The sequence below is a fragment of the Heteronotia binoei genome, chromosome 15 (genome assembly GCF_032191835.1).
Source record: "Heteronotia binoei isolate CCM8104 ecotype False Entrance Well chromosome 15, APGP_CSIRO_Hbin_v1, whole genome shotgun sequence".
Taxonomy (NCBI): Eukaryota; Metazoa; Chordata; class Lepidosauria; order Squamata; family Gekkonidae; genus Heteronotia; species Heteronotia binoei.
This window is the reverse complement of record NC_083237.1, coordinates 26026862-26098950: the sequence shown is the minus strand read 5'-3', so window position 1 is coordinate 26098950 and position 72089 is coordinate 26026862. Positions and strand designations below refer to the sequence as shown.

The window sequence follows — 72089 nt, the reverse complement described above, 5'->3', positions numbered from 1 at the left end:
TTTCTTTGCAAAGAAAGATAGAATACATATGTATGCACTTCACAACATGACCATGCTAGAAGGAGACTTTTTTTAAAAAAAAAACAAAAGCTGTGAATAACAGTCCCCATAAGACCAGCACAGGGAAAGGTTAGGGAATTATTTTTTGGCACCAGTGAGAGAAGAAAACACTTATGTGCCATATAAATCACTGACCATTGTTTGCATTATTATGTATCTCTCACTGCCTAGGTTAGTAAATTCAGTTCCTACAAGAGCTATGAAATTAAGGGTTAGGGTTAATTCCATCCCTCCTTCCAGTGGCTCCCTCTGCTCTTATGATCTCTTTCCCCACTCTAGGTTTCCAGGCGACCTCTGTGGTGGAGGAGAAGAGCTTGCAAACCTGCCTATTTTTCCCTCTCTGCTTCACACACAGTGGAAATAGTTGCCTACTGATGGGTCAACGCTCAGAGGCTGATTGAGGCCCTGATGCTAAGCATGATTTCTTGAGAGTAAGCCTGCATTAAATTCCTCCTCTATCCCTGGGAGCCACACAATATGTGTGAAAGAGCCACATGTGGCTCCTGAGCTGCAGTTTGGCCACGCCTGGGCTAGTTACTGTGGCCATTACACATTATGTTGGCTCTGGACCAAATTTTGAATAAAGTTAAGGTTAGTAGAGAGAGAGAGAGAGAAATCAGAACATCTGAAGTAAAGGCACTTACCAGGTTCTTTGGCTGCCCACTTCCATTAGCTGAGATGCCTGTGGATGAAAGATACATGTGACTCTTCAAAGCATGTCTCCCAAGCTGACTTGGTCTATACAAAAGATAAGATGGGCAGAGGGGGACTATGGCAGGTCTGCATTCACCTTTCTGCATTAAGCAGGCTCTCACATTTCTTTGTGGGGTTTCAAAGTAATAAATGGGAAATCATTTTTTGTTATGAGTAATGCAGTCTTCTATAACAGCATCATAAAACCTATGTTAAGTGCATACTTTTAACATGCTGGAATTATTATCACTGCCAGTGATTATTAAAACCAACTTCATTTTTTTTTATTCTACAAACAAGATCTCATTCATATTTTTAAAGCTTAAAAAAAAAATCTTTAGGCAAAGTAAATGTTTACCCTAAGTGGAATGTATATCTACTGGCCTATTTTTTTTGTTTTTATTATATTATATTTTGCAGTATTATATCCTACCTTCCTGCCCTCACAAAGGCCACCAAAGTGGCTAACGAACTAAAACCAACCAAAATCATTATAATTAAATACAAAGCTAAAGTACATACAAAGACATAAAACAGCAATTAAAAATAAAGACATAAACTAAAAAAAAATACAAAAACAAAACAGCAACTAAAAATACATAGACATAAAACAGCAACTAAAAATATGAAAAATATATAAAAACAGCAACTATAAACAAAAAATATTATTCCTATATTGGACAGGAAAAAGTGATTGCCGAGGGAATGCCAAAACCAAAAAGTCTTCTCCCAATGGTGGAAGATGGCCACCGAAGAAGACAGACTAATATCTCTAGGAAAAGCGTTTCAAGAGTTGAGGTCACTTGAAAGCCCTATGCTGGCTTTGACTCTGAACAACATCTGCAGACTTTGCAGAAGGTGGCAGCACAAAGGCAGGAAACCCTTCTTGATGGCTAGACTGTCAGACCCATCCTGGCTCCCCAACAAAGGGAGTAACAGAATCTGACTCAGCACCCCACCAGCAGAAAGAGCCACTCACTGGATTCCTTCCAGGGGCAGCAAAAAGTACCTGCCTTTCTGTTCTGAAGAATGGACAGGAAAAAGCAGAAACTACCCAACACAGGGTTGCCAGGTCCCCTCACCCGTCCAGCAAGCAAATTTTGGGGATGTTCTAGGAAGGGCGGGGATGTCACATGATGTCTCTGACATGATGATGTCACCCCTTCATTGCATTGGGAACGCTCTGGTATTTGGGCAAAACTCTATGGGTTTTTTCACCCTCAAAACCATAATTTGCTCAAATACCAGAGAGTTTCCATGCAGCATCCCTGACATGATGACATCACTTCCAGGTGATGTCATTGCAGCAGGGACATTGTACAGCAATGTCCCTGTTTAGGAATGGGTCTGCGGATCTGTGAAGAAGAGGAGCCCCCAAAACTGAGGGCTCCCCTGCTGGATGCTGGCAACCCTACATGATAAAATAAATGTTAGAAACATTCTAATACCCAGGATATTAATGAGGCAGGTGCCCTTTCCATGGCTGATTTTTCCAGTATGCCCTGATTCTGTCACCCAAATGACAGGGACACTATGTGAGATTTTGCTCATTGGCTACCCACCATGGAATTGCTTGTTTATTTATATGGTCAGTGCCTATCAGGGTAGTAAAACTGCTTGGACACCTGCACATCCCACATAACGACCATAAGTGTATACATAAATATACTGTACTGCAATGGAGAGGAAGCAAAATAGAAAAGGAAACTGAAACAATGTGAGAAAAATGTTAAACAGAAACTAGGAATCACCTGGACTTAACTTGGATGGCCCAGGCCAGCCCGATCTCATCAGATCTCAAAAGTGGTGTCAGCCTGGGTTAGTAAGTGGATGTAGGGTTGCCAGGTCTGTGTTGGAAAATACCTGGAGACTTTGGGGGTGAATCTGGGAGAGGGTGGCGTTTGGGGAGGGGAGGGGCCTCAGCAGGGTACAATGCCACAGAGTCCACCCTTCAAAGCAGCCATTTTCTCCAGGGGAGCTGATCTCCGCTGGCTGGAGATCAGTTGTAAAAGTGGGAGATCTCTAGGCCCCCACCTGGAGGCTGGCAACCATAAGTGGATGGGAGACCACCAAGGAAGTACAGGATTGCTACAGGCAGGCAGACAATGGCTAACTATCTCTTGCCTTGAAAACCCTACAGAGTCACCATAAGTTGGCATCAACCTGACAGTACTTTCCACCAGGAGTCATTTGATGGAGGAAACAAGCAGTTCTCCAAGATCTTCAGCCCATCAGCCTTGAAAGAAGCACCTAGTTTGACAGCTATATTGAAACTTCATCCCCAAAGAGGATGTAAGCTGGAACTCGGCAAGCCAGTGGATATACTGAGGTGCCCTTATCATGAAATGAGATCAGTCAGCCCCCTTGGTGGATTTTTTTTTCTCACAGTGCCAGGTTCATGGAAGAAAGCAGAGTGGGAGATACTACAGATTGAAACCACAAGGGGCAATCCACTGAAATGGTCTCCCTCCAGCATAGGGTTGCCAAGTCCAATTCAAGAAATAGCTGGAAGCTTTGGGGGTGGAGCCAGGAGACATTGGGGCAGAGCCAGGAACAAGGGTGTGACAAGCATAATTGAACTCCAAGAGAGTTCTGGCCATCACATTTAAAGGGACAGCACACCTTTTTAAATGTCTTCCTTCCATAGGAAATAATGGATAGGGGCACCTTCTTTTGGGGCTCATAGAATTGGACCCCCTGGTCCAATCATTTTGAAACTTGGGGGGTACTTTGGGGAGAGGCACTAGATACTATATTGAAAATGTGGTGCCTCTACCTCAAAAAACAGAGCCCCCGAAACCTCCAGATCAATTCCCCATTATACCCTATGAGAATCGATCTCCACATAGGGAATAATGAAGACGTTTCCCTCCCCCCCTCCCGTTTCTGGCAAATCTGATGCAGGGGATTGGCCTCTCTACTCACGAGTTGCTGCCAGCTTCTTCACAGCAACACAGACACACCATCCCAAATTGAAGCCTTTCCAGTCAAGCCTCCGGAGGTGCAAAGGCACATGGTCCTTTGCGGGCGGGGCGGGGCTTCCTCCCCCGCCAGCCAGCTGACTGGGGGCGGGAAGCAGCCTGGGAAAACAGAAGAACGGCTGCTGCGATTGGGGCTGGATGGAAAGGGAAGGGTAAGGAGAAGCTGCTGCGATCCGGGGTGGGAAGGGACAAGGAGAAGCATCGGGGATCGGTGGGAAGGGAAGGGCAAGGAGAAGCTGCTAGGATCGGGGCTGGGTGGGAAGGGCCGCCATTCCCCCTCCCCCCCGCTTTCTGGATTTTTGGCGAGCGGGGGGAGGAGGCTCCAAATTGGGAGTCCCCCGCCCAGGCAGGGGATTTGGGAAGCCTACTCCAGCACAAACCCCAGTGAAATGAACATCATGCGCAGGTTAATGAATAGACCATTTAAATAAAACTACTCTTCCATGACCTAACATCCATCTTCAAAAGGTGCCATCTCCTTCCTAGATGTCTTCTCACAACTATATCCAATGTAGCTTAGAAACTTACTGTCAGATTTTGCCCTCCAGCGAACTTTCATCACTCTGAAGGAAGGTTCAACACTAACCAAGAAAAAAAGAAAACAAAGCAAAAAATTACTGCAAAGTGTCGTCTAGATGCTCACTATCAAAAATTTTCATTCATCTACCCACCCTTCACTCAAAGCACAGAAATTTATTCTCATGGCAAGGAAAGCCTATACTCCCAAAATTCCAAATCACGCATATTGCCAGGTTAGGGTTGCCAAGTCCCCTGTGTTCTCTGGCATTCTCTGAAGCTATTTGTGCAATTGTGAGTAATGAGTCTAAGTGTTTGAGAGCGGTTGCCTTAGCACAGGTTCCTAGTTAATCACTGCGGCCAGTGGAGGTGGCAAATGAAACACGAGAATAGCCAGAATTGTGTCGCTGCACCGGTTGGCTAGAGGATTGCTGCCTAAAGGAAACAACAAACATTTTTACAGTACTACCTGCATGTGAAAGTTGAAGATACAGCAGAGAACAATACCTTTCTGACCTCAAGCATCCAGGATTGGATTTCCTTTTTGAATTGATTCATGAACTTTGGACTATGAGTTGGACTGAAATGTTATATGGATTATGAATAAGAATAATTATGACTAAATAATATAATAATTTATGAGTAAATGAAGCTTTGAATGACTTCAGCATAATTATTTGAAATGCACTATACACTGTCAGCAAAGGGTTCATTGAAGTTCCAAAATGATCAGACTTGCCTTTGTTAAAAACTAAATTTCATTTATTGATTACAACAATGTTACTCTCTACTGGAAGGCATTGAAAGTGATAAGGGATAGCTTGAAACATTGGCATATATGGGTACACATCAAAGGAAGGGTCTTTAAACCATTTCTCATAATAAAACTACAGTCAGTTCTACAAGTGATACTTTCACACGCCTCGTTATCTCTTCCTGGGGATGGCTGCGCTCTCCCCCCTGGTGGTGTCCTTGCTCCGTTCAGGAGGTGCCGGGGAGGCTAGCTCGGTGTTTTGCAGTTCAAAGGTTCCACTGGCCTTTGGAGTTCGGGCAACCTCGATTCCCATCCCTCCTCCTTTCCTAGCTATGCACCGCGGTTAGTAAGGTAGGGGTTTATTCAGTAATGGGGTTAGTGAGCATGAAATATATAGGATCATACAATACAGTTGCTTCAATGAATCATAAGCTGACATGCACAGCCTTTTGTGAATTTCTAATTATCCACCTGGGGATTGGCAACCCTAAGTCCCTCATCAAGAGGGCCCAGCCGATACCTCAGTCTAGTGTGGTGGCCAGGAAGAAAGGCCTCACAGCATCAAACATCTTAGCCTACAAGGATGCAGGCCCTAGGGTTGCCAATCCCCAGGTGGGGGCAGGGGATCCCCCAGTTTGGAGGCCCTTCCCCCGCTTCTGGTTCATCAGAAAGCGGGGTGGGGAGGGAGAAGAGGGAAATGTCTGCTGGGAACACTATTATTCCCTATGGAGACTTATTCCCATAGAAAATAATGAAGAATTGACTGTGAATATTTGGGGCTCTGGGGGGCTGTTTTTTTGAGGTAGAGGCACCAAATTTTCAGTATAGCATCCAGTGCTTCTCCCCAAAATTCTCCTGGCTCCACCTCCAAAGTCACCAGACATTTCTTAAGAACATAAGAGAAGCCATGTTAGATCAGGCCAATGGCCCATCCAGTCCAACACTCTGTGTCACACAGTGGCAAAAAAAAAATTATATATATATATATATATACACACACACACACACACACACACTGTGGCTAATAGCCACTGATGGACCTCTGCTCCATATTTTTATCTAAACCCCTCTTGAAGGTGGCTATGCTTGTGGCCACCACCACCTCCTGTGGAAGTGAATTCCACATGTTAATCACCCTTTGGGTGAAGAAGTACTTCCTTTTATCCGTTTTAACCTGTCTGCTCAGCAATTTCATCGAATGCCCACGAGTTCTTGTATTGTGAGAAAGGGAGAAAAGTATTTTTTTCTCTACTTTCTCCATCCCATGCATTATCTTGTAAACCTCTATCATGTCACCCCGCAGTCGACGTTTCTCCAAGCTAAAGAGCCCCATGCGTTTCAACCTTTCTTCATAGGGAAAGTGTTCCAGCCCTTTAATCATTCTAGTTGCCCTTTTCTAGACTTTCTCCAATGCTATAATATCCTTTTTGAGGTGCGGCGACTAGAACTGCACACAGTACTCCAAATGAGACCGCACCATCGATTTATACAGGGGCATTATGATACTGGCTGATTTGTTTTCAATTCCCTTCCTAATAATTCCCAGCATGGTGTTGGCCTTTTTTATTGCAAATGCACACTGTCTTGACATTTTCAGTGAGTTATCTACCACGACCCCAAGATCTCTCTCTTGGTCAGTCTCTGCCAGTTCACACCCCATCAACTTGTATTTGTAGCTGGGATTCTTGGCCCCAATGTGCATTACTTTGCACTTTGCCACATTGAACCGCATCCGCCACGTTGATGCCCACACACCCAGCCTCAACAGATCCCTTTGGAGTTCCTCACAATCCTCTCTGGTTCTCACCACCCTGAACAATTTAGTGTCATCCGCAAACTTGGCCACTTCACTGCTCACTCCCAACTCTAAATCATTTTATGAACAAGTTAAAGAGCATGGGACCCAGTACCGAGCCCTGTGGCACCCCACTGCTTACCGTCCTCCACTGCAAAGACTGCCCATTTATACTCACTCTCTGCTTCCTATTACTCAGCCAGTTTTTGATCCACAAGAGGACCTGTCCTTTTACTCCATGACTCTCAAGCTTTCTAAGGAGCCTTTGATGAGGAACTTTATCAAAAGCTTTCTGGAAGTCAAGGTAAACTTGGGTCTCCTTTGTCCACATGTTTGTTCACCCCCTCAAAGAAATTGGTCAATTGGGCAATTGGTCTTGGCAGGCCCTTTAATGCTGAGGCAAGGCAAGTGGGGATGGGGAAGCAGCATTCCAGTGGCAGGAGGTGGGGCCAAGTGCAAAGCAAGCCCAACCAGGCCCCAGGCAACTAGGAGTGACCTGGACTTCTTGCAGAAGGAGGGGTCATATTGCAGGCCAAAGGGGACCTCTGGGGCCTGCTGGGAAGGTATAAAAGGGGTCAGGATACCAGACTGAGATGGAAGAGGTGGAACAAAGACAAGGGCCCATGAGAGAAGGAGGAATAAGGTGAAGGCAACCCCTCCCCTCTCCATTCTGAGGCACACTAAACCCCTTCTCCAGGGAAATAGTGGGTACCACAGTTGGGCAACTAGGAGGAGACACCCAGATGACCAGACGTATCTGAGATCCATTCAGCACTTCTCTCTGATTTCTAGCTCTCTGTATTCCAATCCAGTTGATACCACTGTTCTGCCTTAAGATTACAATACTGCCACCCCCTCTACTTTACTTAGCCAATCGCATTCCTATGTAAACTATGTCCTTGCTTACATTCTGTCATATGGTGTACACTGCTGTACTAAGGGAAAACAGGAGTTTGGAATCTCTCCACCCACCAGCCTCCATGGGAAGAGGCTGTGGTTCACTGGCAGAGCAGCTGCTTGGCATGCAGAAGGTCCCAGGTTCTCTCCCCGCCATATCCACTCAAAAGATCTGGCTACAGGTGACGTGAAAGACTTATATTTGAGACTCTGGAAAGCCATTGCCAGTCTGAGAAGACAATACTGACTTTGATGGACCAAGGGTCTGATTCAGTATAAGGCACTTCATGGCTGCTTACAGATCGGCACTTTGAGTCAACTCAGAGACAACCCAAAAAATCTGTGCAGATGGCAACATCTACCAGCCGTCCTCCTCCCATCCTCACCTTGACCTCCAGGCTCCTTTGACTGGCTCGAAAAGCTACCACTTCCAAAGTGGTAGCAAATATTTGAGCCGGCCGTCAGTCGCCTCCCCACCGTCTGGACAGGGAAGGGCACAAGCTAGGCGGCAGTCTGGAGCTGTCAAGCCACCCCAAGCTGCTCTGGGTTTTTTTAAAAAAGGAAACCAATCAGAGCGCTAGTGCGCATGAGCACTTGCTCCACAAGGGGAAAAAAAGGGAATCCAGCTTCTAGGGTGCCTTCCAGTGCAGAAGCACTCAGTCGCCTCATGGACAGAATGGGGTCATGTCGCGGGGACCATCTGGAGGTTCCAGGATGGCTCTTTTTGAGCTGTCCCAATTCAGGACGCCTCCCAACCGCCCCAGAATGCCCATCTGTTCTCAGCCCATGTGTTCATCCTACTAGGTGCCATGAAGCTTTTGGTCTCTAGCAGTACCCGTTTCTTACTCTAATCTACTGTACTGTATTCCAGAAGAGCTCCTGGTCTTAGCTATTGCACTATGGTATTACCTATTAATATATTGTTCCATTTCAAAACTGGGTATAATCTCCTGGCATTCCTTAGCCCAATGTAATGTTGCATTACGAATTGATATTTCTTACCAGATTGGTGCTGTTGATTGTCTTTTCCCTGTAAAAATCATAACAAGAATCCATTATAATATCTCTCTCTCTCATTCTATCTCAAGATTTTACTCCTTTAAAATGTTGACCCCTTTCTGTTTATCGTGGGCTGGGAAAAGTAGAACTGAAGAAATGAATGGAAGCAATTTCCATTTATTTGTATGACATTAAATTAGCAATCACAAAATTAACTGATTGGTTGGCATCAGAGGGGAATTGCAAATTAAAGTTCCCATTGCTAGGTTCTGAGTCCAGTATACCTTTAAAACTAACAAATTTTATTGTAGCATAAGCTTCCCAGAAACACAGCTCTTTCTTGAAAGCTTATGCTACAATAAAATTTGTTAGCCTTAAAGGTGCTACTGGACTCTTTACTATTTTGCAACAACAGACTAACACAGCTAATTCTTCCGGATCTGGGTTCTGATACTTGAGACTGATATTGTGGTTTTTTATTTTATTTTTTCAAAAGAACAGCTGTTATTCCAGAGGACTCCAGACATCCCCTAGAGGTTGGTAACTCTAGGTACAGGCCTCAAGTGGTCATAGCCATGAGTAGAGAACTCAGTCTTCAGATTTCAATGAACAATCTGTCTCCAGCTGACTCCATTCTTGTTACTTAACCTTCAGTCTGAGTAACACACATTATAGTGAGGGAATCCTGCACCCAGCTCCCACTTAGTATGGAATACTTCTGCTTTTCTTGAACTACATTTTCAGTATCTAACTTTTTGCTGGTGCTTACCAAATATGACTGTGCCACTCTTGAATCCACTGGAATGCCACATGGTTCCCTTGAACTATGGGCACGTGAGGCCTGTCCCTAGGTTTGCCACTATCTAGGTGGAGGCTAGAATTCTCCCAGAAATACAACTGGTTTCCAGGTTAGAGAGATCAGTTCCCTTGGAAAAAATAGCTGCTTTGGAAGGTAGACTGTATAGTATTATACCCTGCTGACACCCCACCACCCACAAAAAGTCTTCAGGAATCTCCCAACCTGGAGTTGGCAAAACCTACCAGTCCCCCATTTGTCCCTGATATAATTTATTATTGACTGGTATTTCCTCTCTCCCCACAAATGTCACCTCTGCAGAATTAAGGTTTTAGTGGGAAAAGAGGTCTGCAACAAAGAAAGTTTCATAGAGAATTCTATTCAGGAGGGTAGCCGTATTGGTCTGAAGCAGGGGTGACCAAACCGTGGCTCTCGAAGCCCCCACTGCCCTGATGGCCAGCTTGGAGAAGGCATTCCTTTCAGTTCTCCAAGCCAAGCCAGCTGGCAGCTTGGAAAATGCATTTAAAGTTAAAGTTGCTTTCTTTTCCATCCTCCTCCACCCATCTATTTTTCTTCCTTCCTTTCTTCCTTCCTTCCTGTCTCGCAATTCTCAAACGTCTGAAGTTCATGCTTTTTGGCTCTCACATTAAGCAAGTGTAGCTCTTATTCTGTGTAGCTCTTACATTAAGCAAGTTTGGTCACCCCTGGTCTGAAGCAACAGAACAACGTTTGAGTCTAGTGATCAATGCAATTTTATTCATGATATATATTTATAACTTATTTGACCAAGCAACCGTATTGTTTATATTGGTCTGGTTTTAACTGTTGTTTTATACTGCTTTTAAAATGTTGTTATCCGCCCTGAGCCCATTTTGGGAAAGGGTGGAATATAAATTGTCTAAAATAAAAATAAAATAAAATAATTAAGACCTTACACAGTTTTATTCATGACATAAGCTTATGGAAATGGATAGGAATTTGTACCCATTTTTCTACAGGAGATCATACATACCAACTTTTCTTTTTTTGTAACGAAAGAAGACCACAAGTCCCAGAAAGAGGACAAGCACAAGTACTCCAACTGCTGAGGCGATGACATTAATCCTAGGTGTGTTCACTGAAAAACATGGGCCCATCTTAAGAGAGGAGGTTGGCAGCTTACATGGTCATCTACAACTCAACTACTAACTACCATTTTATCTCAGGAAATAAAAGAGGAAACTCTGTCAGTTGCAAATCTATAAGAGGTGGTGTTAGTTTATCATGATATCATTCCACCATCATCAAACCCATATCTGTACTTAATTTTCCCATAATGTTGTTTGGGCCCCATACGATAGCTCGAACAAAACCATTTTATTACTACATTTGCCATTTCCTGTCTCCAAGGTGAGTTCACACATAATATATTCTTAACTTGCTATTTATATCAGTGAATAGTTACAGCAGCTTTGAAGGTTACAAAAACGACTTACGTTCCTGAACTCTGCCTTAGTTTGATATTCCGGGGAAAACAAACAAATCTGGCATACATAGAAGGACCATTCCATGCTGAGAGAAAGTAGGATTTCTAAAGTGACTTTGTAGATTGGTGGCAAGGGTAAGATTTGAAACTCAGATCTTTTAGATTATAGTTCATTCTCTTCGCCATTATGTTATACTGTCTCTGAGGTGGAATTAGACTTGCCAATCCCCAGGTCCCAGTGGGGGTTCTCCCAGTTTCCTAGGCTCCTTCCTGCTCCCAGTCAGCTGCTCAGTAGGGGGAAGCCCCGCCCCCACAGCCACCATGTGCCTTTCCACCTCTGGAGGCTTCAGACTCCACTTGGAAAGGCTTCCTCTTGGGATGGTGTGTCTGTATCTTTAAGGCCGAATGGGGTGGGGGGAGCAGGCAGAACAACATGGCTACTCTCAGTGGCTGTGAAAGCAGCCCAGACCCTCCCTTGGTTGCACAATCTTTTCAGAGGGCATTTGCATAGGAAAGGTAAACTTGAACCTTTGGTTGCTCTGTGTTAATTTGAAGAAGTTGGAAGTTCAGCAACTCATGAGCAGATATGCCAATCCCCAGGTGGAAGCAGGCCCTCCCCTGCTTCAGAGTCATCAGAAACCTGGGGGGGGGCAGAAGGGAAATGTCTGCTGGGCACTTCATAATTCCCTATGGAGATCGATTCCCAGAGGGTATAATGGAGAATTGATCTAGGGGTATCTGGGGCTCTGGAGGGGCTGTTTTTTGAGGTAGAGGCACCAAAATTTCAGCATAGCATCTGATGACTCTTCTCAAAATGCTCTCCAAGTTTCAAAAAGATTGGATCAGGGGGTCCAATTCTATGAGCCCTGAAAGAAGGTACCCCTATCCTTCATTATTTCTAATGTAGGGAAGGCGTTTAAAAGGTGTGCAATTCCTTTAAATGTGATGGCCAGAACTCCCTTTGGAGTTCAATTGTGCTTGTCACAACTTTGCTTATGGCTCCACCCTAATGTCTCCTGGCTCCACCCCCAAAGTCCCCAGATATTTCTTGAATTGGACTTGGCAACTCTAGGTGGAATGAAATGGACATTCTACTCTGAAGCTTATACACTTTACACCAGCTTTTCATTATCTGATGAGACTAGCAGACACAGAGTTCTCTTGCAGAGCATAGTTTAATAATTTCCTGGTCCACTTGAAGCATGTACAGCTCCAAAATTACACCTTTCGGTTCCTGCTGAGGCCTGTTTGGCTTTGGAAAAGGCAGTCAAGGGGAATGCAGGGGCCTCTCCTCCCCTTGCTTCAGTCCTGAGCTGAGCTGGGCTCCTGTGGACCTTAAAAATCCCTTTGCCTGAGGCCACTGTGTGACTGCAGGGGAAGTGAATCAGATCTAGGAAACCCATCCCCGACCCAACTTGCAAACAACATGGAGTTTAGCCCTGAAGTGTGGGATTGGGGAGTGGGGGTTAGGGGTCCCAACCCTCCCGCCCTGGCGGGGGACCCCAGGATTTCCCCCCTCTTTCCCCGCTCCCCAAAAAAATGGAAGCGGGGGGAGAGGGGGGAAATGGCGAGCCGCCGCTGCTGCCCCCTCCCCGCCCAGTGAGGCCGTAGGCGGCGGGTCCGCCGGCGCCCAGCAGCAGGAGGAGGTGGCGGCGGCGGAGGAGCTGTCGGCCGAGGGTCTGGCCGGCAGCGTTGGCGCAGCAGGAGCGCGGCGAGGAGGATGGGCGCGGCGGAGCCATGCACGGCCCAGGGCGCTGAGGGAGCTCCGCAGCACAGCCCCGCTCTCCACGCACAGAGGCGCAGCAGAGGGGCAGAAGGAGCGCGGTGAGGAGGACGGGCGCGGCGGAGGCGGCGGAGCCAGGCGCGGCCCAGGGCGGTGAGGGAGCTCTGCAGCACAGCCCCGCTTCTCCACGCGCGGCAGCGCTGGTGGCCGAGGAGGAGGCCCTGAGCCCCCGGCCCCACTCTCCATGCCCGCGCCACCTGCTTCACCCAGGCCTTCAGCCTCAGGCGGCCGCCGAGGGGCGGGGAGAACGAGCGGGAGGAGGAGGGAGGGACAGTGCGGCTGCGGCGCGGGAACCTCCGGCGCTTGTCACAGCCTAGATATTGGCTCCACCCCTAACATCTCCTGGCTCCACCCCCAAAGTCTCCTGGCTCCACCCCCAAAGTCCCCAGCTATTTCTTCCATTGGACTTGGCAACCCTAGTGGGGGTGGATATGTGTTGAATCAACTCCCTTACCTGATAGTCGCAGAGTCACAGGATCACTGGGCTGGGAGCAAACATGTGAAAATGATACTGCATACATGCAGCTGTAACTCCCAAGGTCCTCTTTCCTTACTTTGTGGATGGTGAACTGGGCCCAGGACCAGTTCCTATCATTAAATGAGAGTTTCGGACCCACTGGGTTTTTAGGTCCTTGTAGATAAAAACGATAAGTCGTGCGGGAGATTCCACATTTGATAGTGACTTTCCCCCCAAGAGAAACCACGGCAGGTTCCAGGGTGATGATGGGCTTTGGAAGTTTGGGATCTGTGTACAAAAAAGGGATGGACCATGAAGACTTGACGCCATTTCCAAGGACTGATCATATTGCCAAAATATTCCTTAACTGGAAGAAAAGTGAAATAAAGCTTAACCCTATGCATTACCCCCTACCTAGTCCTCATAGGCATCCCCCAACTGTAGCCACTCTGTGCAAATACCAACATGGTGCAGTTGCTCTAATGGGATTTCATGCACTTGTAAAACATTCTGGGTTGCTTTCCTATGCTTCTATAGGACATGAGCTGTTGCATTGTTTTATAACTTACAAGCTGAACACTAGCACACAAGAAGCCTATGGCACAGATGCCCTTCTCAGATATTAGCCGTGGAGTATTTTCCTGAAGCTTACAAAAGAACCATGTGAGAATCAATGGGCAAATTATATATCATTGGCTTTTCTGTCTATACTACCAGTGGTAGCAAATCTTTGAGCCAGCCGTCAGTTGCCTCCCTGCCGTCTGGACAGGGAAAGGCACAAGTGAGGCGACTTGGTGGTGTGGAATTGCCAAGCTGCCCCAAGCTGTTCCCGTTTTTTTTTTCTTAAATAAAGTATTCAGAGCGCTGGAGCGCTTGTGCGCATCAGTGCCTGCCCCCGAGGGAAAAACAAAGGAATCCGGCTTCTGGGTCACCTTACTGTTCGGAGGCACCCAGTCACCTCACAGACAGGATGGGGGCAGCATGCGGGTGAGCATGTGGAGGCTCCGGGATGGCTCTTTTTGAGCCGTCCTGATTCAGGACGCCTTCCAGCCATCCCAGAATGCCCGTTTGGTCTCAGTTATAAAATTGGACCCCCCTAGTCCAATCTTTTTGAAACTTGGGGCGGGGGGTTGTTCTGAGGAGAGGCACCAGATGCTATGCTGAAAATTTGGTGTTTCTACCTCAAAAAACAGGGCCTCCCCAGAGCCCCCAATACCCACAGATCAATTCTCCATTATGCCCTATGGGAACCGGTCTCCATAGGGTATAATGGAGTGCCCAGCAGACATTTCCCTCCCCCCCATTTTCTGATGATTCTTAAGTGAGGGGAAGGCCTCCAAACCAGGGGATCCCCTGACCCCACCTGGGGATTGGCAACCCTATTCTCACCTGTTATCAGGAGCTTCACAGCTTCACTGCATTTTGTTGGCTTCTCATAGTACTGATAGATGTAACTGATGCAACAACAGGTGTATTCCCCACCATGCTCTCTCTTCAGGTAGGGGATGAAAATCTCATAAGTTCTCCTATCCCACATTCTGTCAAAGGACATAGGCTTTCCACTCATCCTCAGATAGACGTCCCCAGAGCAATTAGTCCTGCAGCTGATGGTGGCATGTTGTCCCAAGAGCACAGGCCCGGTAGGAAGGCTTACAGAGATGAAGCTATCAAAGTTGCTGTCACTGGATCAGGAGGGAAAGCAGAACAAAGTCATGTGCTGAGAGTGCCAAAGATACCCCATCACTTTGCCACAGAAGCCAAGCGTATGGATCGAGGAAAGCAAAATGCAGTCAACGGAACCCTACATACTCCTCATATGTTTTTCAGAACATCATTTGTGATTATTTTGGTTCTGAAGGAAGATTTTCTAACTGAATGATTCATTCATACATTTATATCTGGCTCAGATGTGGCTGCCAGACTATATAGCTCATTGACATATTTAATACACATGTTTACAAAAATGCAGGATTTCTATAATCCATCCATATATGTTGTCATAATAGTAATCATCCAATCAACTATATAAGGGAGGCAAACATTATTAACCTCATATTGAAGGTGGAAAGTAGAAACTTGCCTATGACCTCCTGCTAAGTCTATGGCAGAGGCAGCATTTGAACACTAGACTTCCTGTTTCACAGCTCAGACAAACAGCTGTGAAAGTGGAAAATTACTTTCAGGCTTATTTAGCTTCAGGCTACTGTTCTCAGAGCACAAATTCCCATGTTCTTGGAAGCATTCCTCACAGCTGGAGCACCGAATGTTAGAAATATTTCTAGATGATCTTTCTCCTTGATAGTTTTCTATGTGCTAGGGTGTACTGGAAAGATGCAAAAAAAATGAAGGAGACCTAGAGATAACAACCATTCTCCTGCCCTGCAAAGTATCTTTAAAGGTAAAGGTAGTCCCCTGTGCAAGCACCAGTCGTTTTTGACTCTGGGGTGACGTTGCTTTCACAATGTTTTTCACGGCAGACTTTTTAAATGGGGTGGTTTGCCATTGCCTTCTCCAGTCATCTACACTTTCCTCCAAGCAAGCTGGGTACTCATTTTACTGACCTCGGAAGGATGGAAGGCTGAGCCAACCTTGAGCTGGCTACCTTAACCAGCTTCCGTTGGGATCGAACTCAGGTTGTGATCAGAAGGCTCTGACTGCAGTACTGCAGCTTTACCACTCTGTGCCACAGGGCTCTTTTAGTATATTTACAATTAGTATTTTTACTAATTGTCTTTATTCAGCTGTTTCTATACAGCTGTCAGTATCCTTCAGTTGTTATTCTCAGCCTCTAAAGAGAGGGGTGCATGAGCATCAAGTGCTGCTAATTATTAGGTGTGCCTAGCATGACTCAGCAGTTTATGTTAGAATAAACTGTAGGTAGAAGCCTCAGAGAGCTTTGTTGTAGTCAGATGACAGAGTGTTGTGGGACAAGGCTCTGGGCATTGGTTCTTGCTGGAGCTCCTGGTTACAGAAGGGATGTAAGATACTGTCTGTATATTAGACTTGCCAGCCTTCTGGTGGGGTCTAGAGATCTCCTGGATTTACAACTACTGTCCCCATAAGTTTGCCAGGAAGTTAAGATCAGGGACATGGGAAGGCAGCTGCAGTATTGTGTGCGTTGCTACATAATTTCTGGGGAAAATCCAGGAGTGACATAGGGTACATCTGGTACAGAGGTGGCCAAACTGTGGTTTGGGAGCCTCGTGTGGCTCTTTAACACATATTGTGTGGCTCTCAAAGCCCTCACTGCCCCACTGGCCAACAGCTTGGAGAAGGCATTTAAAGTTGCTTTCTTTCTACCTCCCCTGTCTATTTGCTTTCCTTCCTTCCTTCCTTCGGCTCTCAAACATCTGATGTTTATTCTATGTGGCTCTTATGTTAAACAAGTTGGGCCACCCTTGCTCTAGTAATTGCTGAAACCTCTATGGTAAAATCATAGCCATCATAAGAAGGAATGATGTAGGGTTGCTAGGTCTCGATGATACTCTGGCAGGGGAGTGGGAGGGAGTGTTCTGAGAGAAGGGTAGGGCTGTGGAAAGTGGATTGAAAGTGCATTATTTAGTGTGTATCTAAAGCTCGCTTTGTCAGGGATATTGTGTAGCAATGCTATGGTTTGAGGGCAAAACTCTATGGCAAAATCACCCTCAAACCATAGAGTTTGGCCTCAAAACCACTGTGCTATGTCCCTGATGTGATGACATCACTCTAATGCAACATCACCACATTGGGAACATCACCATGCAACATCACTGTTTGGGGGTGGGGTTTACCCTGCTGGCCAGGAGCCCAAAAAGTGGGGGATTCCCCACCCCCACCTGGGAAATGGGAACCCTAGGTAGGTAAGGGCAGCAGCTAATGGAAGACCACCTGCTATAGCGGAAGGCCTCCCCAATCAGATTAAAGGGAACACAAGGACTGAAACTATAAGGAGACCACTCTGCAGGGGAGAAGGAATACAGGAAATAAAACCAATGCTGTGGTGGTAGCTACCTTCGAAACAGTATTTTAATCTGCACAGCCAATCAGCCATCCAGTGGCCAATCAGAAGCCTTGCTGGATACACCTACTTCCAAAAACACTAGGTGGGTGTCAAGAAAGATGTCTGTGAGTGCCATGGCTCGGCACTCCACCAGGGACCCATGTATTATGGTATACCTTCAATTCCAGGTAAATTCCCTGCCTACCTTCTCCCTTTTTCCCAGGCACTACCCCAAATCTCCAGGAATTTCCCAAGCTGGAGTTGGCAACCATACCCTGAGCACTGAGCCTCCCATGGGTTCTCTCTGGTGGCAGGAAATAATCTCCAACAGCGGCAATGCCACCCAGGTTGCTGTGGCCCTCTCCTGAGCCTGCATGGCTGCTTCATCTTGCCCTCTCTGCCCTGCTGAGTGTCTTTCTTGGGGTGCCACAAGCCAGGTTGTGCCAGATATGTCCTCCTGTGCACCTGGGCTGCAAGCACTTAACATCTGCCTTTGGGCCTGCTGTGTATCACCAAAAATGCCATTAAACTGGATGGGCAACAAATGTCGGAAATTTATTTCCAGCTGAAACCAATGGAAACAAGGAGGAGAACAATAACTAGAATAAGGATACACAATAATGTCTGTAAAGGAATCAAATGAAGCTTTTGAACTGAAGACTAATATAAAATTGGGGGGGAGGATACTCATACATAGTGAAAAGGCCCTTGGAAACTGTGTGGGTCATTGTAAGCAGGCAACAATGTGGCAACTGAAGTTCAATGTAAGTAAGTGTACTGGAATGAAAAATCCAAATTGTAAATATATGCTGATGGTATCTGCACTGGCTGAGACTACAAAGGAAAGATATCTTGGGGTTGTGGTGGATGGTTCAATTAATTTTTTTACTCAGTGTTCAGCAGCCACTAAAAAGGAAAAGTACATGCTGGAATTTATTAGGAAAGGAACTAAAAATCAGCAAAACTTTATTATAATGCTCTATTAGATATATCATATGGCCTCATTTAGAACACCCATTTCTTCCTCTCCCAAAATACAAGCACTGGGGAGTACACTATGAAGTTAATGGGCAATAGATTTAACGTGAACAAAAGGAAATATTTCTTCACCAGGTAATTAAATTGTGGGCATTCTGACCAGCTGTAAATGATATCTAGTTCTTTGAAAGGTTGGACCAATCAACTAAGCTCAGCAGAATGGTATATATCTGTGCCTTTTCATGTTCTCCCCTTCAACTCCAACCATTGTTGCCATCCATAAAAACGCTTGCCTGAATGTTTTGCCACACAGCTAACCCTTTAGCACTTTCACAAACATTGTGAAATATAATTCAAGCAGGGCTTTTTTTGTAGAGAAAGCCCAACAGGAGCTCCCCCTTGCCTTCCCCATCGAGGAGGCATTTAAAGATGCCTCCATGAGCCTTCCCCAGAGTGCCAGCCGGAGCTCTGGCCAGCCCAGGTGGAGCTCTGTTCCCTGTGCCCTCCTGCCCCAAAAGGTTTGTATACAAGGGTGATTACCTGTCATCTTGCTGTAGTGGAAAACACTCAAGCAACAGTCTACAGTGCTCCCTCTAAGCTGTGGAGTCTTGGGAGCAAAAATTCTATTTCATGAGCTACTGGCATTAAAGTTGTGAGCTACTGCATAAATTAGTTTGCTCTGGGCCCATTTTTCCTGAGCTGAGACGAAGATGTGTGAGCCGGCCGCTAAAAAACTGAGTTACTCACAATAACTTAACTTAGAGGGAACACTGACAACAGATTAATGGCAACTAGATACTGAGGAGCCTGCATCACAGTATATGAAAAGAGATGTGCAGAGCAACACTTGGAAACTGTGAGACATCACATGGGACAAAGCTACTCCTGAGTTATGAAAGGTCCATTTTAATATTCCATTATGTCAAAGCCTCTGGTCTAATGTTCCCGCTACAATTTGCTTCAACACATTCCTACCTTTCAAATTCTCTTTCTTCGGAGCTACCAAGAAGCCTGGAAAGGAGAAGAGAAATTACTGAACAGGCACCAACAATGACAATCCAGACAAACCAGAACATCGATTCCTCAAGCCTCCTAATGGACAGACAGATGTACAATCAGGGCTTCATCTGAGACTTGGCCCTGGAACTTGTTTCCTTTGCTGGGTTTTCATCTCACAAGAAGAACGAATGCAGTCTTCCTGAGGATTCAAATTTCCGTATCTCTAACTAATAAGTGATTAGAATCATATGTCCATGTGTCTTAGAATCCAAGACAATTAGTCTGATTTCTCAGTAGGCTTTTGACCCAGTTTCTGTCACTCCAGAAAGTAAATTCTATACAACAGACACAAAAAACCCAACTCATTCAACCCCCAGGCCTTCTCTTCCCACTTATAGGCCCTCCTTAGGTTTGGTAATTCTCACCAAAGCAAGAAGATAGAGACAGAAGGCGTCATGGGGCAATGCTGTGGTCCTGAAGAGAAGCTTCCACCACCATCACCTGTCCTCAGCTCTGTTTAATGTGGTGTTTCCTGTGAGACCACCACGATTACCTCAGAGACTGCAGGAAGCACAGCTCTCATGACACCACTGGCCACACAGCCTCGATTCTGAGCCTCTCACCAGCTATTCAATCTGATGGAAACACTTCCTGCGATCAGATATCATCGGCTCACATATTCAGTCAGTCATACTCTTGAACCAACTGCAAGCAGTACTTTGAAAGAGGCCGTGGTCCGCCCTCTCTTGAAAAAAAGTACAGCAGACCCGGCCGAATTGGCAAATTACCGACCGGTCTCGAACTTACCATTTTTAGGTAAAGTTATTGAGAGGGCAGTGGCGGCACAGTTACAGAGATTTCTGGATGACACCTCCGCCTTAGACTCCCACCAGTCCGGCTTTCGTCCAGGTCATGGGACGGAGACAGTGCTGGTCGCCTTGGTGGATGACCTCCAGCGGCATCTGGATCGAGGCGGCGTGGCGGTGCTGATGTTGTTAGATCTGTCGGCCGCGTTCGACACAGTCGACCATCGGCTACTGGCCCGCCGGCTTGCCGACACAGGGATTAGGGGGTCCGCCTTACAGTGGCTTCCCTCCTTCCTTGATGGTCGGGGACAAAGGGTGGCAATTGGGGGAGAGCTGTCCCAGAGGCACCCACTAGTGTGCGGGGTGCCACAGGGCGCAGTTCTCTCTCCGATGTTATTTAACATCTGCATGCGCACCCTTGCCCAGATTGCCTGGAGGTTTGGGCTTGGGTGCCACCAATATGCAGATGACACCCAGCTCTATCTACTAATGGACGGACGGCCTGACTGCGTTCTGGAAAACCTGGACTTAGCATTGCAGGCCATGGCAGGTTGGCTCAGGCTGAGTGGGTTGAAGCTGAATCCAATGAAGACAGAGGTCCTTTGCTTGGGCCGTGGTGCCCTGGGGGGGGGGAAATCCCCCTCCCGGCTTTTGACGGTGTGCTGCTGAAAGCAGCCCATAGAGTCAGGAGCTTGGGGGTTCTTCTGGAGCCTTCATTGTCAATGGAGGCACAGATAGCGGCTACTGCCAAGTCCGCGTTTTTTCATCTTCGACGGGCGAAGCAGTTGGCCCCCTTCCTCGGGCCAACGGTGATCCATGCTACGGTCACCTCGAGACTGTACTACTGTAACGCCCTCTACATGGGGCTGCCCCTGTGCCGAACTCGGCGGCTGCAACTGGTGCAGAACGCAGCGGCTAGGCTGCTGTTGGGGCTCCCAAGATGGGAGCACATACAGCCGGGGCTGCGCGGACTGCACTGGCTGCCGGTGGTGTACCGAGTTCGTAACAAGGTGCTAGTCATTACCTTTAAAGCCCTATATGGCCGAGGACCTGTCTACTTGAGGGACCGTCTTTCCCTATATGAACCCCAGAGAGTGCTGAGGTCAGCTGGAAAGAACCAGCTGAATATCCCTGGGCCAAGGGAGGCCAGATTGAAGTCCACCCAGGATCGGGCCTTCTCCATAGCGGCTCCCCTGCTGTGGAACCAACTTCCGGAGGAGGTACGGGCCCTGCGATGTTTAGACCAATTTCACAGGGCCTGTAAGACCCACCTCTTTAAAATGGCCTTCACTTAATACCGAGCCAAGAAGGTCCTGCTGGATATATTTTATGTTTCAGTCACTGGATTTTATGGAAGATCTTAACTATAGCACCATAATCTTAATCCTATTGTCATTTTAATGATTTTAAGGTTGATTTTATAACTGAAATTGTAATTATTGTATATGGTTTTATTGTACACTGCATTTACATGTTGTGAGCTGCCCTGAGCCTGCTTGCGGGGAGGGCGGGATATAAATAAAAAGTATTATTATTATTATTATTTAGCAACTCTATTAATGCATAATGTGTGACAGATTTCTATTAGAGAAGTTATAGATAACCCCAGGGCCTTTTTTAAAGCAGGAATGCACTGGAACGCTGTTCCGGCTGTCTTGGCATCAGCGGGTGTAGCCTAATATGCGAATATGTTTTTGCTGGGTTTTTTCTACAGAAAGCCCTGTGTGAAACAATGGTGATGTCATGGGGTGTGGCCTAATATGCAAATGAATTCCTACTGGGCTTTTTCTACACAAAAAGTCCTGGATAACCCAAATGGTGATTTGAAAAATAGAGTCTCCAACTCAAACCGCACACACACATTTTTATTTAGGAAATGTATACACTGCCTTTCTGCCTTCATCAGGGCCGCTGGGGTTACTGATTAAAAATATACATAATGAAAACACATGTTTTAAAAAAACATTAAATCCAAACAAAAACATCCTCAAAGCAATTAAAACCAAGTTTAAAAATGCATACAGTGCAACCAGCTGCACATGCATAAAAACAACCATTAAAACATAGGGTAGGAAAGAGGGGATCCCTGAGGAAAGGCAGACAAAACAAAGAAGTCTTCTTCATGTACTGCCCAGGGCAGAGGTCAACTGGAGAGAGAGCAACTGGAGATGAAGTCTGAAGTGTCAATCTGATCTGTACATCTCAGCCTAATCCAGCAGGAAAAAAGTCGGACCCAGTTGTTAAGCACCAACAAAATTTTCCAGGGTGTAAGCTTTTGTGAGTTCAAGGCTGCGATCACACACACTAAATAATGCACTTTCAATCCACTTTCAATGCACTTCCCAACCAGATTTTGTCAGTAAATTCACACACAGTAAACACACAGTAAAATTCAGTTGGAAAGTGGATTGAAAGTGCATTATTTAGTTTGTATCTAAAGCTCGCTTTGTCAGATACAAAGTAAAAACAGATGGAGAGATGCAGAGCCCACAGGACAAAAGGAAATGAAAAATATAAGCAAATCTGTTGCATATTTGTTTGATAGGCAATGGGGAAGGGCAATGCGGGCTAAAATAAGCTCAAACTTTGGTACCATAAATTTAACCTTGACTGATGTAGATTCAGACTTGTGCATATGCATAGTCTCTCTCATGTTGCTAAAGATTACATGGTTCCTATTTTTGCTCAGCTAATGTCAGGGCTGGCCCTGCCACTAGGCAAACTAGGCAATTGCCTAGGGTGCCAGCCTTCTGGGGGGGCTGAACTGGGCGCTCCCATGTGACTTGGAGATGTTATCAGTGCAAGGATGGGGCAGAAGTTAGTCTTGCCTAGGGTATCAAACAGTCTAGGGCTAGCCTTGAGCAGTGTCCTTAAGCAATGGAACCTGTGATAAATGATACAGTGTTTTATGTCCTCTTGCAGATAGGTTTCCCAATCCCCAGGTCCCAGCGGGGTATCTCCCGGTTTCACAGGCTTCTCCCAGCCAGCTGGCCAGTGGGGAAGCCCCACCCCCACAGCAACCAGTACCTCTAGATCTCCCACAGATTTAGAAACAAGTCTGGTTTTAAAATGTGTGTGTGTGTGTGTGCACCTTTAAATTTGAGCAGGAAGTACTTCATGGGGAAGGGTCAGCAGCAGCCTCTGGGAACACAGTCCGTTTGTTTTGCTTTCGTTTCAGAGCAAGTACGAATGTGTATATGTGTGTGTGTGAAAGAGAGAGAGAGAGACAACAGTGTAGCCCTTGTAATTTTCAAATGTCGTTGTGGAGGAACCAGACCCAGTGAAAAGAAAGAGTGAGTGTGTGTACTTTTCAAAAGTTTTTGTAGGGGAGGCAGTAATAGTGTGTGTCTGTCTCTGTGCTTGTTTTGCATTGTTTTCAGAGTCTTTGTATAGGAGCCTGTTTATGGGATTGAGGAAAACTCCACCTCTCTCTGTTTTTATTTGCCTGTGTTAGCCTGAAGAACAGCAGTTCCTGTGAGTAAAGCCCCAGGGAGATCACAAAAATGTGAGCTTGCAAACTCTGTGCATTTTGGCTGCTTTTTGTGTGTTTACACTTTGGATTTATTTTGGAAATGGGAATGTCTGGCTCTGCCCCAAAGTCTCCTGGCTCCACCCCCAAAGTTCCCAGATATTATTCTGAATTAGACTTGGCAACCCTACTTGCAAATGTTGCATGCATTTTCACCAGAGATGAAGTTTATAGATTATGACAATGTGAGATGCTGATGTCAGGAACCATGTGGCAATGGAGGCGATAAGCACGGTTGGTTTCCTGCAGTAGCATCTTATTTCCTGCCACTGTTATCTGGGCACTGGACAACTAGTGCTGGCGAGCTAATGTTAGTCAGCAGAGCAAAGGGGGAAACTGAAAGTGGAGATAATGTATTTAGTTGCTATTTTCAAATAAGGAAATAAACAACAGGCTGCAAAGACAAACCTTTCTCAGATGGGGACACACCAGTTCTAGTTGGACAATAATGAGCACAAGACTTCTTGAATCTGTATTGAAATGCAGGCAAGAGGGATGCGTCAATGCAGAATCTGGGAGCAAATCCAATTTCTTTTCCTACTTTATCCTCACTGCTTTCTTGCCATCAGTCTTGTGGCCAGTTCCTTGCTCATGGATTCTAGGGTTGCCGACAACCCAGAGAAAAAATATCCTGCCCTTTACTACAAACTTTAAGTGTGGAAATGGGAAGAAGTTTTTCATGGCATAGTAGCAGATAATATCCCATCAACTCTGAGAATTCAGAGAATTTGCTATACCTAGGTCATATTGGCAAGTGACTATACAACAGTTACCATGCAAACCAATTAAAGAATAAAACTTTATTCAGGAAAAAACAAAGTACAGACAAGAGACTGAGATGGAAACCTGGCTAAGGGCTGAATCTGGGGGAGGGGGGTGTTTGCCCTGGGCGCCGACGGAGGAGGAGTGCCAAATTGGGTATGAAGTCCATTGTATTCTATGGAACCATAAGATAGAATGGCCCATAAGGGGGCATCATTTTTTAACCCCCCCCCCCTCAAAAAACATGTAGATCTGGTCCTGACCTGGCTACCTTGCCAACTGAAAGAAAGTTCTAGACTGTTCTGAGAAGGAGATTTCCCTGAGAGTAGCAATCTGAAGGAAGAATTTATGGGCCTCACATTTCTACCTAATTAGATTTTGCTGCCTCCTGCAGGTTCCTCTTCCCTTCTTTTATACCACAGACATTGCTTACTCCAACAGATACTCTACTACAAATTTAAAAAATAAAAAATAAAAAGGCACTGGGGAGGAATGCTGGAAGGAAATGGCTGCCATGGGAACAGGTTTGGGGAAAATGGCTGCCATGTGGGCTGGAAAACCTGAATTTCCCACCCATACAGCAGCCATCCAGGTTTTACTGCGATCTTTCCCAAACCTTTGGAGCAAAGCAGGTTTCAGAAAGGTGAGGGAAAAGCTGGGAAACTTTAAAGTGCTTGCATGCACCACAATGCTGTGGAAAATTAGGGAAGGGGGTGGACCTTCCCAAAAGCATTGAAATAGAGATAGATAACCCATGCAGAAATGGCAGTGATTCTGCAGCGATGGTGTGATCAAGGAACATATATGCACATCTGCATCATTCCGTGCTCATGATTTTACTGAAGAACATATGCATGTTATCATACCTGACTTTAAAAGCCAGAATATGCCTTGTGCTATCCTTTCCTGCTCTGGTATTAATTCTCCTACTTATATTTTTTAAAAGGGGCAAAACCAGGAAATGTCACATTCCTACCATTTTGCTTCAGAACCCTTAGAGTACCTTCAGGTCCAATCAGACCTTGTAAGGCTGCTCTAATAAAAAGTTCCTGAGGACTGGCAACATGATTGCATGAAATGGTCAATGTTTAAATGAATTAAATTTCTTTAAAAGGCATTGCCTTAAGCTGTAACTGCTGCCAGTAAATGGGAAAGTGAGGTTGGACAGATGGACTTAGTGTGAAGAGCAGCACTATCAAGTGTCTTTCAGCTTTTTCAAAGACATCCCAGCCCATCCCTGCCCTTGTCACATTGCTTAGGGTTATCACTGGTCTCTCATTTGGGCAAACGGGTATATGTACTTGGTCACATTGTGTAATGGTCAAGAGCTTGTCTTCCCCTACATGGTCATCGATAGATAACTTCAACATCAAGAGGTACCTTTCAGGTCTGAATTGGCCATCATAGATCCAAATTCAATGAGTAGATATTACAGGTCAATTTGGGAATTAAAAATACAGCTTTGCTTAAGCATTCTGCCAGGAAGCTTCCAATTCAAACTTGAGATGAGAGAGGGTTATGTACTAAGCTATCTTCTATCTGTTTACAGATCCTGAACTTGCCAAGTCAAATATTTCCCTGAGCCTCAATTATAACAGCAGCTCTTGGAAGCAACATGGTCATTCAGTGCTAGGCCAAAGGTCTAATCAAGAAGTATTTTCTTCAGCTAGACTATATCTGATGATTTCACAGTCAGTGGCACCACATGAGACATGGCCCTTTTCACTCTTTTCACTGTGATTGTGAACAATGGAGACATCTATCATTGCTGTTATAGGCCCTAGTCAGAATTTTTCATTGCCTCAAAGGCCACTGATGGTGCAGTGCTGTCAATAATAGGTAAGGGATTGAAAGCCCAGCAGGAACTCATTTGCATATTAGGCTACACCCCCTGACATCACCATTGTTTCACACAGGGCTTTTTTGTAGGAAAAAACCAGCAGGACCTCATTTGCATATTTGGTCACACCCCTGATGCCAAGCCAGCCGGAACTGCATTCCTGTGCATTCTTGCTCACAAAAAGCCCTGGGTATGTGAGAAAAAGACCCCTAATTTCAGAACATCGTAGTTACCTGTTTGGTTGCCAGGGTGCCTAGAGACTCAACTCACACACATCTGCCAGGAAAACGTGGATTGTGTCTACCAGACTGTAAGGGACTTATGTGAGTACTAACAGCCACAATATTGCAGCAGCACTCCGTGTCTCTGCAAGAGTGCTAACCAGGAGAACAGATGGGTTTCCAGTCGCTCCGTGCGCTCACCATCTCGGCCGTTGCAGCAGAAGAAGGTGCGCCGCCAGGAACTGTCCAGGCAAGCGGTTTACAGCCTTGACCATAGAATCCATATGGGAAGGCTAACATCACCAGCAACTATCTTCCTGCAGTGCCAGACTCCATGACAGCAAAGCGGGAGGCTCATGTACTCAACAGATGTCACCTATGCATAAGGCAATCAAGCTTATCTTAGGCACGGATCCTGTCAGACTGCCTAAGCCTTTGTCCAACAGAACTCAAGACAAAGGATGGTGCCAGTAGAGGAATGAAGAAGAGGAAGAACATCTTCACCCAGAGCCAAGTTTCTTTGTATAGATCGGGTATTACCTTAGGTAGCAATTTGGCCATCTATTGTCACCTTTTAGATAACTTTTGATAGCCTTTTATCACCTCCACCCCAATAATTTCACCCATTCTTTCCTTTAATGGTCATCCTGGAGCCTCCCCCTTTGGCCCATTGTTACCTGGAAGTCCAATCAGGTAATCAGGGCCAGGTCTGCTCATTGGTCAGATATGAGCATCCAATCAGGTGCCCCCAATAAACTGGCTATTGGCTACCGCATAAGTCCAGCCCTTATTGTCATTGTGGAGCCTCCCCTTTTTCTGAGGTGATGTACCAGCTGACCACCTGTCATCTGCCCCTGTCATCTGCCCCTGTATAAGGGCTCAAGGTAGTCCTTATAACCACAGTCCCAACTCCCACAGGTGTGTATCTAGCAGTACCCCATTCCTGCTATTTAGATACATCCCCGATTCTTGGCCAGTTGAGGGTCCCCTCCCCCCTAGTCCTCGTTTGTCACCATTGGAGCCTTCCTCGAAGACTACGATCGGTAATTATCACCCTGTTTGTCCATCCTTATGTTACCTCTATGCATTTCTATTTTTATTAGGTCTGCATGTATGTTATATGAGTCTATTATCTTGTATGTGTGTGTTCTATATTTTTCTGTAATAAAATCATAATTGTTTTACTTAATTAGTGTCCTTGGTAAATTTAGCAATAATTTCTGGAGGTGGAATCCTGTATACATAGATTCTAGATCCTTTTTAAGCCAAAGGTGCCCACCTGTCAATTCTCCAACCTCTTTTGAGGGCATTTTGGCTTACAGGTAAGAGTCCTATATTAGCTTCCCCTATACTAACAAATCTTGAAGACACTTGCTCTGTAGCTCTAGAGCAAGGGTGGTCAAACAGAATAAATGTCAGATGTTTGAGAGCCACAAGACAGGAAGGAAGGAAGGAAGGAAGGAAGGAAGGAAGGAAGGAAGGAAGGAAGGAAGGAAGGAAGGAAGGAAGGAAGGAAGGAAGGAAGGAAGGAAGGAAGGAAGGAAGGAAGGAAGGAAGGAAGGAAGGAAAATAGATGGGGAGGGAGGAGAGAGGTGGAAAGAAAGCAACTTTAAATGCATTCTCCAAGCCACCAGCTAACTTGGCTTGGAGAAGAGATTCAAAGAGACAAATACCTTTTCCAAGCCAGCCAGTGGGGCAGTGGGGGCTTCAAGAGCCACACAATATGTGTGAAAGAGCCACAGTTTGGCCACCCCTGCTCTACAGTGGCATGGATCAGCTGCAGTGTTTTCATAAATAGAGTTTTCACAGTCAGGCCTGCCTTGAGTGATGGCAATTATCAGGAAAAGGAACAGGAAGAGAATTCCAGCTTGCAGAGAACAATGACCTTGTTGTCCCTGATGTTATTTGGGGAAACACAGAAGAGTCAGCTCCAAGGTGCCTTTAACTCTGATGTGGATTATGGCCAATTTGTACTGGGTAGTTATAAAATATTAGATGGAAAGTTCCAGACCACGGTGATTCAGCACTTTAGAAATCTATTTGCTTGCACAGGATATTTCAATGCAAGCCTTTTTTTGAGTTTGAATGCACAGGAAACCAGTTCTGGCTGGCTTGGTGTCAGGGGGTGTGGCCTAATATGCAAACGAGTTCCTGTTGGGCTTTTTCTACAAAAAGGCCGTTTCACTGTATGCTTGTATTGAGACAGAATATATGACCTTGCAAAAGTGGGCTGAGAGTGGAGCCCTGGTACCTGGCATCTTAGTTTTTGTTTCCTTTCATGCACAGATCCCAACTTGCCCAGACCTGCCATCTCTTTCAGCCACAATGGGTCAGTTGCCCTTGAAGGACAAGTCAGTATTCAGCGTGTGGTTTGAAATGGATCAGCAGTTTTCTTTCTTCATAAGGATGGTGAGGAGACCCAACACCAAAGTGGTCCATGAAGAATGACTGAGATGTGAGTGAATAAGAAATGTCAGCTGGGAATGCAAAGGGTCCTATAGCTGCAGCTATGTATTTTATTCAGAAAAATTTGTGTTTGCCTGCTATGACTCCCTGAAGCCACTCATATTCTACAGTGAACTGCTGCATACTATCTCTAATGCAAATTATTTTGTAAAGTGAGAACCTCCTCTACACTGCTCCTCCCAATCCATTCACTACCATATGCTGCTACCTTTTCACTTGTGTCCCATTGGCAAAATAGGGTTGAACTGGTTTTGATGAAGCTGCGTTCTTCCTTTTCACCTCTTCTCTGATGAATCACTGCAGTGTGCTGTTTAAAATGTCTCTAGCTCTTCTGAAAGTGCTGCTTCCACTCACCCCTGTCCTGTTCTGCAGCACATTCTTTCTCACTTTTTTTAAAAAAAATGCTCAGTGTGCTATAGTGCTAGACCAAAATAGCAGTTCAGTGCTGTCATGGGACTACTGAAATGCCTCTTTAGGCCTAGCACTATAGCACACAACTAGGGTTGCCAAGTCCAATTCAAGAAATATCTGGGGACTTTGGGGGTGGAGCCAGGAGACTTTGGGGGTGGAGCCAGGAGACACTGGGGGCGGAGCCAGGAACAAGGGTGTGGCAAGCATAATTGAACTCCAAGAGAGTTCTGGCCATCACATTTAAAGGGACAGCACTTTTTAAATGTCTTCCTTCCATAGGAAATAATGAAGGATAGGGGCACCTTCTTTTGGGGCTCATAGAATTGGACCCCCTGGTCCAATCGTTTTGAAACTTGGGGGGTACTTTGTGGAGAGGCACTAGATACTATATTGAAAATTTGGTGCCTCTACCTCAAAAAACAGCTCCCCCAGATTTCAAGTCTGTCTGTAACTCTGGCTCAGTTAAAGAGCATTCTGGGTAGAACCAAAGTATAATCAAATGCTGCTAGCTCATACCCTTCCTACCCCTCCCTTCTTGTAGTGAGTAGCTTTGCTTTAAAATGGAAAGATGTGAAAGTATTATCTGTGCCTTTACAGGCCTGGCTCTCGGAAGGGAGTCAGGAGCCCACTACGATCAAGGCCATGCAAGCCTGAGAACGAATTGGTAACATCAATGTGTGAATGTTCCCTGCATAATCCTCCCCCCTTAGGAATCCCTTTGAAGTATCCCTTATATGCAATGTATCTACAGTTTATTCTTTAGTCTTTTCAATGCTGGCCTAGCCTCAAGTATCAGTATCAATAAAGTAGCTTCTTTGTATCAACAATGACTTGTTATTGAATCTGCCGACTTGACACCAGAGCCCCCGACACCTCCAGAACAATTCCCCATTATACCCTATGAGAATCGATCACATGAGGAATAATGAAGACGTTTCCCTCTCTCTCCACCCCCCCTTTTTGGCGAGTCTGAAGCAGCGGATCGGCCTCTCTACTCACCAGTTGCTGCCAGCTTCTTCACAGAAACACAGACACACCATCCTAAATTGAATCCTTTCAAGTCAAGCCTCCGGAGGTGCAAAGGCACATGGTCCTTTGTGGGCAGGGCTCCCTCTCCCCCCCCCCCCCGCCAGCCAACTGATTGGGGGCGGGAAGCAGCCTGGGAAAACTGAAGAAAGGCTGCTGCGATCGGGGCTGGGTGGGAAGGGAAGGGCAAGGAGAAGCTGCTGGGATCAGGGCTGGGTGGGAAGGGCCGCCATTCCCCCCCCCCCGCTTTCCAGATTTTTGGCGAGCGGGGGGAGAAGGCTCCAAATCAGGGGTCCCCCGGGTAGGCGGGGGATTTGGGAAGCCTACACACAACTTAGAATATTTTAAAAAAACCATAAAAAATGTGAAAAAGGAAAGGGGGGGAGTGACACTTTGAAATGGGCAGGGCACTTCAGAACGCTTTAGAGATTACTCATATATAGATTTATATACACTGTGTGAAACCCCCAGCCTTGTATTGCTTTACTTGGAATTGGGCCAACCACAAATTCTGTAGCTACTGACTTACCGGTGACTGCTTTGCCACCCAGAGCTGGGGGCTCCCAGAGAGGAAAGAGCTCTAAAGCTTAAGAACTGAGAAATATTGTGTATGTATATTTATGAACCACTCCCCATTGGTGTTAAATCTTCAGTAAAAGTTAACTCCTTTTGTTTGTATTAACCCTGCTAATTCTCTCTCTCACACACAAGCTAAAACCCTGGCCTATGTATAAATACATTCAGATATGAATAAGTACAGCCAGGATGCGAATGAAGCAGTGTTTGAGTCTTCAACCACAATAGCTCTGTGAAGTACCTGAGTGAGGGGTGATGGATAAAGAGGACTGGTATACCCTGTCTGGGGGTATGTGTGTGGATGAGAGAGAGAGGGCCTGGTATATGAAATCATCATGGCTGTCTCTATATTTTAGAAGATGCAAGATAGGCAGCAAACTGTGACTGCCTGACTCTGTATACCTGAACCTCTGTGATGAGGGTGGTAGATGATGATGATGATATTGGATTTATATGCTGCCCTCCACTCCGAAGAGTCTCAGAGCGGCTCACAACCTCCTTTACCTTCCTCCCCCACAACAGACACCCTGTGAGGTGGGTGGGGCTGGAGAGGGCTCTCACAGCAGCTGCCCTTTCAAGGACAACCTCTGCCAGAGATATGGCCGACCCAAGGCCATCCCAGCAGGTGCAAGTGGAGGAGTGGGGAATCAAACCCGGTTCTCCAAGATAAGAGTCCGCACACTTAACCACTATACCAAACTGGCTCTCCAAATTCTGAGGGAGTGAAAAAGGCATCACGCTTGTTCTCCAGGAGTATCCCTTGAGACAGTCTAATAGTCTAATAGGCATACCTCCCACCAAGCTCTTTGTGCAGTTATGAGCATGAGTTTCATTGTGTCTGAAGCATTTATTCATTAATATTAGGGTCCCTTCCCCTCCATTTCACAGAATTATTCCTCAGCTCAACCTTTCCCTTAAGCTGGAACAAATTTGTTTGGCAGAGAACTGACCATAGCTTGCTGGTAGAGCATCTGCTTGGTATGCAGAAGATTCCAAGCTCAAACCCTGACATCTCCAGTTTTGTACTTTTCTAACAAACAAAAGCAGGGACCAGATGGGAGGCAATGCTACTGGCTTGAAAGGGAAGAAAGACCCTGAGGGTCACTCACAGCAAAGAGTAATTCTGACTCATTATATGTTAGGCAAGAATGGAGGCCACTTGCCAATCAGTACAATAAACATTAAAGTAAATGCCAATCTGTTTCTTTTAACTGATTAATTAAATTGAGCACAATTAAATACATCCACAGTATCCAAAATATTTTGCTGAGATTTCGGAAACATGTCAGATAAGGTAGAACTGATCAGATAAAAGCTCCCACCCATTGGTAAAAAGAAAGGAACCATCATGTTCTCTTTTTCATCCCCATTTACAGAATCACACAAGAAACAAAGCAGTGTAAACCCACCCTTCCCAGATGACTGTAACTTCAGCTAAACCTAAAAGTGCATACCCATCAAATGCAGTCTTACTCATTAAAATCGCCCCTTCAACAAAACATAACTGATGTTAGTCAGCTACAGCAGTAATAGTTAACCTGACCAACAGAGGGAGCTGCAAATGCAGCTTCTAGTCAGAGTACTGTGGGAGGAGTTATGCTTGTTGCCAGTTTGTTCTACTGTAGTTTGTAAGGTGGAGCTCATGAAACTTGGCCTTGGTTGTTTTTGAAGGATCCGTTAAAACAAGAATTAGTTAATCAGTTACTTAGTTAATCAGTTACGGTTTTATTAAGTTGTTATTATGTTTACAATACAGTGCGTTAACTGAAAATACAGATTACAGATCAGGGACCTTCCAACACAAAATGTGCAGTTCTTAAGTTTAAACAATTTTATTAATAACATATGGTAACAATGTCTATTTATATCATTACTATCCCTAACCCATATGATATTTTCTGATCCCCCCTCCCTCCGTTACTAGACTCACGCCGAAGTTATATACTTGAATTCACTTATAAAGGTACCCTTAACCAATCAAAGTTCAATTTCTCCCTTTTCTCATACTCATTATTAAAAAATTGTCCAATGCCTTTTTACATTCCACTCTTTCTCTATATATCCTCTAAATTTCTTCCACTCTTTTTAAACACTTCCAAATCATAGTCTCTTAAGGTTCTTGTTAGTTTGTCCATCTCACTCCACGATAAAACTTTCACGATCCAATCCCATTTATCTGGTATTTTTTCTTGCTTCCACAACTGCGCATACAGTGTCCTAGCAGCTGAGAGCAAGTACACAAGGACAGGAAGGTATGATTCCATTTCCACTGCTGAGTACTTCTTCTTTTGGAAATTTTTCCATTTGTAATCCCAACAGAAAAGTCTCTGCAACTTTCTTAAAGTCACATCCCAAAATTTTGGATATTTCTTGTTGTATCATCTGCCAAAACTACAAAATGTGCAGTTCTAATTACACATTTGGGCAGAGAAGCGCCCTTACCCAGGAGACCCCATACCTGCATGGGAGGATATGGCAACTCTACCAGGAACAATCCCATTTGATTCAAGCACTTGTCATATATAAGCTTCTCTTTGCCAGTTTTGGGACAGCTTAATTTTCTAGATTTCTCCTCTAAACCTAAGACGCCCCACCCCCACCACCTTTCTACATGCACACTGCAATATCCTTTTAGACCCCAGCAAAACAGTTGTTTTATGAAGAGTCAGATATTTGGTCTATGGAGCAAAGTATTATCTGCTGTGACTAGAAATGAGTTTCCAATGACTCTTACAAAAGGTCTTCTACTTGAGATGCCTTTTTAATAGATCCAAGTGGGCAGCGGTGTTGGTCTGAAGCAGTAGAACAAAGCAAAAGTCAAGTTGCACCTTTAAGACCAAAGTTTTGTTCAGAATGTAAGCTTTTGTGTGCTAGAAGCAGACTTCATCAAAAGTATGGAATGGCAAGCAGTCCTAAATATAGACTCTCATTTATTGCACTTCACACCAAGGATATGTAATGGATTTATTACATGGACATCAATCTGCTATGCCAACGTAATTGTTATTGTTTCAGCCCAGTTAACATAAACTAACAAATACCAGACCCCATCTTGTGACTCTTTTAATCTGCTAAAAAACATTTCCGTGACTCTGCATACTAACTCACCGCCCACTTTCTCTATATTTAGGATTGCTTGCCATTCCATACTTTTGTCTGATGAAGTGTGCTTATAGCACACAAAAGCTTACATTCTGAATAAAACTTGGTCAGTCTCAAAGGTGCAACTTGACTCTTGTTGAGATGCCTTTAGCAGAGATGCCAGAGGAAACAACTGAACGTGGGACCTTTTGAATCTGCAATAGATGTGTTCTTCTAATAAACTGTAACCCCTAGTGGACTTTCAAGAATCCCCAGGACCACCAGAAGTCAGGTTCCTTTCTTGTTTGGAAAGGAAAGAGATACAGAGATGGAAGACGATGGAGTCTATTGTTCTTTCCAGAAGTGGTGATCCCCAATCACAATGTATGCAAGGAGGAGAAGGGTCAGACCTCCAGTGGCAAAGCGGAGGATGTAAATCCAAGTGTAGTCTGGAGGCTCTGGAAGGGGATAAGGAAGTTAGAATTTGTGCACACAAGGACAGGAAGGTATGATTCCATTTCCACTGCTGAGTACTTCCTAGACCAGGGCTGGCCAAACTTGCGTAACATAAGAGCCATATAGAATAAATGTCAGATGTTTGAGAGCCACAAGGAAGGAAGGAAGGAAGGAAGGAAGGAAGGAAGGAAGGAAGGAAGGAAGGAAGGAAGGAAGGAAGGAAGGGAGGGAGGGAGGGAGGGAGGGTGGGGAAGGAGGGAAGGGAAAGGAAGGGAGGCAAATAGATAGAGAAGAAAGAGGAGAAAGTGAGAGGTGGAAAGAAAGCAACTTTAAATGCATTCTGGAAGTCACCAGCTGGCTTGGCTTGGCAAAGTGATTTAAAGAGAGAAATGCCTTCTCTAAGTTAGCCAATGGGGCCATGGGGTCTTCAAGAGCCACACAATATGTGTGAAAGAGCCACATAGAATAAATGTCTGATGTTTGAGAGCTGCAATTCATGAACGTCAGATGTTTGAGAGTTGCAAGACAGGAAGGAAGGAAGATAGAAGGAGGAGGGAGGGAGAGGTGGAAAGAAAACAACTTTAACTGTAAATGCATTCTCCAAGCCGCCAGCCGGCTTGGTGAAGTGATTTAAAGAGAGAAATGTGTTATCCAAGCTAGCCAATGGGGCAGTGGGGGCTTTGAGAACTATACAATATGTATGAAAGAGCCACATGTGGCTCCTGAGCCACAGTTTGGCCACTCCTGTCCCACACCTTTCAGTAAACAGAGCTATGTGCACACATTTCCTCCACCTGTCATTTCTGCCAGGGAAACTCATCCCTTTAGTCTAAAGGAGAATTCCAGGCCCCACCTGGAGATTGGCAACTTTAATGGGGGAAACTAGCTCAGAATATTTTGCATTACTCAAAAGTAGTTCCCATTAAATATAATGTTAGTGACTCCTGTGTTAGGTCTTGTGAAACACAATGATTTCTGCTATGAAACTCAGATTACTGTTATTTATTGTGGGGGGGGGGGGGGGGGTTTGTGAAACACTTGAATATCCTCAAGATGCATTGAAATTTGGCTTTGGGTAGTGATTACATAAGGTTGGAAGACTAGAAGAATAGTAAGCTAGATACCACACCTGATAACAGGAGCTCCAGAGGGTCACTGTAGGCTGAGAACACAGATAGTCTTCTTTCCAATGCATAGTTGCAGCTATAGTTCCCTTGGTACTCCCAGCTGATGTTGCTAAAGGTTAATTCACCCACATTCCAGTCAGTCTTCATGGGCCACTTCAGTGTTGTGTCTCCATCCTTATAGAGAAAGAAATGTGCAGGTCCTACTTCAGTCTCACACTGGATTTTAACTTGTCCTCCAAGGACAGCCAGGCCACTGGAGTTGAGAGAGATTTCAGGCCTAGGTAAGCTGGGATCTGAGCAAAGAAGGAAACAGTAAGTGGAATATACCACACGACTGGGAGCTCCATCTGCAGCAGTGCTTCTCCAGGATCTGTTAAGACAAACATTCTTTCAAAACAAGCACAGATTCCCTGTTGCAGATACTTATGCCTGAGACTTCTCAATATGGGGATGAGTATATTGAGAATGGGTGAGGAAAGGAAAGAAATAGCTAAATAATATATAGCACCACAATAAGACAGGTTCCACCATTCTTAAAACTTATTTGTCCAGTCTCTACATTTAGGGTATCAGATCATTCAGTTCACGTTGGGTACAATCACATGAGAGGTTTGGCCTGACCTAGCTCCGCCCCCTCTCCAGATTTAATGTGCACACACATCTGCCCTCTGAGCCTTGCCTGTACTTACCTCGTTATAACCTCTTGAGATACTAATGCCCTCCATTTAAATCCACAACTAATGAAGGCAGAATGACACCCAGATGTATGGCACTTCACACCTATGACATCAATCTGCTTTTTATCTCCCTCCACTGTTGTTTCAGCCCAGTCAATAACACTAACTAACAAACGCAGACCCCAGTTTGTGATTCTTTTAATTTGCTAAAAACATACCCATGACTCGACATACCAACTCACTGCCCACTTTCTCTATAGTTAACGATGGCTTGCCATTCCAATTTTGTCTGATGAAGTCTGCTTAAAGCATACGAAAGCTTGCATTTTGAATAAAATGGTCTTAAAGGTGCACTTGTCTACTGCTTTGTTCTATTGCTTCAGACCAACACTGCTGCCCACTTGGATTTACCTCGTTTTAGGATGGGCTGGTCCCAGATTAAATCTATAAAACGTAGGCAGGTCACATTTCCCAGATGTCTGAATGGCTGGAGGACGCAATGCAAATGCCCCACACGCACAGGAGCAGTCTGAATGCCCCTCTTGCACGTGTGCAGCCCATGCCTTTCCCAACAGCCAGGGCTGTGTGATTGCTGCAGCTCATATCAAAGAGAACCAGGTGTTCCAAAGCCAGGATACTGCCATGCCAAATTCCCAGTGTGATCCCACCCATTGTCATGGGTTTGTGTCTAAGCTCCTAGGATCTAGGATGTAGTCCAGGCAATGCATCAATTTGGAAATAGCATTTAATAAAACAAAATGTTCCTAACAGCAGCAGTTCTACAATTCTGAGATGGCAAAAGGCAAGCTAGGAACTGCATTTTATATTCTTCCCCATTTTTATAGCACATGCATTGAAAGGTAACGCAGCCATACCCTGATGGGTTTTCTGACTTGGCCTTCAGGGTAAGGTTATCTATATACTGTGATGCCATATTAGCACAGAATGGCTATTACGTGCAGAATTCAGCTTCCCCTATATCTTAGCATACACTGTGTTATTAAAAACAACTGCAAAGGCATATTTCTGAAAGTGTGTGAATGAGTCTCGTTGAAATCTTAGAAGGCAAATGAGGAATTGACCAGGATTTCCAGAGGTCCAAGAGTAAGGCTTTAAGGTTGTTAATCATTTCTTTCCCCTATCATAACTAGAAAAGCCAGAAAATATAGATGTAAAAGCCCGCCTCAGCAGGTAGGGCGGGATATAAGTGAAATAAAATAAATAAATAAAATAAGAGAAATAGAGGGATCCTAAGCAGGGCCTTTTTGTCGAAAAAGCCCAACAGGAACTCATTTGCATATTAAGCCACACCTCCTGACATCAGCATTTTTTTGTGCAGGGATTTTTTTGTAGAAAAAGCCCAGCAAGAACTCATTTGCAGATTAGGCCACACCCCCTGACACCAAGTCAGCCAGAACTGTGTTCCTGTGCGTTCCTGCTAAAAAAACGCCCTGATCCTAAGTAACATAATTTATGTAGAGTATTGCAACTGCTAGAAAAATCAGTCAAGCCACTCATCTGGTTTCTGAGATTGCCCCTTGCATTTCCTACACAGTTTTTATCCTGTGTTTGCAACCAAATGAACTAGATGCTTGCTCTTTTTCAAATAAAAGCTGATATACAAAGGAAGCTGATTTCTATAGCCAGTATTCTATTTTAAACTGTTGTGTTTTCCACTGGAACCACAACTTACACAGCCTTTGCAAAAGGGCATCATGGAATTGGCTATTCCATATCCCAAGAATAGGATCATAAAGTGTATGTTATGTGTCGTTTAATCTTCCTGACACTTGTGCCCTAGTAAGGTCACACCAAGAATTTTCTGCCTATGAAAATATTCCATATAATCCAGATTTTAGTAGAACTAGGGAGTAAGATATATCAAATTGGGTCCCCTTGGTTGTGCGGTTGGGGGATGCTGAATTTGCTTCTTTCCTCACCTAACACCAGCAGCTCCACCTGGTTGCTGGGCTTTGAGATGAAGAAAGACTTTAATGGTGGTCTGTAGCAGCAATGGTAGACCCCGCTATCATTCACGCTCACATTATTTATGGAGAACATGGCCATATCCTCATCTGCCTCCATGGGCTGTGATGTCATTGGATCTCCAGCCTTATAAAGATGGAACATCACAAATGAATCATTTATACTGCAGTAAATAGTGATGTTGCTTCTCAAGCGTGTTGCCCCAGTAGGGCTCATGAAGATCATGGGCCTGGGAAGATCAGGATCTGTGAACAGAAATAAGTTAGTATAGGATTAGTCATGTTATAGGGATACGTTTCTGCAAAAGATTAAAAGATATGGCACCCACACGTTCACTGCAGTTGTGACCCACCGATAGGGTTGCCAAGTCCAATTCAAGAAATATCTGGGGACTTTGGGGGTGGAGCCAGGAGACTTTGGGGGTGGGGCCAGGAGATACTAGGGGTGGAGCCAAGATCAAGGCCACGTGCCCCCGTCCCGAACCCGTGTTAGAGCCCCCTTCCTCCCTCCTCCCCCGCCCAGGAGACTCACTTGAGGTTTTCGAGGGAGCAGACGTTGCAGGCGGCGCTGCCGTGCCCATCGCCCCAGCTGCGCGACCGCCTGAACATGCCGGCGGCTGCCTCGCCTCACCTCCGCTCTCCGGCTACGGCCTGGCTCCCCTCATCGGCATCGCCTCTGCCAGCCCCGCACTGCCATTCGGCCGCCACACACAGCTGCCCAGCCACGGAAGGAGCCGCGTGGGACACGCTGGGAAACGTAGTCCCCAAGGAGACACCACCCAGCAGCCGGAGAGGACGCAAGGAATACGAGTCCCAGCGTGCACCTCGCAGAGGGAGGCCGGACTGGAGCGAATAGCAGGCCGGCGGTGGGCGGGTCTTTGTGACCTGGAGGAAGGGAGGAGCCTGAAGCCTGCAAGGGAGGCAGGCGGGGAAAGAGTGTCTCTGTTTGAGAAAGTGGCACCAAAATTGGCGCCGTTCCCCCCCCCCCGCTTCCGGATTTTTGGAGAGCGGGGGAGGAGGCTGAAAATTCGGGGGTCCCCTGCCAGGGCGGGGGATTTGGGAAGCCTACCCACCAAGCTCTCTTGCCCTATGGAGGGGCTCTTGTCCCACAGTCTTAAACATGTTGCTATTTTGGCTGTGCCTACAACTATTTGCGGGGCAAATCTATTACCTAGAAACCTGAGGCCCGAGCTACACATTATGATTTGTAATACGTATGGTTTGAGTTCTCCTAATCTCACTTTGATGCTAAGATCCAGACCGCAGAAGCAGGGGGGCTTGTTTTCAATGTGTGTGTATTGAGACTTCAATAAAGCTATATAGACTTTACAAATAGAAGGAGTTTTGTAGGGAGGTCAGCAATAGTGAATGTATTCACCATTTGAATTTACTGTGTTCAGTTGTGCCAATCAGACACCAACCAATGATCAGGCCTGTTTGGTTTTTCACTGTTTGTCTGCTAAATATGTTCTGCATCATTTTTTTTTTTGCAAAACTGTGTGTGTGCAAAAACATTGCTGATCCAAACAGATCAGCACCACTGATGTTGTTTAAGGGCATCTTACCTGAAGTCTGTACTACAAGATTAAAAAAAAATATCTCTACATTTATTTGTTTCTGATTTAGTTGTCTGTTTAAAAAATTAACTGCTGAGCAGTGGCACAACAAGAAGGGTGGTCAGTGCAATTCCACTGGCTGTGTGTGAATGCATACATACAAAAACTGGATTGTGCAATATGGTTCAAACAGTTTAAACTACTTGCTGAACAGCAACAAACAGATTGGCGAATAGTCCTGCAAAAAAATCAGCTCCTAGTTCATAACTGGTGACCAGGACATGAACTAAACCAATGGGAGTTCAACCATCCCTATCCAGAAGCAGACAAGATAGCAGCATAGTGCTTAAGTATGGTTGTCACATGACCGGATTGACAAGAGTGGCACATGATTTTGGAAGCAGAGTGCTGGAAAGAGGCAAAGATGCAAAAAAAGACCAGAAATTTGCACAAGTCAAGTTGAAAGGTACAATGGCCCACTGTCATACTGAAAAGTGTAATATAGTTGGGAAAAAGGTTTTGATGTTTTCCCATTGTCCATTATAGCCTATGGGCATCATTATAGTGAATGGGCCCTTAGGGTTGGGGTTAGGGTTAAGGTTCAATTTACAATTAGGGTGGGGGTACAGTTACAATTAGTGTTAGGGTAAGGATACTGGTTCAATCCCAGCAGAAGCTGGTTCAGGTAGCTGGCTGGAGCTGACTCAGCCTTCCATCCTTCCGAGGTCGATAAAATGAGTACCCAGATTGCTGGGGGGAAAGCATAGATGACTGGGGAAGGCAATGGCAAACCACCCCGTAAAAAGTCTGCCGTGAAAATCTTGTGAAAGCAACATCACCCCAGAGTCAGAAACGACTAGTGCTTGCACAGGGGATTACCTATTTAAGGTTACTGGTAGCTTACGTATAATACTGAAAAGTGCAATATAGTTGGGGAAAAGTTTTTGATGTTTTTCCATTCTCCATTATAGCCTATGGGAATCATTATAATGAATGGAACCATAGGGTTAGGGTCACTATAATAATTCCCATAGGCTATAAAGGAGAATGGAAAAACATCAAGGGCACGGAGGGGGAAACCATTTTTTTCCAATGTTGTACAGAAGGAAGTGACATGATTTGGAGATAGATATGGAGAGCAAAAGAGAGAGAAGAGGGAAAGCATTAAGTGAAGGATTTGTTTCTGTTCTACAGGATGAATGTGATGAAGACATGGAGAGTATATATTGAGAAGAGATCTTAGAAAGAAAAAGTTCTTTCTTAGTAATCCTCCAAGAAGGTTCACAGCTGCTTATATTAAACTAAAACCCGAAATTCAGATCAAAACATCAGGGTAATGTTTTTACCTGTTATTAACAATATTACCAGCTACCGATAATGTACCGGATTTGCTTCAAGGTGCTGGTTATTACCTTTAAAGCCCTATATGGCCAGGGTCCTGCATACCTTAGGGACCACCTTTCCCTGCACATGCCCCAGCGAGCACTTCGGTCTGGGTCTCAAAACCTGTTGACAGTTCCCAGCATCAGAGAAACGAAGCTCAAAACAACAAGAGCCAGGGCCTTTTCCGCTGCTGCCCCTAGCTGGTGGAATGAGTTGCCAGATTAGGTTAGGGCCCTGCGAGAGCTTTTACAGTTCCGCAGGGCCTGCAAAATGGCACTCTTCCACCAGGCATTTACATGAATGGTAACATCTGCAGCAATGGGACTGGCCCATAAGAACACCGCCAATGGCCTACTGCACTACGCTATGGCAATCCTGAGACTTCTGAGCATAGCTAACCACCATAATTTAAATTGCTGCCTAAATTATGATAGTAGCACATGCAATTAGGCTTCCCAACCCCAACCCCCCGCCCGCCCTGGCAGGGGACCCCCTGATTAGCAGCCTCATCCCCCGCTCTCAAAAAATCTGGAAGCGGGGGTGGGGGGGGGGGAGGGAGGAGAATGCAGGCTCTCCAGGCAGGCTTCACTTTGCTGTCAGAGCTTGGGGGTGGAGGATACTATCAGGCTCGTTGCTTCACTGAGGCTGGGAGGCTTGGGAGCTTTTATTTTGAGCTATGTGCTCACTCGTAGGTGGCTAAGTACAATCGGAAAGAGTTGGGACTTGCCTGCCTAGTGCGGCATTTGGGGCAATAAATTTCCCCTGCTCCTTTAAACAGGTTCCCTAGCTTCCTCCCCCCCCCCCCACCACCTCGGCTCCTCCCTTCCCAACTCAGTTTCACTTCGGCACTTGCTCCTCCCAGACTCAGCTTTTCCTCCTCCTTCCTCGGCTTCCTTCCATGTGGTCTCCCAAACAAACTTTTCTTCTTCTCTCCCAACTGCATTGTAAGTAGGGTTGCCAAGTCCAAGTCAAGAAATATTTGGGGACTTTGGGGGTGGAGCCAGGAGACTTTGGGGGTAGAGACAGGAGACATTGGGGGTGGAGCCAGGAACAAGGGTGTGACAAGCATAATTGAACTCCAAGAGAGTTCTAGCCATCACATTTAAAGGGATAGCACACTTTTTAAAATGTCTTCCTTCTATAGGAAATAATGAAGGATAGGGGCACCTTCTTTTGGGGCTCATAGAATTGGACCCCCTGGTCCAATCTTTTTGCAATTTGGAGGGCATTTTGGAGAGAGGAATTAAACACAATGCTGAAAATTTGGTGCCTCTATCAGTCAGTCAGTTTATTGCGGCTCTAGGCCAATCGACAACAACAACACAACAACAACAGTACAGCACAACACCGAGCTAAAACATGACATAACTACCTAATAACTGTGTACAGGCATCAAAATAATATTAAAATTAAAATTTTCTGATATAAGCAACATATAACTAAGGACAGCATTATACAATCAGATCGCAGCTTCGTTCAAATACAAGCAACATTAAGTTTCTTCCTGTCAAGGTCAGTAACATATAGAAACTTAGCGAGATCCAGGGAAAGTTGATCACTCCCATCCCCTAGGAGGAAGTAAATAGCTTGGGACTGATTTAAAGATTCAGCTTGCATTAGATGGTTCCGCAGAAGTCTGTGCCTTGCCTCTGTATGGAAGAGACAGTTCAAAATGAGATGGGAAACCATATCGATCTCCTTGAGGCCGCACGGGCAGGTCCTGTCTTCTAGCGGAATCTTTTGAAAACGGCCCCTCAGTACTGCCGTATCCAAAATGTTCAAGCGTGCCAAAGACAGCATCCGCCTGAACTTAATTGGCTGTATCATTTCTAGATATCTGGCACTTTTAAGTTCACTTATAAAAAAGGTTGGGATATACGTCCCCCCAACTTTGGCCAGAGATTGTTTTAATTCCAATTCCAGTAATCGGTCTCTGATGATTGCTTTTGCCCCGTTCTTAAACATGAGGGCTAAAGAATCAATATTCAAATCACTTTCCTCTAGTTTGGATTTTAGTTTCATTAACCAATTACTAACAAATGAGTCATAGAAGATTTGATATGCAATATCATCCGGATTCGCCAGGACCCTTAGAAGGAGACTCAAACCTCTATTCCACATTAATGTGGAGAGGCTTGAAAGCCCCGTTTCCAACCTAATTGCAATAGATGAGGCATACTTTGGCACCTGTAGGATACATCGTACAAACTTCGATTGAACCATCTCCAATTTAGTTAATTTATTGTACAAGAAAATCTCTGCTCCGTACATTAACTGGGGTATAACCTTAGCGTTGTAAACCTTAATAGCCGCTATGGCATTATAAGCGCCCTTGGAAGTGTAAAACTCCTGCAAAGCAAGCGCCATACGTTGGGCATTACAATGTACGCTGTCTATGTGCCCTTGATAAGATCCTGTGTGATGAAAAACAACCCCCAGATATTTGTATGTTTTAACTTGTTTCAATTTTTCATCATTAAAATGCCAGATCATTTCTCTAAATCTTTTGGTGAAGACTATAATTTTAGACTTGTCTCTATTAACGACTAAATCAGTGTCCAAACAAAAGAGAGAAAGCGTTCTAAGCGACCTACGTAAACCAACTTGGGATCTTGACAGGAGTAATACATCATCTGCATACAACAAGATGGGCACAGCAATCTTCCCAATTTTAGGGGGATGCAAACCAGGGTCAGTAAAATACCCTACAATGCTATTAATATATAAATTAAAAAGTTGCGGGGCTAATATACAGCCTTGTTTGACACCTTTACTTGTTTGAATTGGATGAGTCAGATGACCTTGAGGGGTGCATTTTACCTGCATACTAGAATTTTCGTACAATTTCATCATAAGAAATAGGAGTCTACGGTCAATTGATGTACTGTACAGTTGGCGCCACAGCTTATCTCTTGGGACAGAATCAAAGGCTGCTTTAAAATCTATAAACGCTGCGTATAAACGAGAGCCCTTTACTGCAGCCTGCTTGTCAACAAGGAATTTCAATATTAACACGTTGTTCAGGTGAGAGCGATTCCTTCTAAAGGCTGCTTGTACATTTGCCAGGATGTGGTTTTCCTCCATCCAGGTTGTTAATTTCTCCCGTAGGTGTAAGGCATATAGTTTTCCCATAATATTTAAAAGGCTGATTGGCCTGTAGTTTTCAGGCTTCTCTCTCCCGCCTTTCTTATATATAGGAGATACTATAGCCTTGCTCCATTCCTCTGGCATTATAGCTGTTTCGTCTATAAAGGTGAATAGGGAAGCCAGAACAGGCGTCCACCAGTCCTGGTACGATTTTATCAGTTCTATCCGGACACCATCTGACCCTGGGGCTTTCCTACATCTGATCTGCTTTATCAGTTGTTCAATTTCTGAACAGGTAACCGGTTCCCACTTAGGGCAGTCTGTTAACTCTAGGTGTAGTGGGGGAGAAACTTTAGAGTCCAGGTCCGCATTGTACAGCTTACTGAAGTGGATCTCCCACTCTTTAGGGCTGATTAAATTCTTAGGGCAGTAAGGACCTTTCCGTTGTAACCAGTTTAGTTCATTCCAAAAACAGATCGGGTTTTTATTTTTGGCAGCTGTATATAGTTTTAGCCAATTTTCTTTAACATAAACACTTTTCTTTTGTTTAATCAGGAGCTTGTACTGTCTTTTTACTTGCTTATATTTAATTCTGTCAAGCCAATTATCAGTCGATTTTAACGTCAAAAACAGATCATTGAGGGATTTCCTAAGAGTTCTACAGTCCAAATCGTACCATTCGTTTAAGTGCCCTCGGTATCCAGACCCTAGGTGGAGTTTTGCTTCTAGAACCAAATTAGGTTTCAAGATTTCGACTAGCTTGTTGTAACTATTCACTTTATCGGTATCTGCCTCAAGTATTTCCTGTCGCAACTCAACCATTTCCCTGGATTCTAAAATATGCTTCATTTTGACACATACTTGCAGTGACCATGGAATACTCCTTCCTTTGCTATCTAAAAGCTCCGATGAACAAGATCTTATTATTAATCGTTTGACGGTGGAACCAAGGTCTAATTCTAATTTTAGAGGAAGATGGTCACTTTCTGATCTAATCTCAAAAAGCAGCCCCTCCAGAGCTCCAGATACCTGCAGGTCAATTCTCCGTTATATGGGAATTGGTCTCCATAGGGAATAATGGAGTGCCCAACAGACGCCCCCCCCCCCCGATTTCTGATGTCCCTGAAGCGGGGGGGGAGGGCCTCCAAACTGAGGGATCCCCTGCCCCCACCTGGGGATTGGCAACCCTACTTTGGGAGTGAGGATTCCCCCAGCAGTCTGCTCCATGCTGGTGGGTTGTGGGCCTCCAAACTGAGGGAAAGCTCCCTCCCCCCCCCCCCCCCCCCGGAGCTTGGCAGCCCTATTGGCAACCTAGCAGAACAAGCACATTGCCCTCGACACTTGATAGTGTGTAAAAACAGGAGACAAGATTGGGAAGGCCTACAGCAGACCGCCAACGAATGAAATCATGAGTCATGAAAAGAGGGTCTAAAGCACAAGCCAAGGGAAGCTGTAGTAGGAAAAGGAAGTCTCATCTATCTGGTTATTGCCCTATGGGGTTTGAGCCACAGCTGTCCTTCGAACTGGCTTAACAATTAGGCTAAGTAGGCACTGGCCTATGGGCCCCCATGCCTTTAGGAGCCCTGGGCTCTTTCTCCCCGCACCCTGTTTTTTCCCCTGTTTGCAGCCCTCCCAGCCTGCACACGCAGCCAGCAACTGAGCTGCTCTTTGCCCAACCTGCCTGGTGTGTAGAGTTGCCAAGTCCCCAGCCTTCTCTGGTGGGGGACTTTTGTGAGCGCACGAGCGCGCAATGCAATGACATCACCTGGAAGTGATTTCATTGCACCGGTGCTCACAGCCGCCCTAGCAGTTCCGGGAAAACGCTATGGTTTCCCTGGATGCTCTAGCCATTTGGGAGGGGGAAACTCTATGGTACCTATTGTATCATAGAGTTTGCCCTCCCAAATGGCTAGAGCGTCTGGGAAAACCATAGCGTTTTCCCAGAAACACCTAGACTGGCTGCCGCGTGATGTCGCTGGCGTGATGACATCACTTCCAGGTAGGGTTGCCAATCCCCAGGTGAGGGCAGGGGAGCCCCCGGTTTGGAGGCCCTCCCCCCACTTCAGGGTCATCAGAAAGTGGGGGGAAGGGAGGGAAATGTATGCTGGGAGCTCTGTTATTCCCTATGGAGATTTATTCCCATAGAAAATAATGAATTGATTCATGGGTATCTGGGGCACTAGGGGGGCTGTTTTTTGAGGTAGAGGCACCAAATTTTCAGTACAGCATCTAGTGCCTCTCCCCAAAATATCCCCCAAGTTTCAAAATGATTGGACCAGGGGGTCCAATTTTATGAGCCCCAAAAGAAGGTGCCCCTATCCTTCATTATTTCCTATGGAAGGAAGCCATTGAAAAGGTGTGCCATCCCTTTAAATGTGATGGCCAGAACTCCCTTTGGAGTTCAATTATGCTTGTCACAGCCTTGATCTTGGCTCCACTCCTAATGTCTCCTGGCTCCACCCCCAAAGTTCCCAGATATTTCTTAAATTGGACTTGGCAACCCTACATGCAATTGTTTTAAATTGTTTTTATGTTTTATGTTTTTATTGTTGTTTATTGTATTGGTCACACTAATGTGTTTGTGTCGACCCTTGGTTTGTGAGTCACCCTGAGCCTGCCTTTGGTGGGAAGGGCGGGATATAAATTAAATTAAAAATAATAAATAAATTAGAGGAAGTTTTTACCTGTTATTAGCAATTCCACAGGGTCACTGAGTTCCGATACTCTAAAAGGTTCTGATTTAGGCTGGTAACTGCAGCTGTAATTTCCGTGGTGGTCCACGCTTGCATTGTTGAGTAAGAGCTTGCCGATCCTACCCTCAGTCTGCATGGGTTCATCAGTCAATGGGTCTGAAAGCTTTTGGAGGTAGAAGTTCTTAGCTGTATCTTGGCTAAGGCAATCAATAGTAACATTTCTTCCCACAGTAACCCCATCCATGGGGCTCAGAGAGATGCTGGGTCTTGGAAGCTTAGGGTCTTTGTACAGAAAGAGATAGGATGGTGACAGAACCTTCTCCAGGGTCTAAGCTTGCATAAATGTTGTGCTTTCTTCAACCACAGAAAAGGAAGAGGAGAGGCTAACACTGCTTGCTTCTCACAAGTGTGTGCTTAAGTCTAACCAAGCTCTTTATGCACGTAAAAATGATTCCAACAACTAAGATGGCAGAGGATTCTTGAGAAGGAAATGGGAGGTCTTTACCTTTCTCAGTCTGTTTCCTCTATGAGAACACAACGCCCTGTTTGTGCAAGGTCTTATATAATGCAGATGCACTATGATGAGAAGCTTTGCTCTTGGATGTATTGCTTTACTGCTGCAACATCATGGCATAATTTGAGGTTTGTGCTGGAGTTCCATAACATGATCCTGTTTCTTTTTATACTGCAAACCAGTGACTATAGTGACCTTATACAGATCAAATCAGTGACTATAGTGACCCTGAACAAGCCCTTGGGATGTTCTTCCAAGATGTTGAGTGGAGGAGTCTAATCAGGACTTTTTATGTAACAGGAGCTCCTTTGCATATTAGGCCACACACCCCTGAAGCAGCCAATTCTCCTGGAGTTTACAGTAGGCCCTGTACTAAGAGCCCTGTAAGATCCAGGAGGATTGGCTACAAAAAAAGTCCTGAATCTAATATTCTTGCTTATAAAGAAAGCACCGTCTTGCATCTCCTGGATACCACAGGGTTTGTTGACTATGTCTGTGTTGTCCATACATTCCTTTTTCTGTGTCTAAAATGGTTTGTCTGTGTTACTAATCCCATAAGGCTGCCAGATGACATAAGGATTGAGCAGGTACGTTGATGGCACATCCAGGGAGAATGGCATAGATGCTCCGAAGCCTTTAAAGACCACAATCTGGGCCAGCTAGCATGAGCTCCCTGTCAATGATCCCCAGCCCCTATACAAGGGTACTGAAAAACCAAACTTAGGAGACATTTCCTCAGTTTCCTATGAGAAATAAGGAAAAAAAGGAAAGGTCCCCTGTGCAAGCACCAATCATTTCCGACTCTGGGGTGACATTGCTTTCACAACATTTTCACAGCAGACTTTTTACGGGGTGGTTTGCCATTGCCTTCCCCAGTCATCTACACTTTTCTCCCAGCAAGCTGGGTACTCATTTTACTGACCTCGGAAGGATGGAAGGCTGTGTCAACCTGGAGCCAGCTACCTAAACCAGCTTCTGCTGGAATCAAATGCAGGTCGTGAGCAGAGGGCTCTGACTGCAGTACTGCAGCTTTACCACTCTGCGCCATGAAGCTCAAGCTAGATAATTAACAATGGTGATGATACCAAGACACTTACCTACTATCAAGAGCTCCATGGGATTACTGGGCTCTGAGATGAAAAATCCTGATGGGGCACTGTAACTGCACTGGTAGCTCTTTCCATCATCCCAATTAATATTATAAACATAGAGAAAAGCAAAATCCTTATATGGTTCCATTGTTTTTTCATCTTCCCCTGTATGAAGATAGAACCTCTTACTTGGACCTTGGACCATGCATAAAATGGTGATGATGCTTCCTAGGGCCACTACCCTGCTTGGGGAAAGGTAGATACTGGGCCTAGGAAGAACAGGATCTGTGAACAGAAAGAAGAAAGCATTTATTGCATATACTCACAAATGTCATTTTGGAAAGAAGGAGATTCAACATGCCTGGACACCGGAGGGGGTGCTATATTTCCTTTTGCACTAAAATCAGGGTGTGTATACATGTGATGCCTCCCTTTGTCTATGCCAGAAGCTTCTCTCTGACTCCTTATCTTTCGGTGCTTTTGTTCTCTCTCTCCTTGTGGTCATGCCGGGAAGGAAGATGTCTCAGCAAATCTCTAGTGCAAGGAAGCCTGGGGCTTGTAACAGGGGATCATATCATTTAGGTTAGGCTTCTATGTCTTCTTTACTACAAATGGCATATGAAAGCTTCAATATTGATTACAATAGACAGAGATTGGTTGTCTTAATTTTCCTAGGTTGGGGGAAGTGGCATGGCATGAGGTTGACATGGGCCTCTTACCTCTTATCAGCAGCTCCACAGGTTCACTGGGTTGTGACTTGGATTGACTCTTTAAGTCCTTATAAGAACAGGTGTAATTCCCTCCATGCTCTCTGTTTGCATTAGCAATTGGGAAATCCGTGTTTCCTATACCGTTTTTAGAGCTTATTTCCTGCCCATCTTTCTCTAGATAGAAATATTGAAGTGAAAACAAAAGACCTTCACAGATGATGGTGACATTGTCTCCCAGTGAGACTGCCCAATGAGGCTTGATAGAAATCTTGGGAGCCTGATGATTCTTCCTGGATGAACAGGAAAAGAAGAAAAAGAAAAGATTGGTTGGAAGGAATGAAAGCAACTTTAAGAGATATTCCCTTGCAGGGCTGTTTTCACCAATAAAACCAAGATAATTCTTCTATGAACACCCTGGAAACAAAATGTGAACAGTTAAACTATATAGCTCCCTCAGTATTTCTTTATTCCATAAGCCTCTTTCACAAATAAAATCCCTTGTATTTTTTTAAATATTGCTTTGTTTACATGATGTTTCAAAATATCATTTTAAAACTCGGTCCCAAAGCCTTTTCTATTGAGTTGAACCCTGTTTACAGGTGCATAAGTGCTTGGGTTTCCCATGTCTAATTCCCTCAGCCAGAATTCTCCCAGTTAGAATAAACCAGAATTCTCCCTTTTTAATCTAATGGCTCTTGCTTATGCCATATATGATATATTTTCCAGGTGAGAATGGGCTATAATCTTACCATCAAAGAGGTGTTAGAATTTGCATGTCCTGCTGTGACCATATATCATATTTCTGAAGACTGTACCATTCCATGAAAACTGTTATTGAGGCAGAAGTCCAGCGCTTGAAAAGGGCACCTATTTTGTGTTGTAACGATCATTGGGCAAGTGACCTCAGCATTGTTTGGGAGTTTACTTTAGTCCTCCAGAGTCCATCATTTTGAAGCAAGTTTTGGAGAGTGTCTTTTCTCCCCTATCTGTCTGGTTTTTCTGGGACTCTGATAGACTTTGTCATTGAGTGGCATTTGCACCTGAGCTGGACTTTTTTTGTAGCAGGAATCCTTTGCATATTAGGCCACACACACCCTGATATAGTCAATCCTCCAAGAGCTTACAGGACTCTTCGTACAGGGCCTACTGTAAGCTCCAGGAGGATTGGCTCCAATGTACAGCAGGGGTGTGTGGCCTAATATGCAAAGGAGTCCCTGCTACAAAAAAAAAAGCACTGCACCTGAATAATATGGAATTAATTGCTTTTTTGTATCTGTATTTTTGTATTTGTGCCATATCGATTTGTATTTTTGGTATATATATATTGTGCAGTTCTATATATTAATAACATTAACAATAATATTATTTTTCATAGTATATATCATATTTTCCTGTGTTTTTGTCCATTGTCATGCCTTAAACAGCTTTCTGTTTGTTTTATTGTTTGCAAATTCTGTTATCCTAGACTTATTACATTGTTTATTGGTGGACTCTGCTGTCTGAATAGTTTTATTATTATTACTATTGTGGTCTAAAGGACATTACAAACACAAAATTACCTCATACTCCTGAAATGGTACTTTTGGAAAATTGGACAACTCTTCAAAGATGATTCAAAGAAAGATCTTATATCTGTCCTATTATCTATAGCCAAAACTCTGATTGCAACAAAATGATTAGATTAAAACTCCACCCATGATTCAGCAATGGTTAATAAAAATATGGGATGACTTCATTCTTTCAAAAATGGCTTATGCATGCTCCAATTTATCCCCTAAAAATTACGGCAGGGGGGGGGAGGTTGTGGCAGTGTGGTACTCAGTACTTGAATATTTAATATAATGCAGTATAATTAAAAAAAATCTTTGTATTAGATATGAATTTTTTTAGTTAAAGTTGGTTTTGTTTACAGGCGACAGTTCCTCTTAAGTAATAATTATTAAGTATTATCTGAACTGTATGTAAAAGTATTTACTAATGATTGTTCATTATTATTACATATGGCACAAATACAAAAATACAATCATAGCATTGGAAAAAGTGCAGAAAAGGGCAACTAGAATGAATAAGGGTTGGAACACTTTCCCTATGAAGAAAGGTTAAAATGCTTGGGGCTCTTTAGCTTGGAGAAACGTCAACTGCGGGGTGACATGATAGAGGTTTACAAAATTATGCATGGGATAGAGAAGGTAGAGAAAGAAGTAATTTTCTCCCTTTCTCACATTACAAGAACTTGTGGGCATTCAATGAAATTACTGAGCAGTTGGGTTAGAACTGATTAAAAAGAAGTACTTCTTCACCCAAAGGATGATTAACATGTGGAATTCACTGCCACAGGAGGTGGTGGCAGCTACAAGCATAGACAGCTTCAAGAGGGGAATGGATAAGCAGAAGTCCATCAGTGGCCATTAGCCACAGCTTATTGTTGAAACCAGTGGTGGGATTCAAATAAATTAACAACAGGTTCTATGTCCTAATGACCATTTTAACTATATCAAAAGATATACCGAAAGGTAGTTTAATAATTCACGCATTAAATACTGCAATAAGAACAGTGAAAGAGGTAAAGACAACTAGATTATGTTTAAAGAAAGATTTATTGAAGATATTTCCATATTGGGAGTTCTGGCCTCACATTTAAAGGGATGGCACACCTTTTCAATGCCTTCCTTTCAAAGGAAATAATGAAGGATAAGGGCACCTTCTTTTGGGGCTTATAGAATTGGACCCCCTGGTCCTTTTTGAAACTGGGAGGGTATTTTGGGGAGAGGCACTACCGTCCTCCACTGCGAAGACTGCCCATTTATACTCACTCTCTGCTTCCTATTACTCAGCCAGTTTTTGATCCACAAGAGGACCTGTCCTTTTACTCCATGACTCTCAAGCTTTCTAAGGAGCCTTTGATGAGGAACTTTATCAAAAGCTTTCTGGAAGTCAAGGTAAACAACATCTATTGGGTCCCCTTTGTCCACCCCCTCAAAGAACTGTAACAGGTTAGTGAGGCAAGATCTTCCCTTACAGAACCCATCCTGAGTCTTCCTCAATAACCCGTGTTCATCAATGTGCCTGCTCATTCTGTCCTTGATAATGGTTTCTAACAACTTTCCCGGTATTGAAGTCAGACTGACTGGCCTGTAATTTCCCGGAAATCCTCTGGAACCCTTTTTAAAGATGGGGGTGACATTTGCTACCTTCCAGTTTTCAGGAACGGAGGCAGATTTCAATGAAAGATTACATATTTTTGTCAGAAGATCAACAAGTTCAACTTTGAGTTCTTTCAGAACTCTCGGATGTATGCCATCCGGACCTGGTGACTTATTAGTTTTTAATTTGTCTATCAGTTGTAGAACCTCCTCTCTTGTCACCTCAATCTGACTCAGGTCTTTCAACACTCCTTCCAAAATTAGTGGTTCTGGAGCGGGCAAACACTTCTCGTCTTCCACAGTGAAGGCAAAAAATGCATTCAACTTCTCAGCCATTTCCCTACCCCTGATGTAGCCCATCTTTGTATTCAGGTACTCATGATGTTATACATGGTTTACTAGCCTTCCCCTTTAAATCCGCACAACCTTGTGCAGTAGGTGGGGCTGACAGACACAGCACCATCCTTAGGAGATCTAACTCAGACTCTCACGCAGGTCTATGCAACTGGGCTGCAGAGGGAAATGGCTTTAGGATTGCACTGATAGTGACTGATTGAAATCAGCTTGTGAGTTTTGCAGGAATCTGACCTTCAGTCTTCCCAGTCCAGAATTCTGATTGCAACAAATCTTAGCTTCTTCTTCTGGCCAATTAAATAAAACACGATTGCTCCTAACTTTGAACAATTTGAACAATTGTTTTGAACAATTTTGAGGAAGAGAAGAAGAAGAAGAAAAAGAAGACCATAGATTTATACCCCACTCTTCTCTCTGAATCAGTCTCAGAGTGGCTTACAATTTCCATTATCTTCTTCCCCCACAACTGACTCCCTGTGAGGTAGGTGGAGCTGAGAGAGCTCTTCCAGAAGCTGCTCTTTCAAAGACAACCTCTGCAAGAACTATAGCTGATCCAAGGCCATTCCAGCAACTGCAAGTGGAGGAGTGGGGAATAAAACCCAGTTCTTCCAGACAAGAGTCCGCACACTTCACCACCACAACAAACTGGCTCTTGATAGAAAGGATAAACAGGATAGAAACCTGGTAAACTAGTCACTAACTGCTGTTAATACACCTATGTCCTTAGTAATGTTTGATTTTTTCCCTCTTCAGTGTTGGATCCAACCATTTTCTCGCCATAAATACCAACAACTGTCCATAACAATATAATTCCCACGGTCCTGGGTGGGACGTGCCAAAAAAGTACCTTCAGGTTCAGGTATATTGGACTGGGAATATATTGGTAATTCCAATATTCCTGAATTCCAGATACCTGTATGGTAATTGGATTTGGAGGGTTCCCCCCCCCCCCCCATTTCCAGTTTTTTCAGGACCATTATTCTGAATGGGGAATGGCTGGGGAAATGGAACAGTTGTTTTGAAAGATTTCCAGGTGGCCGGGGGAGTTGTTTTTAGAAGAAGAAGAAGATGATATTGGATTTATATCCCGCCCTCCACTCAGAAGAGTCTCAGAGGGGCTCACAATCTCCTTTCCCTTCCTCCCCCACAAAAAACACCCTGCGAGGTGGGTGGGGCTGGAGAGGGCTCTCCCAGCAGCTGCCCTTTCAAGGACAACCTCTGCCAGAGCTATGGCTGACCGAAGACCATTTCAGCAGGTGCAAGTGGAGGAGTGGGGAATCAAACCCGGTTCTCCCAGATAAGAGTCCGCACACTTAACCACTACACCAAACTGGTTTTAGAGGCACAACCACCACAATCGCAGGGAAGCTGCTGGTGCCTGTCCTTTCAATCAGTGGCTCCCAACCTTTTTGGCACCAGGGACCAGTTTTGTAGCAGACAATTTTTCCACGGACTGTGGGGGGTGGTGCAGGGGTTCTTGCTGCCCCAGGCCACCCTGCTCCCATGTCCCTGCCCCCATGGGGGTCTTTAAATACGGGGGAGACTGGGGCTGCTTCTGGCCACCTCCCCTGGAAGGGGAGGCAGCCTCAGAGCGAGGCCACACTGCCTCTTTCGTCCACCACCATCTTTGGAGTGAGGCTGTGTGGGTGGGCAAAAGGGGTGGTGGAGCAAGCCTGCTCTCCTCTATGCCTGGGAAGCAGGGCTTGGAGGAGAACACACGCCGCTGATCCATCCCACCGCTCTCAGCTTCCCAGATCTGTGACCCAGGAAGCCAAGAGTGCTGTCCCTGTGCAGCCTGGATGCTAACACACCACGGACCGGGACCGGTCCATGGCCTGGGGGTTGGGGACCCCTGCTTTAAATAACCCCCAAGTTTCAAGTCGATTGGACCAAGGAGTGAGTCCAATTTTATGGGCCTCTGAACATTATTTCCAGTGGAAGGGGGGACAGAAAACCCTGCAAGCTTCCAGGGCAAACCCCCCCCCCCCCCATGTCTGCAAGTAGGAATCACTGACAGACAGCGAGTTCAGCAGAACTTCTACAGAACTCAGTAATCCCAGAGGAACCACAAGCCAATGTGTCAAGCCAGAGAACCAAAATCAAACCAGAGAATCTTGCAGTGGAACCTGAAGCGGGGTGGGGGTGGGAGGTTCAAGCCTGTTACAACCAGTGTACAGACTGCTATGGAAGTGTCAAACTCATTTTGTTATGAGGGCCGAATCTGACATAAAGGAGACCTTGTCTGGCTGGGCCATGTGTGTTCCTATTTAAAGATTAGGTAGCAAAGATACAAACTTTATAAAGGACACAAACACAAATATATTTCCTAAAAAACTTAAAACATGCTAAAAGCATTAGCACTTGTTGGTCTTAAAGGTGCTTTCTTTGTATTTCTCCCACGGGATCCAGGGAACTGGGCAAAGGAAGCTCTGGCTCTTTCCTTCCTTCCCCAGGGGACTGGGGGGGAGCCTCAGCAAATAGAAGGAAGAGAGGCTTCCCTCAGTATCTCTGCTGTGCAATTGAGGGAGCCTGGCAAAGCAAGCTATTCCTCCTCCTTCCTCCCCAAGGGAGGAGCCTCAGCCAATGGAGAAAATAGAAGTTTTGCTCTGCAGTTCCTGTGCAATTAAGGGAGCCTTGCAAAGCAAGCTGTTATACAGAAAGGAGAAAGAAGGAAGCAGATGACAGTCAGTTGCTCAGGGGCCTGATAGGAGCCCTCCGAGGGCCTGATTCGGCCCCCAGGTCAGATGTTTGACACCCCGGCTTTGCAGAACGAAGTGTCACTCTGGCAATGTGAGCTTAAAAGGCTGGCCTCCCTAAAAAAGCAGTGTGCCAACCAAAGCTGGTTATACAAGCTTGAGCAAACACGGGTGGAGGACTCACATGTCCAGGCAGAGGGTTTTTTTTACCATCACCTGAAAGCTACTACAGTTGGGGCACCCAAACGCATGCCACAGAACCCATCTGAACAGATCAACCGTTGGCTGGGGAAAAGCCCGGCTATCAAGCCTTGTTTTGCATACATGGCAACACGCTCCAATATTTATCTCTCTGCAAAAAGAAAAATCTGTCACCTAATTTGACTGCCATTTGCAAAAAAACCAAACAAGCCTGACGCCCCCACAAGCGTTTGCAGCCCACAGACCTTCGCCTACTCATCCTTCCAGGAATGAAAGTGGGCGGGGCTTCCTGACTCCGCGAGCGCGCACGAGCGAGTGAGTGGAGCCCTTCTTTGGCGAGGGGCATGCCGGGTCTGGTAGTCTTTCAAGCCTCCTGCCTGCTGCGCTGCCGAGCGCAAGGACTACGAGTCCCAGAAGGCGCGCAGTGGTTAGCTTGAGCTGCTTTTTCCTCGGCGCCTGGGTTTTAATCACACGTGGGAGTGGTGAAGCTGGAAGGGGCTGGAGGGAGTGAGACGCAATTCCTGGCAGGGCGCGCGTCTAACTTGTTCGCTTGGGCTTTTTTGCAGTCTGGTGGGGAAAAGAAACTGTTGAGTTTTAGGCACTTAGAGGGGAAAGTCCCCGTTGATCCGAGGGTGCCCGACCAACAAACGGTTCTATAGAACCGATAGCGCATTAGGTAACGGTTCCATAGAACTGGTGCGAACCTGCTGAATCCCACCACTGGTTGAAACTCTCTGTCTGGGGCAGTGATGCTCTGTATTCTTGTGCTTGGGGAGGGACACAGTGGAAGGGCTTCTAGCCCCACTGGTGGATCTCTTGATGACACTTGGGTTTTTTTGGTCACTGTGTGACACAGAGTGTTGGACTGGATAGGCCATGGACCTGATCCAACATGGCTTCTCTTATATTCTTATGTTCATTACTGGTTTTGTACATTTAGTGAATGAATAGATGGAAAACTACAAAAAATATTAATTAAAAAGAAAAATTGTAGTCCACCTTGGGTCTTAAGAACATAAGAGAAGCCATGTTGGATCAGGCCAATGGCCCATCCAGTCCAACACTCTGTGTCACAGTGTCCAAAAAGCCCAGGTGACATCAGGAATCCATCAGTGGGGCCAGGACACTAGAAGTCCTCCCACTGTTGCCCCTCCCAAACACCAAGAATTCAGAGCATCACTTGCCCCAGACAGAGAGGCCTTAGCAAGAAAGGTGGTCTATAAATGAAATAAAAAAGACAATCAGGGAGGTCTATAGCTGCAAATATATCCAAGACAAATTTGATAATAACCTCTTCATGATTTAACACCTGCATTAATTAAATTATACCAGTTCTGGTCCATGTCAACTAGATGTAGGATTTGCCTGGGAAGACTTTTCCAGTTTCTGCCTTTACATGACCAGGGTTGCTGACCTCTAGGTCAGAGCTGGAGAGTCCCTGGCATTACAACTGATCTCCAGAAGACAGAGCTCAATCCTCCTGGAGAGAATAGCTTCTTCAAAGAGTGAACTCTATGGCGTTTACTCTGCTGAGATCCCGCCCCCCCTTCCCAAACCCCAACCTCCCCAGGCTCCATCCCCAAATCTCCAGGAATTCCGCAACCCAGAGCTGGCAACCCTACTCTCCCCCTCCCCCAGTGAATGAATAAATAGATTGCAGCACCCCCATGAGGCAGTCAGCCTTCTGAAATCTGCTGGGAAAACACCCACCCATTAGCCTGCCTGACCACTCACAATCATAAATATCACGGCTATTTTTGTAGCAGGAACTCCTTTACACATGGGTTGCCAATCCCCAGGTGGGGGCAGGATCTCCCGGTTTGGAGGCCCTCCCCCCGCTTTAGGGTCATCAGAAAGCTGCCGGGGGCGGGGGAGGGAAATGTCTGCTGGGAACTCTACTATTCCCTATGGAGACTTATCCCCATAGGAAATAATGGAGAATTGATCCGTGGGTATCTGGGGTTCAAGGGGGTTTGTTTTTTGAGTTAAAGGCACTGAATTTTCAGCATAGCATCCAGTGCCTCTCCACAAAATACCTGTCAAGTTTCAAAAAGATTGGACCAGAGGGTCCAATTCTATGAGCCCCAAAAGAAGGTGCCCCTATCCTTCATTATTTTCAGCGGAGGGAAGGCATTTAAAAGGTGCACGGTCCCTTTAAATGCGATGGCCAGAACTCCCTTTGGAGTTCAATTATGCTTGTAATATCCTGGCTCCACCCCCAAAGTCTCCTGGCTCTACCCCCGAAGTCCCCAGATATTTCTTGAATTGGACTTGGAAGTCCTACACAAACCTGTAATAAGAGCTCTGTAAGCTCTTGGAGGATTGGCTACATCAGGGTGGGGGTGGCCTAATATGCAAAGGAGTTCCTGCTACAAAAAAAGCCCTGGGTCACAGAACCTATAGCCAGGAAGGGCACTAATTGTTCAGTCTTTGGGTTGAATTATATGATTCCAGTAAGATACGAGTAAAACATAGATTGAAGGCACCACAAGGGGCACTGTTTACATTGATTCTCCTGCTAGGTGGCCAGATCTCTGCTTAGCATCATGATCTGTGTGTGGTGGGGGTGGAACCCTGCATCATACCATGGCCTGTCAAATGAACGTGGCCCATGGCAGAGCAGCCAGTCTACTGACTTCATTGTTATATTCACAGATGCTAAATATTGGATAACCCAATTCCCTGTGCATGAAAGAGGGATGTGCTCATAGTCCATTTGAGAGAATGAAAACTCTCTCCCAGGTATGGAAAACCACCATATTGTAAAAGCTCCAAGACATTTAAAACTCACATATGTCAAAATTGCTGGAGTAACATTCTTACTGTATCCTTACCTTTGAACATCTTTTCCTGACAAGATAGAAAGCATGCTGGAAAGAAGAAGGAGCCATTACTCCACAGGCTATGTGTCCATGAGATTCCTATCAGGCTTCAATTTCCATTTTTCTACCCTCACATTGCTCATACAGACAGAGAAGGCTGAATCTGAGACTTATCTGACTGCAGTCACACACACTAAATAATGCACTTTCAATCCACTTGCCAACTGGATTTTGCCAGTGCACAGTAAAATCCACTCGGAAAGTGCATTGGAAGTGGATTGAAAGTGCATTATTTATTGCGTGCCTTAATCACACACCCCTCCCGAGATTCATACTAAATATGAGGAGGTAGCACCATTTCCCTCATCACATAGGATTGCCAGCCTCCAAGTGGAGCCTGGAGATCTCTCACTTTTTACAACTGATCTCCAGCTTGCAGAGATCAGCTCCCCTGGAGAAAATGGCTGCTTTGAAGGGTGGACTCCATGGCATTGTACCATGCTGAGGCCCCTCCCCTCCCCAAACCCTGCTGTAGGGTTCCCATTACCCTGCCCCTGGTGGGGTTTCCCCCAATTTCAGGGCTTCCAACCCACCAGTAAGGAGATGGCCAATGGGGGGAGCCCTGCCCTCCAAGAGCTCCATTGTCACATGTGGGTCCAGCATGATGATGTCACCCGGAAGTGACATTGTCACACTGCACACACTATGCACACATGAAAAAAGTCCCCTGCTGGCAGCCAGGTAAGACCTGGCAACCCTACCCTGCCATCTTCCAGATCCACCCCCAAAGTCTCCAGGTATTTTCTAACACAGACCTGGAAACCCTACTAGGTAACCACAAGTATGTCCTCATGTATCTTCCAATATTTTCTAAGCCAGACTGGACTGAATTTTTAGTCAAGGTTGAGCAAAAGGATTTCAGACCCCTCTCATACACACTTGCACTGATTAAGGACCTTCTCTACAATTCCTAGTTCTGGGCACTCCTTGGCCTTTGTAATTCTCACCAAAAGAAGAAGATGAAGAGAGCAGGGATCATGATGGAGCAATCTGGTGGTTCCCAAGAGCCAGTTCCACGGCCACTAATGGTCCACAGCTCTTCTTACTGTAATGTTCTTTGCAAGGCCTCAGACTGCATCTGAAATTTAAAGAAACTGACAGTGGAATCATCTGCTACCTCAGCCAGTTTCTTTGACTCTTGCATGGTGTTTTAATCTGCAGAAGAGATCTGTGGTTGAACATCAGGCCATAAAAAAAGAAACTAGCCATGTACTATGATTAAGCAGAAAAATCATAAAGTTAATACATAATTTACAATTGCCAGTTCCAGGTTGGGAACTGCAGGTTGGGCATGGGTTTAGGGATGCAGTCTGGGGAGGGCAAGATTTAGAGAGAGGATGGGCCTCAGTGAGGTATAATGCCATGGACCTGGGGTGGCCAAACTTGCTTAACATAAGAGCCACATAGAACAAACATCAGATATTTGAGAACTGCAAGACATGAACAAATATTACACACATGTTTTTATTGAAACTCTGAATACTTTCTTTGCATAGAAGTGTATGTATGCACTTTACAACACCACCATGCTAGAAGGAGACTTTTAAAAAAACAAAAGCTGGGAATAACAGTCCCCATAAAACCAGCATAGGGAAAGCTTAGGGAATTATTTTTGGCAACAATTTTATTTATTTATTTCATTTATATTCCATCCTCCCCTAGCAGGCTCAGGGGAGCACTTCATTATTCCCTATGTGGAACAATTGGCAAAACATTGTATTAAGAACAAAATACAATAAAATCATTAAAACAATTTGACAGTTCAAAGCAATTTAAAATTTAAAATTTTAATTTCCAACACAGTCACTTGGATCCAATGTTAGTAAATACAGCTCCTGCAAGAGCTATGAAGTTAAGGGGAATCCCTGTACTGCCTTCTTTAATTGCGTCCCTCCTTCCAGTGGCTCTCTCAGTCCTTGCAAGCCTGCCTATTTCCCCCTCCTTCCCTGCTACACACAACAGATATAGTTGCCTGCCTATGGGTCAATGCTCAGAGGCTGACTGAGGTTCCAGTGATAAACACACTTACTTTAGAGTAAGCCTACATTAAATTCCTCTTTGACATCCACGAGTCACACAATATGTGTGCAAGAGCTGCATGTGGCTCCTGAGCCACAGTTTGGCCATCCCTGCCATAGACCTGACTAGGCTTGCCAATCCCCAGGTTCCAGCGGGGGTTCTTCTGCTTTTCCAGGCCCTTCCCACCCCCAGTCAGCTGTCCAGTGGGGGGAAGCCTCGTCCCCAGAGGACCATGTGCCTTTCCACCTCCGGAGGCTTCAGTCTCCAATTGAAAGGCTTCCTTTGGGATGGTGTGTCTGTGTTACTTTGAAGAAGTTGGCAGCAACTCATGAGTAGAGAGGCCAATCCCTCGCTTCAGAGTCGCCAGAAATGGGGTGGGGCGGGGGGAGGGAAATGTCTGCTGAGCACTTCATTATTCCCTATGTGGAGATCGATTCTCATAGGGTATAATGGGGAATTGATCTGGAGGTTTCGGTGGCTCTGGGGGAGCTGTTTTTTGAGGTAGAGGCACCAAATTTTCAGTATAGTATCTAGTGCGTCTCCCCAAAGTACCCCCAAGTTTCAAAATGATTGGACCAGGGGGTCCAATTCTATGAGCCCCAAAAGAAGGTGCCCCTATCCTTCATTATTTCCTATGGAAAGAAGACATTTTAAAAGGTGTGCTGTTCCTTTAAATGTGATGGCCAGAACTCCCTTGGAGTTCAATTATGCTTGTCACACCCTTGTTCCTGGCTCTGTCCCCAATGTCTCCTGGATCCACCCCCAAAGTCTCCTGGCTCCACCCCCCAAAGTCCCCAGATACTTCTTGAATTGGACTTGGCAACCGTAGGCTCCATGCTGGTGGAATGAGTTGCCAGAAGAGGTCAGGGCCCTGCAAGAGCTCATACAGTTCCACAGGGCCTGTAAGACGGCACTCTTCCACCAGGCATTTGTAAACTAGACTGCTGGCCACTACAGTCCCAGGTAACTTATGAATCATCCCTTGAAATCCTCTGTACAGCAGCTGCAGAGAAGACAACTTAAGATCGACTTACAGAGAATTGAAAACTAAGATTATAGCACTGAAATATTTTATTTATTTTATGTTTTTATATTATTCTATGGTCTATAGTTTTAATGTATTACTGTGTTTACTCATGCTTATGCATGTCTATGTGAGCCACCCTGAGCCCTCCTAGGCGAGGAGGGCAGGATACAAATGGGATAAAATAAGTAAATAACTTGGATTGTTAACCCCTCTGGCATTCTTTTATTACCACATAAGGGATCAAAAGTCATAACTACTTCTCCCAGGGGAGTTTCTGCTGAGACTTTAGAAGACCCCCCACCCCCGATTAAAAATCCACAGCAATCTCTCACTTCATTCACACTGAGGGATTTTGGGGGGGAAATGTTGTGTAGTGTTGATGTTTACTAAGTGTCACCTGAGACTTTCTCCACAAAGAAGAGGCAGGAGGGTCCCCAGACTTCCTGAAGGATACCCCATTAAATGGTCAAAATAAAATACATGTAGCAATATCTCATTCAGATAGCTAACAAACATACAACCATGCAAACAGAGATAAGCCAGAAAGAAAAAACAGAAAATGCTTTTAATAAAGCTCTGACCGAGATCCATGTCAGCCCCTAAGTTAGGAAAGAGTTAACCACACACTTATCCCTGGAGAAGGCAGTCCCAATAATACAATTCTAACAGAGACCTCTAGCCAATCTTACAGCTAAGCAAAGCAAAGCAATATTATTGTACAGAAGCTTATCTGGAGGCACTTTCACTTTCTACACAGAAATCCTAATTTTTTTAAAAATATATCTTCTTACCAACCAAGAGCTGTGAGAGAAAACAAGCAAAAGACAATGCAAACAACACCCTCATATCTCCTGGATCACATCCACGGAGTCACCAAACTGTTGTGGGATTTTTATTTGTAGCCACAGCAACACAAAACCAAAACCTGCAGTTACCAAAACAACCTGCAGTTATCAGAAGGCTAATACATACTCACTAATAAGTTTTAAGATAAACTTTATTAGACTCCAAGCTTAGAAAAGCAAAACAGTTTAATAAACTCCAAGTTTGTCCTTTAGACACAAGGCTTAAAATATATGGAAAGAAAAAACAAAACAGTTAGATAAACTGAGTACATTTCAGTTTCTCCTTTAGATAGAAGGCTTAAAATATATGGATAGAAAAGCAAAACAGAAAACAGTTACACAATTAGAATTCAGTCAAGCATAAAGCATAGTTCTACAATAAAGCAGAAAGCAGTATGAAAAATATAAGTCCCAACAGGGACTATTCCCTATTAGTCTACATTTTCCCATTAAAAATGGAAATGCTCTATATTCTAGTAGATGCTATGCTCTATATTCTAAGTTTGAGCATTCACTCTATGTTTGAGCATTTACACTATGTTTGAGGCCGCAAACATAGTGTAATTAACAAGGATTGTTAATTTCTGGGCTAGATTGGCACAGAGGTCCCCTGCCTCTCATGCAGTCCTCACCTTCTGCTCAAAAGTGCAGGACTTTTAAAGGACTTATCACTTATCTCTATTTTTATCTAATGTTATGAATTCCAGAAAACTGCAGCTGCATTTTAATATAAACAATAATAATTGCCAATTCAAACGCTGCCTTTCAGTTCACTTTTACTTTTAACCTACTTATAGAAATGGCTAGGTCTCTTGCTTCCTGCCATAATATATAAAGACTGTACCATATAGGGAGATTTCTGTCCTCAAAAGACTCTCAATTTTACCCTGGTTTTTTTTTTCTATTCTGCTGACCTGTTAGCAATATGAATGCATGACAGTGCTGAATAGCTTAGAACTGAAGAGCTCTTACTACCCATTTCATAAGGGTATGGCTCCTTTCAGAAAGAGTTCTTGTAGCCAATTTCATAAAGAGTATGGTTAAGAGGGCCAACCCAAAATAAATTCTGCAACAAGCAAAAGAAACCCATTGAATGCCTGCAAGCCAAAAGGCAGGGCAACAGAGTCTTCACCAGACTCTCTCTTCCTTTGCACAGATGCAGTTGGGAGATAACAGCCATCAAGCCAAAGGGAAGGGCTGAGAGAGTTGAATTTTGAAGCAGAATGGTTCTCCTGACAGGATTTTACCTTAGAATCACTGGAAATCTAAGGGCGATAACTTATCTGCTGTGAGTGAAGAGATAAACAAGAAGAGCTGGTTCTCTCTGAAGCACTGGGGAGGGCGTATTTAAACACCCCATAACTTTCTGAAGAAAGTTGAAGTCTATCCAGAAAACTTTTAGCTTTTTGGTTGAAATCTACTGTGGTCTGAACATTACAGTTTGCTATCAGGACTGAATCTATATATTTTTTGAGTGGGGGCAAGAGTAAAAAATGCACCCCCACTCAAAAAATGGTATGGGGGGGGGCAACACGAGCATTAGAGTGCTGCCTCCATCCTGGAGGGGAAGAACCCCAGGGCTGCTTTCACGCCTCTCCACCTTCTTCCATTTACAGGAGCAGCAGAAAAATAAAAGGATCTTTCTATGCAAGGTGTGAGTGACGCAGAAAAATTAAACTAAAATGCAAGCATAAAAATAGCTTTTTATCTTCTCCCTTTGAGAGAGGCAAAACAATCTGTAAAAGTACATAAATCATAAATATATATTTTTCTCTAACACAAACATCCACACACATAGACATGGTCATGAAAGCTCAACCCCACTAAGCTCATGTTCTACACACTGATGAAGGCAATGGGGAGAGCAGCCATCTTTGTAAGTACACCTCCCTACATGTACTTTGTTGTTGTTCAGTCACACAGTCGAGTCCGACTCTTTGCGACCCCATGGACCAAGTCACGCCAGGCCCTCCTGTCTTCCACTATCCACCAAAGTCTGCTCAAATTTGTGTTAGTTACATCAGTAATGCTGTCCAGCCATCTCATCTTTTGCTGTCCCCTTCTTCTTTTGTCTTCTGTCTTTCCCCGCATCAGGATCTTCTCCAGCGAGTGCTCCCTTCTCATTTGGTGGCCAAAGTATTTGAGCTTCAGCTTCAGCATCTATTGCAAGTCAAATATTCCAGATACATTTTTTTCTTACAGGACCAGAACCAAGATAAGGAACATAGAACCAACTCAGCAGCTGGGGGGGGGGGGGGCATTGCATGCAAGTACCTGAATGGGAGGGGTGTGTATCGTTTTAATGGGTACATTGCCTACCAACATCACCACTGTGGAACTTGAAGACAAAAAGAAGAGTTGGTTTTTATACTCTGCTTTTCTCTACCTTAGTCTCAAAGCAGCTTGCCTTCTTTTCTTCTCCCCACAACAAGCATCTTGTGAGGTAGGTGGAGTTGAGAGAGTTTGGAGAGAACTGTGACTGGCCCAAGGTCACCCAGCAGGCTTCATGTGGAGGAGTGGAGTATCAAACCTGGTTCTCCAGATTAAAGTCAGCTGCTCTTAACCACTACACCATGCTGGCTAAGAGCACTTAGATGGCATCAGCTCACCAGCCCAAACTTGTGCTATTGATCTCCCTTGGTCCTCTATGGGCAAAATCAGGCAGTGCCATCCCTTTATAAAGTTGTCAGAAATTCACACACAACTGATGCCATTGAATGAAAGCAATAACTCACAGAACAGCTATCTCTCTGTTGCCAATGGAGGTCAACAAATGCGTTCCTGTCATAGTTTCTCATCTCATCTACCATGAGGATGGGAAATACGCACACTAGGATTAAAGTTGGCTTCCTTGTTCCTATGAGCACAGAGAAGAGCTCCGACTTTACTGTTCTTCCCGTCATTCCATATTTACAGGTGATGTGAAAGCAAAATAGTGGAAGGGATACGTCTCCTGTAATTATGGAATGATAGGAAGACAGTAAAGTGCTGGAATTCTTCCTTGTGCTCATAGGATCAAGGAAGCCAACTTTAATCATAGTATGTATTCCCCATTCTCATGGTAAATGAGATGAGAAACTATGACAGGGACACATTTATTGACCTCGGAAGCTGTCTCGGAAGCTGTCTCAGAGACACCCACTCTACTGTAGGGTGCCTCAGGGGGCAGTTCTCTCCCCGATATTGTTTAATATCTTTATGCACCCCCTTGCCCAGATTGCACGGAGGTATGGGCTTGGCTGTCATCAGTACGCTGATGATACCCAGCTCTATCTATTGATGGAAGGCCGGACTGGCGATGTCCCTATAAATTTGGACCGAGCGCTACAAGCCGTGGCTGGCTGGCTCAGGCTGAGTGGGCTGAAGTTGAATCCAATGAAGACTGAGGTCCTTTGCGTGGGCCAGGACGGACCAGGAGGAGAGATCATTCTGCCGGCTTTTGACGGTGTGCCACTGATACCAGTGCGCAGGGTCAAGAGCTTGGGAGTGCTACTGGAATCCTCGCTATCAATGGAGGCCCAGATAGCCGCCACTGCTAGATCCGCCTTCTTCCATCTCAAGAGGGCGAGGCAGTTGGCTCCCTTCTTGGAACGCGACGACCTAGCAACTGTGATCCACGCAACGGTCACCTCAAGACTAGACTACTGCAATGCCCCCTACATGGGGCTGCCCTTGTGTCGAACACGGAGACTTCAGGTAGTGCAGAATGCGGCGGCCAGGCTGTTGGTGGGACTACCTAGATGGGAACACGTACTGCCTGGGCTGCGGGATCTGCATTGGCTGCCGGTGGTCTACCGTGTTCGCTATAAGGTGCTGGTTATTACCTTTAAAGCCCTATATGGCCGAGGACCTGCCTACCTTAGGGACCGCCTCTCCCCATATGTTCCCCGGAGAGCACTGAGATCTAGCTCCCAAAACCTCTTACAAATCCCTGGGCCAAGAGAGGCTAGACTGAAGACAACCAGGGAGCAAGCCTTTTCAGCAATGGCCCCTTGATGGTGGAACCAACTTCCAGAGATGGTGCGAGCCCTGCGGGACTTGAATCAGTTCCGCAGGGCTTGCAAAACCTTTCTCTTTCAGCTCGCATTTAAGTCAGGACCAGACCAAATTGACTAAATTGTTTGTAGCCTTAACCATCTTATGCATAACTGTAACTGACAGTAATGATTGTATGACAGTATGTATAATTGTGATTGATAGTAGTTATAGAACCTGTTTTATCTATTTTAATTAATTTATGTAATTGAACTGTATTTTAAATCATTGTTTATTTTGTATTTTATCTAAATCATGGCACGCCATGTCTGTGAGCCGCCCTGAGCCCGCCTTTGGCGGGGGAGGGCGGGATATAAGAATAAAACTTACCTTACCCTACCTCCATTGGCAACAGAGAGTCAGTAGGGAAGGGTTTGAGTGTAGTAGTTTCAGAGGAGGGTTTGGGAGATTCAGGTTCAAATCTATGATTCTAGCGGTTAAATGGAGTTGAAAGCCACTTGGGGTTCCCAATGGGGAGAAAGGCAGTGTGTAAATGAAGTAAATTTTTTAAAAAGTGTCAATTTCTAGGGAAAGCCAGTCCTCACCAATCTGCAGACAGTTCTTAGCTAGCAAAATGCCCCTCATAACTAGCACAGAATCATAGAGCTGGAAGGGATCTTCAGGGTCATCTAAGCCAACCCCCTACACAATGCAGGGAATTCACAACTACCTCCCCCCTACACCCCCAGACTCCCGTTCCATGCCCAGAAGATGACAAAAAAAAAACCCCTCCAGGATCCCTGACCAAACTGGCCTGGAGGAAATTGCTTCCTGACCCCGAAGTGGCTATCGGCATTTCCCTGAGCATGGAAGAAAGGGCCACTGTGTGGAAACAGCAGATCCCTTGGAAATCTCTTGGAACTGATAGTAAAGTCAGTTCTTCTCAGCATGACCCTGCAATATCCCTTTATCATTCATTTTTTCACACACAACTGATGCCATTGAATGAAAGCAATAACTCACAAAACAGCTGTCAAGTATTAATCCAATCTCAGCTATAATCAACCAGTTACTTGTGCATCTTGACTCTAACAAGCCCTTCCTGGCAACTAACCACCCCCACCCTCTCTCTTCTGATATGTAAAGGCTGAAGAAATTGTGTTTCACTGTATCTGAAGAAGTGTGCTTGCACAAGAAAGCTTGTTCCTAGATTAAAAATGTGTTGGTTTAAAGGTGCCACTGGACTCAAACTTCGTTCTGTTGCTCCAGACTACACACCTGAATACATTGTGTTGGCAAGGTAATTAAGACAGCAAAGGTGCACAACCTGATTAAAGACTAGATAAAGGTTTATTTAGGAATTAACATACTTGATAGGAGAGAGACAGAGAAAGGTTCCTAACTACATCTCTAGCTGAGAGAGGGGAACTGACTGGTATTTCAAGAACGAGGGGGGAACTGTCCTAAGAGCAGCAATGTAGAGACAGACAAGGAATTACACTTAAAAGGAGGAGAAGGTGCTGACCTCACTATCCTATCTAATTGCCATCTTGCTGCCCCCTGCAGAGTCTTCTCCTCTTCTTTGTATACCAGGCATTGCCTTTTCCAACACATACAGGCACACTGGGACGGAGGGGTGTGCAGTTGAAAGAGGGGGGACTGGCAACAGGAACACGTTTTGGCTTTGTGCTTTTGTTTTTTACACTCCTCGATGAAGAACTTAATTGCTTATAATACATTGTAATCTCTGCTTTGAAAGAAATGATGTTTCCTGCCACTATCACCACCCCCCCAGACACACACACACAAACACACCATTATTTTGCAGTGCTGCTCCTGCATTGTGTTTTAAAACAAAGAAGGCCAGATGTAAAATACCATTTTTGGAGAAGCATATTCTACTGCAAAGCAAATATACACCTAATATGCTCCCCACCCCAAATATTTTGGGCAATAGGAATTCAATGATGCTGTGTCTCAAGGACTTCAGGAATGATATTTGGACTCAAGTTGATCAGAAGCAAGCTTTACACACCTATTGTGCCAAAAGGAACAGAAAAGAGCATTTAGACCATTGCAACAAGTCAGGCTCCTGGCCCTAACTCTGGCCCAAATGACGCGAAGTGGGTGGAAGCACTAGCAAGGCCCAGCTCCCATTTTCACTCATGGTGTGTGTTGTTTGGTTGGAATCCCAGTGAAATATATGACTCAGTTTCATGTCTCCATGAAGACAGATTCAGGTGGGTAGCCATGTTGATCTGAAACAGCAGAACAAAATCCCAGTTTAGTTTGAATCCCAGTGAAAATAATGAGTAGCCGTCTGCTGAGTCAAATATTTCACCTGGTTACCTCAGTGCTGTCCTCACAGGTAGGGTAATTTTTTAATGGATTCAGGCAAAGATTCTTCTGTCCTGCTGTCTGAGGTCTTTTAGCCAAGGTGCCATAGATAGAGACTGAATGGCTGGGTCTAGACTGGCATTTTAAGCCAGCACAGAAACACGACACGGGCAGACCAAAAACGCTCAACCAAACATGCAGATCTGCCTGCTGTCCCACTCCTGCACTCACCCCATCCACAGGTGTCCCAGTCATGGTTCAAAAAGCTATCACTTCGGAAGTGGTAGCAAATTTTTGCACTACACAGCATCCACCTCAGCAGATGTCTGAACGTTGGAGCGTGCATGAGAGGCACATTGGCAGTATGAACCCACCAGGCTGCCCCAAGCTGCTTCTGGCTTTAAAAACCCCCACATTAATTCCAAGCGCATGGGTACACGTGTGCATGACCAATAAATGAATGGGAGGGGGGAAGAAACCCAAACCAAGCTAAGGGGATGGTGCACGACAACCGTCTGTGTCGAAGCGCGTCCTGAGTGGGATATGGGCTCTTTGTAGGAAAGCGTGTGGATGGGCTTCCGCCAGTGCATTTTGAGCGAGCCTGATTTGGGATGCCTCCCATGCACCCCAAACTGCTGGTCTGGACCTAGCCAATGAGGGGGCTTTCCATCCATGCTAACAATCAGCTCTGCCATTAAACTATCCCCTCCCCAACGAAAACACATAAAATCTTTAGGAATCTTTGGGATGTCTCTGAAACTTATTTCCTGTTAGGAAAGAGATAACACATAGGTTTAGGGGGAGGGGGAGAAACAGCTCACCTTGAGTACATCTTCCTTCCAAAAGCGCTGATCTGAAATCACAAAATGTGAAGAGGAGGAGAAGGATCAGAACTCCTACAACTAAGCGAATGATGTTGATGTAGGTATAATCTGGAATAAGATGAAGATATCAGGATTTGTACATCAGATACAGAAATGAAAAGATTCTCATTCTATTAGTGATGGTTGCAAAGCGGCCGGTCACACAGGAAGCAGTGCTTTGTATGTCCATGCAGATGCATGTGCATGTTCCATCAGGTCCAGTTCACACAATATCCTCTCTGTCTATGTGAGCCATTCTGACTTCTTTGGGCAGACACTTGTGTGGACAAATCTCATGTGTGAACAGAGCATTCTGCTGGTCCATAGCTCTTTTTCCCCCTTCTTCTTCTGATGCCTACATTTTTTCCACCTGTAAGCAGGATGGAATTGCATTTTACCCGTATTACCCATAAAGTACAAGTTGTGTTGCAAGACACAAAGATATTTATGCTGTGCAACTATAACAGCTAGGCAGCATCGCAAATATCAAAAGTGACTGGAGAAGAGAGATCTACCTTACTGAATATGGTGCAGAGTCAGGACTTTTTTGGTAGCAGGAACTCCTTTGCCTATTAGGCCACACCCCCTTGATGTAGCCAATCCCCCTGGAGCTTACAGTAGGCCCTGTACTAAGAGCCATATAAGCTCTTGGAGGATTGGCTACATCAGGGGTGTGTGGTCTAATATGCAAAGGAGTTCCTGCTACAAAAAAAGCCCTGGTCATGTTATCAACTTCAGTGTTAATGCATAACTCACCACAAACCTATGCACAATCTCACAAGGTAGCTCCATAACCACTACTATGAACCCGGGCAGATTTGAGATGCAGAATACAGCAGCTTACCCATCATGGCAGAGTACAACACTCTACAATACATAAATTATAGTGCAGGAACAAACCTCACATTAGGATACACTGCATAAAGATCCCTGTAATTCAGCTCAACATGCTTCAGTTTTTCTTTGGTGATTATGTCTTTCTGTCTCCCATTTCCCCCCCGCTGTAATACTCACAGTATTACTCACTGTATCACTCACAGAAGCACTCCCTGTAATATTCACTCAGTTTACTTTTAACTTATGAGTTTCCTTGAAATTGCTGACGAGGGAAATGTTATAGCACAGTAGGATGAAATAATAATATCTGCCAGTAAGACTATTTGAATTCATGTCTTCCATAGCAAGACTCCTATTCAGGGTACTATGGCACTATAGCTTGGATCATAATATAATAGAACATTGCTTTTTTCGTTTTTCTAACCCTTGTTGCCTATAATATAGACAAAAGCAGAGGAGCAGCTGGTTTGAATAAACCAAATACTGCACCTGTTACCAGAAGCTCCAGAGTGTCACTGTGTGCAGAGAACACTAAAGGACTTTTAACAAATACATAGCTGCAGCTATAGTTTCCTTGCTGCTCCCAGCTGACACTGGGAATGGAAACTTCACCCACATCCCCATCAGATCTCATGGGCCAGTCCAGTGCTGATGCTCCATCTTTATGAAGGTAGAAATTTGCTTGCCCATCTTGAATTTCACACAGGATATTGATTTGTCCCCCAAGGACAACTGACCCACTGGGGATGAAGGAGATGGTAGGTCTCGGTAAGCTGGAATCTGTGCAGGAAAAGAAACTGGAAGTCAGATGCCCACCATCGCATAACTCGGTCTTGTCCTCAGCCACAAGGGAGGGAGCAGCAGGAGCTCCCCCAACTCCCATAAAGCCAGATGTTGCCTATCAAAAGAATTGCCTTTGCTTGCACTGACTTCTTCATCCCACTTCAGTGCCGGAGGAGGACCTTTTTATTATGCACTTGACTTGTGATGGAAACTCCCTAGCATGGGATTATGTGCAGGACATTATTAGGGCATTAAAAACTGGCTGACAAATGTCACCTAAGCTCTGAAAAACTATGTTTAGCCAGTAATGGAACAGCAGGGGGAAAGAATGGAGATAGATCTTCCATTGCTCTTTAAGGTTTTGAAATGCCCCAACTCCAGGGCTTTTTTTGTAGCAGGAACTCCTTTGCATATTAGGCTATACCCCCCTGCTGCAGCCCATCCTCCAAGAGCTTACCTTAGGCCCTGTAAGAAAAGCCATGTAAACTCTAAGAACATAAGAGAAGCCATGTTGGATCAGGCCAGCGGCCCATCAAGTCCAACACTCTGTGTCACACAGTGGCAAAAAATGTTATATACACACATACACTGTGGCTAATAGCCACTGATGGACCTGTGCTCCATATTTTTATCTAAACCCATCTTGAAGGTGGCTATACTTGTGGCTGCCACCACCTCCTGTGGCAGTGAATTCCACATGTTAATCACCCTTTGGGTGAAGAAGTACTTCCTTTTATCCGTCTTAACCTGTCTGCTCAGCAATTTCATCGAATGCCCACGAGTTCTTGTATTGTGAGAAAGGGAGAAAAGTACTTCTTTCTCTACTTTCTCCATTCCATGCATTATCTTGTAAACCTCTATCATGTCACCCCGCAGTCGACGTTTCTCCAAGCTAAAGAGTCCCAAGCGTTTCAACCTTTCTTCATAGGGAAAGTGCTCCAGCCCTTTAATCATTCTAGTTGCCCTTCTCTGCACCTT

At 45.0% G+C, this 72089-nt stretch overlaps 2 protein-coding genes across 2 annotated transcripts in view; both read right to left on the bottom strand.

Annotated features, from left to right (window-relative positions):
* Positions 1 to 26408: 26408 nt before the first annotated feature.
* On the bottom strand, positions 26409 to 59475 carry LOC132583326 (immunoglobulin superfamily member 1-like). Its single transcript, XM_060254988.1, has 8 exons — positions 59373 to 59475; positions 58378 to 58413; positions 49159 to 49439; positions 48446 to 48724; positions 46826 to 47116; positions 38071 to 38361; positions 35669 to 35823; positions 26409 to 26486 (listed from the first exon to the last, which is right to left on the bottom strand). The coding sequence occupies exons 1-8, from the start codon at positions 59402 to 59404 to the stop codon at positions 26409 to 26411; spliced, it is 1443 nt and encodes a 480-aa protein (XP_060110971.1). The 5' UTR covers positions 59405 to 59475.
* A 9885-nt stretch (positions 59476 to 69360) lies between these two features.
* LOC132583325 (immunoglobulin superfamily member 1-like) overlaps positions 69361 to 72089 on the bottom strand; it is an 11064-nt gene continuing 8335 nt past the window's right edge. Inside the window, exon 5 of the mRNA XM_060254987.1 lies at positions 69361 to 69395. Within this exon, the coding sequence (XP_060110970.1) occupies positions 69361 to 69395 (35 nt within the window). The remainder of the gene's footprint in view (positions 69396 to 72089) is intronic.

Bases quoted from the DNA above. Each gene is read 5' to 3' on its own strand.
- LOC132583326 (XM_060254988.1), bottom strand. From the start codon at position 59,404: ATGATCCCTGCTCTCTTCATCTTCTTCTTTTG. The intron at 47,117-48,445 runs GTAAGTGTCTTG...TTCTGTACAAAG, and splicing joins CATGGAGCTCTTGATAGTAG to ACCCTAAGCTTCCAAGACCC. The intron at 38,362-46,825 runs GTAAAAACTTCC...TTCTGTTCACAG, and splicing joins TGTGGAATTGCTAATAACAG to ATCCTGATCTTCCCAGGCCC.